Raw genomic sequence first — 70261 nt, 5'->3', positions numbered from 1 at the left:
TCTCGATATTCAAAACCCTAAATAAAATCTCTCTCTCTCTCTCTCTCTCTCTCTCTCTCAATCTCTCTCTCTCTCTCTCTCTCTCTCTCTCTCTCTCTCTCTCTCTCTCTCTCTCTCTCTCTCTCTCTCTCTCTCTCTCTCTCTCCTCTCTCTCTCTCTCTCTCTCTCTCTCTCTCCTTATTGGATTAATCAATTAGTTCAAAGAAAAATATTAATCTACATGTATCATCGTGACTATATTGTTGTTTTTTGTTATGTAGAAACTTATGTTTGTAATATGGCATCATTTAATATTTTATTCAAAATATTAAAAAGATATAAAAGATGAAAGTTTTCATTTATGATTGGATAAAAAGAATACAATTCTTATCTTTTTTGTTTTATGACTGTACATCGCCTCAAATTGGAAATACCTCAATTTAGTTATGATTTAGCACTCATTTAGTGCAAGATCATCATTCATTTGCATCTTTCTTCATTTCTCCCCTTTAATATCCTTTGTCCTAGATGGAATTGGGGTAAAACATGATATATCCTCTTTAAAAGCTTATGGTTTTATGGCGTAAAGATTGACGTAGGAAATATCCACCTAGGTCCTTCCTTCCCTTCATTTAATTTCTCAGAATCTACTATCCACATTGAAACAATCATTTCTCAAACTCTGTGCCTAATTTTTGGGATTTGGGACCTATTGTGGGACCCCAAGGGCCTCCCAAAGGTTCTAATTCCCAATTGCCAGGGATGTAGTGCATCCCTATAGGGTCGACTAGGGACACAATGTATCTTTGGTTGGGACAAACACACACATATGTATGTATGTATGTATGTATATATGTAATATCTATATGTGTATGTATATACATACACATATAGATATTAAACACACACACACACACACATATGTGTGTTTGTGTGTGTATATACACCATTTATTACGTTGTCGTTGATGTCAAGACTTTGTTGGGTAGATATTATGCTAATTTAGTAGAGTGCCATGTCATTTGATTGATGAAGAGGATTTGAAGAAAGTATGATGATAAAAGAGTGTTAGTAAATAGATTGTCCTCCAAGAATATATGTGCAACTATAACCCTAATTGCCCAAGTGGGAGAACTAATAAGCACCAACTGTTGGATAGGTTATCATTGGATTGATAACCTTCCTCTGAATTTTATCAGGTACAACTCCTCGTATGAGATATACAATGAATTAATTGTGGATGCTTTTAACCAAAAAGCACAAAAGGGTTTCAAACATCTACCTATAAACACAAAGTAGATGTGGGAAAATGATGGGGACACAACCCAAGTGCAGAATGGACACAACAGGAAAGGAAAATTTTTATTAACTATGAAAATATGCTAGTACACTTAGTGCAAAGAAACAGACTCCAAAACAGGCCCTATGGGCTTACAATAGCATAAAATTGTAGATAATTTCTTCTCCCAGTACCTTCTCTCAAACTCCACTCTGAACTGCCTTTTACAATGCCAGAAATGTTCTTAAATAGACCCCAGAGGGTTAAGGATTAGGCATACATTCTAGAAAGTGCTAGTTGGCATCCACCGACCAAATAGAAGGCTCTAAAAGTCGCATTAGAAGTTGGCACAAACTTATAAGAATCCAGAAATGGTAACCGAACTTTCGGGAGGCATAACTTTTGAACTGTAGCTTCGATTGACGAACCATTTACATTTTTGGAAAGCTCTCAAAGCACTCTATAGCCCTATGGACTAGCTTTGCTTGTCCCCCATTTTTCAGCCCTATTTGAGGTCATTTAATGCCCCTAAATTGACTTTGAAGTATTCTTAGGAGGTCTCCAGAAATTGAAAAACTGCGATAACTTTCAAACCATGGGGCCTTTTGACCTGATTCTTTTTCTGGAATGCTCTAAATTACAATTACAATCATCCGACCAATTTACACCTTCTAGTTCACCAAAATGATGCTCAATTACATACTCCTATTTTTTTGGCATTTACACATATCCCAAGGTGTTCAAATACTCTAACCTAGAACACTGAGAGTGGAATTGTGAGAGTTGGAACCTTTATTTGGCCCAAATGGGTATCCAAAAATGAAAACACATGAAACAGAATCTAAGTCTAAGTACTTTTCTTTTTTTTTGGATGACACAGGATTGCCCTTATACCTCCGGATGCTCCTGCATCAAAAAACTAAACAACTACAAGAAAATAAATGGTATATGACACAAATTCCATTCACCCCGACATGCTACAAAGGATGAAATCAAGAAATATGTTTTCCATCTTCTTGAGAAAGTGTAGAAACAAAGAATGTATACAAGAAACAATGATGATAAAAGCATGTTTAGAGAAAACTAAAGTGACACAAAGTTCACAATTAGTGGAAAGAGGATCGCTCAAACTCTATGTTTTGATATACAATCAACTTTCAAGTCTCCCTTCCTAAAGCATAAAAGATACAAAGACCTCATTATGCATTTGCAATTACAATCACCATTAAAGAAAGCTGTAACAAATCAAAATTCTCCTATTGCTAACACACAATTCAGAATAGGAAAATGAAGACTTGCTCTGCCTCCCACAACCTCATAGGGAAATGGAATTAAAATTGGGAAAACCTCCCCTCCTTGTTGTAGCACACAGTCTCCAGTATCAGAGAGAAAGATGGAACCCCCTTTGTCTTGTTGCTGCTAGCTTATTTATCTTTTCACTTCCCATGGCTTTTTAGTTTCCCTAACTGAATCTTGAAACTGTTCCTCTTCACCTTCCTTGATAGATTTTCTTTGATTTTTATGACATTCATCTTTTAAAGATTTTTCACTAAATCAAATGTCATCTTAGCATATTTGGACAAGCAAAAAATGAATAATTCAATCCAAAATAATAATAAAAAATTGATGCTAGGCAGATTTGTTTTGACAGTCAAATGGGTCTCGGTGCGGGGGCCATAAATAATTATTCCACCGTTGGATTTCCTTCATTTTTAGATATGTTGGAGAGATCCTAATTCTGCACAACTTGATTGGAGTGATCAAGAAAATCATGTCTGAATCAAAAGTTATTAAAGACTGAGTGGAGGTATATAAAACTGTCGAACCATCGAACCCGTTGAACCACTTTGAACCATGTCATGTGTCGAACCTAAACTCTGAACTATTGAACCTTTACCGTGAACCTACCTCTATTTGAGCTCCTTGAACCTATGAACCATTTGATCCTCCATGAACTTGTTGTACCATTTAAAACATCTCAAACCAATTGAATTCTTTGAACTGCCAAACTCATTCGAACCTGCGGGATGGATCATTTGAACCGCTGAACCATTGTGAATCTTCTTATGTAGACTAAACCATTAAAAAAAATGCACTGAAGATTCCAACCATAACCTTGCACCTCTGATAACTATTCTCTGAACATGTTGTTATGCACATTGAACCAACGAACTTGTAAAATTATTTGAACCTGTCCCAGCAAGTTCAACCAATTCAAACTGCTGAACTATTTTGAACTTCTTTGAACAACTTTGAACTTTAGTTCAAAGTGGTTAAAAAACATAAATTACAATTTTTAAAACCATGTCCATATTGGGTACCAACAAAGAGTTGATGAGTATTGGTATTTAATATGTAGTTGAATAAGTTAGACCCTAACAATGTAATGTTGGGTTGATTGTTTGCAATCATGTAAATTTGTAATGAAGTTCATGTATTCGCTGAGCTGCACCAGTTACACTGAGTGAAAGAAGGAAAACATTATTGCCCGAGCTACTAAAGCAATACCATGCACTTGACAAAGTAAAGATGGTGTTTAGTGTTAACTGAGTGATTCGAGAGTTGCTTGAGTAAAGTGGTAATGTTCACCGAGTGGAGAGCAATTAGAAAGATGAGATTTGAGGCCAACAAATGATGAGAATTAAGAATGCTTGAGAAGCATAAGGATAACGATGAATTTTTTTATGAGATCTATGACTGGAAAAATATAATGAAGATCTGATGAAGGAAATATAAGCAACACGAAGATGAGCACAAAGTTCAATGAAGTTATATTTTCCTAGTTTCCAGATACAATGAATATGAAACCTATGATTTTAATTAAGCAACAAAATCTAGAAGGTGAAAGTTAACTATTTAAGGAGATGATTAAGACCATTGTTGGTTGTTGATCATTGTTGATTATTTTTTGATACTGTTGGTAAAGTGTGAATTATTGAAGAAGTGAGAAGAACAAGGTGAACTGAGCAAAATGGGGGAGGAAAGACCAAGTAGAGGAAAGTGCAAGGTGAAAGAGAAAGAGCGTGAATTAACCAAATTGAGATCGAAAGAAAGAAGACTGAAAAACACAAAGATAAAAAAGCAAAGGTTGTATTAAACCTAAATAAATCATTTAATTGTTACTTTTTAGCCATTGTAGCAAAGAAAATATCTTAACCAAGTGGACCTAACCAATCTATGAAATCCCATATGGTAACATTGATTAGTGATGTTTGTAAGTCCTTTAAAGCATACCACTCTTTAGAAATGTCATCTCTAGTTAAAATCCTTTAACCAAATCACACAAAAAAATGAGCATGTAAATCTTTTACAAGGTTGGCTCCTAGCAGCTCTGCTCACTTTAGAAAAGTGAATAATTTGGATTGCCAATCCTAGGTGCTTTTTCCCTTTACTGGGTTTCCATGTTAAAATTTTGTATTCAATTGTGTGATTGCTTATGTGTTGCAAAATCTATTTTGTGTTTTATGTTTCATGCTACAACTCAACATAAGTTAAATAGTTACTCTAATACATACATACATACATACATACATACATACATACATACATACATATACACACACACACACACACACACACACACACACACACACACACACACACACACATGTTAGTTCTAATTGATAGTGTAATTGAGAATGCTACTATTGTATGTGAAAGAGTCACACCAGTTATTATGTCATCATTGATGTGAAGCCTTTTTTGGTTAGACATTATGCAAAGATAAAAGAAGAAGAAGCAAAGGTTGCGCTAAACCTAAATAAATCATTTAATTGTTACCTTTTAGCCATTGTAGCAGAGAAAATATCTTAACCAAGTGGACCTAACTAGTCTATGAAATCCCATATGGTAACATTGATAATGATGTTTGTAAGTCCTTTAAAACATACCACTCTTTAGAAATGTCAAGGAGTGATAAGGTGTAGATAATCTCTGGTTAAAATCCTCTAACCAAGTCACACAAAAAAATGTGCATGTAAACCTTTTACAAGGTTGGCTCCTAGTAGAGCTCACTTCAGAAAAGTGAATAATTTGGGTTGTTGGTCCTAAGTCCTTTTTCCCTTTATTGGGTTTCCACGTTAAAATTTTGTGTTTAGTTGTGTGATTGCTTATGTGTTGTAAAATTTATTTCACATTTTATGTTTCATGCTACAACTCAGTATAAGTTAAATTGTCATTCTTACACACACACACACACATATATAATATACACATATATACATACATATACATATACATATACATATGTGTGTGTGTGTGTGTATTTATACACACACACATATATGTGTATATACATTTATATGTGTGTGTGTATACATACATATATACACACATATATATCTCACATCTATATATCTACACACACACACACACACACCCATATGTGTGTGTGTGTGTACATACATACATGTATATATGTGTACACACACACACATATGTTAGTTCTAATTAATAGTGTAATTTACAATGCTACTATTGTATGTGAAACAATCACACCAGTTAATATGTCGTCGTTGATGTGAAGCCTTTGTTGGTTAGACATTATGCTAATTAGTGTCATGTCATTTGATTGACGAAGAGGATTTGAAGAAAGTATGATGATAACATAGTGATGCATATTGGTATTCAATGGGTGGTTGAATAAGTTAGATCCAAACAATGTAAGGTTAGTTTGATTGTTTGCAATCATGTAAAGTTTTAATGAAGTTCATGTATTCATTGAGCTAGACCAGTTACATCGAGTGAAACAAGGAATGTAGTATTACCCAAGCTACTAAAATACCGTACACTTGACAAAGTAAAGATGGAGTTTAGTTTTAATCGGGTGATTCTAGTGTTGCCTGAGTCAAGTGGCAATGTTCACCAAATGGAGAGAAAATAGAAAGATGAGACTTGAGGCCGAAAAATGATGAGAATTAAAGAATATTTGAGAAGCAAAAGGATAAGGACAACATTTTTTAATGAGATCTACGACTGGAAAAATGAAATGAAGATCTTATGAAGGAGATTTAAGCAAGATGAAGATGAGCACAAAGTTCAATGAAGTTATATTTTCCAAGTGTCTAAATACAATGAATATAAGATCTACAATTTTAATTAAGTGACAATCTAGAAGAATCTGGAAGGCAAAAGTTAACTATTTAATGAGATGATTGAGACCATTTTTGGTTGTTGATCATTGTTGATTGTTTGTTGATATTTTTGGTAAAGTGTAAACTATTGAAGAAGCAAGAAGAACAACCTGAATTGAATAGAACAAAGGAAGAAAGATCAAGTAGAGGAAAGTGCAAGGCGAAAGAGAAAGAGTGTGAATCAACCAATTTAAGATCAGAAGAAAGAAGACTAAGCAACACAAATATCAAAAAGCGAAGGTAGCACTCAACCTAAACAAATCATTTAATTGTTACTTTATAACTACTGTAGCAGAGAAAATATCTTAACCGAGTGGACCTAACCAATCTATGAAATCCCATATGGTAACATTGATTAATGAAGTTTGTAAGTCCTTTAAAGCATACCACTCTTTAGAAATGTCAATGAGTGATAAGGTCTAGATGATCTTTGGTTAAAATCTTCTAATCAAGTCACACAAAAAATATGCATGTAAACCTTTTACAAGGTTGGCTCCTAGTAAAGCTCACTTCAAAAGAGTGAATTATTTGTGTTGTCGGTCCTAGGTGCATGTGCTGCAAAATTTATTTCATGTCTTACGTTTCATGCTACAACTCAATATAAGCTAAATTGTTGCTCTTACACACATACACATATATACATACATATGTGTGTGTGTGTGTACACACATATATATGTATATATACATGTACATATATGTGTATATATACGTACATACATGTATATATGTGCACACACATATATGTTAGTTCTAATTGATAGTGTAATTCAGAATGCTACTATTGTATGTGAAACAATCACACCAGTTATTATGTCCTCGTTGATGTGAACCCTTTGTTGTTAGACATTATGCTAATTTAGTAGTGTCATGTCATTTGATTGATGAAGAGGATTTAAAGAAAGTATGATGATAACATAGTTGATGCGTATTGGTATTCAATAGGTAGTTGAATAAGTTAGATCCAAATAATGTAATGTTAGTTTGATTGTTTGCAATCATGTAAAGTTGTAATGAAGTTCATGTATTCAATGAGCTACACTAGTTACATCGAGTGAAACAAGGAACATAGTAGTAGCCAAGCTACTAAAATACCATGCACTTCGCAAAGTAGAGATGCAGTTTAGTGTTAGCTAGGTGATTCTAGTGTTGCTTGAGTCATGTGGCAATGTTCATTGAGTGGAGAGAAAATAGAAAGATGAGATTTGAGGCCGATAAATGATGAGAATTAAAGAATGTTTGAGAAGCAAAAGGATAAGGACAACATTTTTTATGAGATCTACAGCTAGAAAAATGTAATGAAGATTTGATGAAGGAGATTTAAGCAAGATGAAGATCAACACAAAGTTCAATGAACTTATATTTTCCAAGTGTCTAAATTCAATGAATATAAGATCTACAATTTTAATTAAGCGATAATCTGGAAGGCGAAAGTTAACTATTTAAGGAGATGATTGAGACCATTTTTGGTTGTTGATCATTGTTGATTGTTTTTTGATATTGTTGGTAAAGTGTAAGCTATTGAAGAAGCAAGAAAAACAAGGTGAATTGAACAGAACAAAGGAAGAAAGATCTAGTGGAGGAAAGTGCAAGGCAAAAGAGAAAGAGTGTGAATCAACCAAATTGAGATTAGAAGAAAGAAGATTGAGCAACACAAATATCAAAAAGAAAAGGTAGTGCTAAACCTAAACAAATCATTTAATTGTTACTTTATAGCTATTGTAGTAGAGAAAATATCTTAACTGAGTGAACCTAACCAATTTATGAAATCCCAAATGGTAACATTGATTAATGATGTTTGTAAGTCCTTTAAAGTAGACCACTCTTTAGAAATGTCAATGAGTGATAAGGTCTAGACGATCTTTGGTTAAAATCTTCTAATCAAGTCACACACAAAATGTGCATGTAAACCTTTTACAAGGTTGGCTCCTAGCAGAGCTCACTTTAGAAAAGTGAATTATGTGGGTTGTCGGTTCTAGGTGCATGTGTTGCAAAATTTATTTCACATTTTATGTTTCATGCTACAACTCAATATAAGCTAAATTATCACTCTAACACACACACACATATAATGTACACATATATACATTAATATACATATACATATATATGTGTGTATATATGTATACACAAACACACACACATATATGTATATATACATGTACATATATATATATGTGTGTGTGTGTGTACATACATCCATGTATATATGTGTATACATACATGTGCACGCGTACACACACACACATATGCGCGCACACATATATGTTAGTTCTAATTGATAGTGTAATTCGAAATGCTACTATTGTACGTGAAACAATCACACTAGTTATTATGTCGTCGTTGATGTGAAGCCTTTGTTGGTTAGATATTATGCTAATTTAGTAGAGTGTCATGTCATTTGATTGATGAAGAGGATTTGAAGAAAGTATGATGATAACATAGTTGATGCGTATTGGTATTCAATGGGTAGTTGAATAAGTTAGATCTAAACAATGTAATGTTAGTTTGATTGTTTACAATCATGTAAACTTGTAATGAAGTTCATGTATTCACTAGGCTACACCAGTTACATAAAGTGAAACAAGGAACATAGTATTACCTGAGCTACTAAAATACCATGCACTTGACAAAGTAGAGATTGAGTTTAGTGTTAACCAGGTGATTCTAGTGTTGCCTGAGTCAAGTGGCAATGTTCATCAAGTGGAGAGAAAATAGAAAGTTGAGATTTGAGGCTGACAAATGATGAGAATCAAGGAATGTTTGAGAAGTAAAAGGACAAGGACTACATTTTTTATGAGATCTATGGCTGGAAAAATGTAATGAAGACCTGATGAAGGAGATTCAAGAAAGATGAAGATGAGCACAAAGTTCAATGAAGTTATATTTACCAAGTGTCTAAATACAATGAATATAAGATCTGCGATTTTAATTAAGCGATAATCTAGAAGGATCTGGAAGGTGAAAAGTTAACTATTTAAGGAGATGATTGAGACCATTTTTGGTTGTTGATCGTTGTTGATTATTTGTTGATATTGTTGGTAAAGTGTAAACTATTGAAGAAGAAAGAAGAACAAGGTGAATTGAACAGAACAAAGGAAGAAAGATCAAGTAGAGGAAAGTGAAAGGTGAAAAAGAAAGAGTGTGAATCAACCAAATTGAGATTAGAAGAAAGAAGATTGAGCAACACAAATATCAAAAAGCAAAGGTAGTGCTAAACCTAAACAAATCACTTAATTGTTACTTTATAGCTATTGTAGCAGAGAAAATATCTTAACCGAATGGACCTAACCAATCTATGAAATCCCATGTGGTAACATTGATTAATGATGTTTGTAAGTCTTTTAAAGCAGACCACTCTTTAGAAATGTCAATGAGTGATAAGGTCTAGATGATCTTTGGTTAAAATCTTCTAATCAAGTCACACAAAAAATGTGCATGTAAACCTTTTACAAGGTTGGCTCCTAGCAGAGCTCACTTTAGAAGAGTGAATTATTTGGGTTGTCAGTCCTAGGTGCTTTTTCCCTTTATTGGGTTTCCACGTTAAAATTCTGTGTTTAATTGTGTGATTGCTTATGTGTTGCAAAGTTTATTTCATGTTTTATACTTCATGCTACAACTCTATATAAGCTAAAGTGTTACTCTGAAACTCTATATAGTCATAAACAATTAGAGAAAAATTTGAAGTAAAATGATTATAAGTGAAAGATGTGATGTTTGAATGTGGTTACCAAGTTATTGCTATAAAGGTTTAGAAATTTGGTGATGAAATGTTTTTAAGGCCCATGGAATATATATATATATATATATATATATATATATATATATATATATATATATATATATATATATATATATATATATATATATATATAAGAGAGAGAGAGAGAGAGAGAGAGAGAGAGAGAGAGATGAATTATATATAATAGGAAGTGGTAGGAGAGAGAAAGAGAGCAAGATGTAGATATGGCAAGGTATATTTTCTCCTCTGAGACTCTCATTGTACAAACATCACTACTTGCTCAACAATCTACTACTTGACCTCATCTAAAACACAAATATATGGAATTAAAAAAAGAAAGAGATTTTCCCAATTGACCTTCTACACCTCTCTGACATAAACATTGTACACCTAGGGGAGATTGGTAATTTATTGATTATAAAGACTTATATAATGAATGCATAAATGAAACAAGAGACAAAAGTGTCATAATTCCTGCCAAAGTTGGGTGTATGTGAGAGAGAGAGAGAGAGAGAGAGAGAGAGAGAGAGAGAGAGAGAGAGAGAGAGAGAGAGAGAGAGAGAGAGAGAGAGAGAGAGAGAGAAGAATTATATATGAATAGGAAGTGGTAGGAGAGAGAAAGAGAGCAAGAGGTAGATATGGCAAGATATCATTTCTCCATTGAGACTCTCATTGTACAAACATCACTACTTGCTTGACAATCTACTACTTTACCTCATCCAAAACACAAATGTATGCAATTTAAAAAAGAGAGAGATTTTCCCAATTGACCTTCTACACCTCTCTGACACAGACATTGGACACCTAGGTGAGATTGGTAATTTATTGATTATAAGGACTTATATAATGAATGCTTAATGAAACAAGAGACACAAGCATCATAGTTCTTGCCAAAGTTGGGCGTATGTGAAATTAATAGATAGATTTTTTTTTTTTTAAATGGAGAAATAAAAAAAATGTACAATCTTATGGAATCCATGCAATAGTTAAAGGTGTAAAGTTTAAAACCAAAAAATTGGGAATCATATGGAATCCATGCAATAGTAAATGGTGTAAATATTAAAACATACGGAAAAATGGAATCAAAATTTGAATTATAATTTTTTCATGCATAAATTTAAAATAGTGTGCTTTGTTTTTTATTAGAGAAATGAAAATGTCATTTTTGGAAGTAGAGAGAAGACTGCTAAAATTGTATTCAAAGATTAGTTGCATTTTCTTGGATCTCAACTTGTCGTTGTTTTTTCCGAAATAATATTTGTCCTTACAAAAATATAGCAATGATAACAAACAATCTCCAACATTCTTAGTGTACTTTGAGTCAAATTTACTGATCCATATTTCACAAGTCCCTAGGGTCGCATTAACCTACCTCTATGAGAATAAATGAATGATGGGTTCCTCATGACAATATCATAATTTGACTAGTTGTTAAGACTCCTACTTATCAAGCATAGTCAATGTTAAAAGAAATTAAAAGTAATTTATTTTATTTTATTGATAGTTATAAACTATGCTCCAATTAGTAGTATTTAAAATTATTTTGTATTTTTTGTAAGAATTGATCAATCTAATTGATAGTTTCGTGTAAATTTAAAAATGAACTCAAGTGAAATATTAAAATAAAATAAAAAAGATGAAATTATTTAAAATTAAAGTTCAATTTATTTTTTAAATAATAAATTATATTTATTAAAAGAGCCAAAAATATTTGTAATTAAAATTTGAATATATATATATTTGTTCAAATTATTTTCAATAGCAAATAGAGTTTATAATGAATGATGTTTTTCACAAATTGATAAAATTAAATTATAAAATATAAAGTATATGAATTATTAAAAGTAAAGTGAATAGAAAAGTTTTCATGTTCATATTTTAATGTTTCACATAAAGTAAAATCTTTACTTATTATGTCTTCCATGCATACTCGGTTGTCTTCCACAATTTTGGAGTATAAGTATATAATGTAGATGCTGACACATTGCTTACCATATTAGGTGACACACAACATATATCCATGACCTGTATACGGCCTACAAGTGACAATGCATGTCAATTTATTTATTGCCCAAGTTTAAGTGCATAGGCTATTGTTTGCATCAAGTTTAGATGGCATGTAGTCATGTTTAGTTTCTTCTGATGAATTGGAATCTCAGAATGAGGACTATCAGAGATTGGAAGGTTCTGAATCGGACAGTGGTAATCAATGTGACCCCAAAAAACAAGCATTTTAAACTTTATGTGAGTCCCAAAAAAAACCATTGAAAGTTTATATGTTCAATGTGCCTCTTGAGTTTCATTTTGGCATGCTAAAATGGAAACTTGAAAGAAGAGTGGCAAACTAATCTCAAAATTCGGCTTAGTATGAAGCTATTGTCTGTGTGCTACTTTGAGAGCTAAAAAGGCCAAGTATGGTGATTTTTTTTTTGGCCATTTTTTCTATGAGAGAATAATCATGAGATAGTTACAAAATCATCCAAATAGCATGTCAATAGGAGAGAGGCAACTTAGGTCTAGAATGATCAATGTTTCTTATTGTGGTCAATATTCTATTTTTAAAGACTTATTGTTCCTCTTGCATTCTTGAAGCTCTGGTCATGGCTTTTGGTAACTCCTACTTTGTTTTATAATTCAAGATTTGTCTACCATGATTACATATGACCGGTTTTGTTAATTTTCAAGGTGGATTTATTCAAGAAGCTTTATGCTCTTCTGGAAAATAAAAGAGGAGTACACTTCACTTTTGGTCATACACAGTGTGATGGGATAGGAAAATCAACTCAAGGCGTGAAGTCCTCAAAGTTTATCTTCTGTATTTATGTCCTGAGTTAATTCATTTTTACAGAACAGGGAAAAAACTAGGTGAGTCTAGGTTAGATTTCTATTAGCAATCTCTTACTATCTAGTTTAACTATCCAGTTTGTATAGAGTCAAAGTCATTTCAATTTATCCAAAGCGAAAAAGGAGCGACAAAGGATTAACCTTAACCTTAATGGTGGATGCTTCTATAGCTGAAGTGAAAGCTATGGCAACAACAAAAGGGAAGGAAAGGAGAAATAATAGAAGTTTTGGAGTCTTCCATGGAAGAATAACATTAAAAGGAGAAATAATGGAAGTTCTGGAGTCTTCCATCGAAGAATAACATTAATTGCAATAGTAAACATATATTAAGGCTAAAGTTTGCACAATTGGTTTTTGGGAATATTTTTTAGGTGATTAATAATTTTCACCCCTACAAATTTTCAATACAACCAATAAGATGTTAGATTAATATCATTTTTTTTTCTTATAATAAATACTTGAAAAGTTTAAACTTTAGCATAAATTGAAGTCATAAAAAATACTTAAAGCTAAGCAATTGTGTTTATTGGACCTCAATGATTGCGTTAGTACCCTGCCATTGACAAAAACTAATAATTTTAACAATCTCCACAAAAAAGACCAACAATCAAACACCAGGAATCAAATCCTAAACAATCTCAATTGCTAACCCATACCATAAAACCATCATTTGACATATAGATGAACTACAAAACCTTGATCATGTGAAACTACCTTACCATAATGCGTAAGGTAGAGCAAATGTTTAATTGAAAACTTCACTCGTGAACATAGAATCCCTATTTAAAAAAAGTCTTACTTGGACCCACATAGAGTATGTCTTTCACAATTGCAATTGAACATAGAATCCCTATTTTAAAAAAGTCTTACTTGGACCCACATAGAGTATGTCTTCACAGTTGCAATTGAACACCTCCGTAAACCATGGAAACGCGTACATTATTGAAACCTATTATTTGAGCTGCGTTTCTGAATATAAATCGAGCGTTTTGGAAGCAGACGATTTTGCTGGGTGGTATGTGTGTTATTTTTCTTCTCTGAATTGCAGGGCAGTCATGACGACTTTGTTAGCATTCAGACTAAGTAGGTCATCCAGATTGAAGCCCCTGGTGGCCAATATATCAAGATCAAATTTGCTGGTTGGTTTTCCTGAACATTTGTTTTCCTTTCTACATTGGATTTTTGGGATTAATGTTTGTATCAATGTTTTCTAATTTATATTGCAATATATGCATTCCTTTAAATCATGCTGTTCAATGATTTCCCGAACACAAATCACCTTCTTCAGCCACATGACAGCTACTATGGCTTTTTAATTTTTCTTTAAATGTCTTTTGATGTGATAACACTCTGTCTACTGCTGGAAGATTACTCATTTCAAAATAAGGTCCTCTGCGAAAATACCCATTTTAAAAGAAGGCACATTTAAGAACACACATTTCAAACAAGGGCATATTTGATCATGTGATTGTGCATTATTATCCTTTATCCGAAATGCCCTCTCAAAATTAGGGCACATGGGAACATGTACATCACTGAAACCTTTATGTGATCTGGGATTCTACATATAATTCGAGTATTCCGGACGCAGACGATCTTGCGAAGTGCTTTGGCTGTTATTTGTCTTCTCCGAATTGCAGCGCATACATGGCGACTTTGTTAGCAGTCAGACTAAGTAGGTCGTCCAGATTGAAGCCCCTGGTGGCAAATACAACAAGATCAAATAAACTGGTTGGTTTGATTAAAGATTTGTCTTCCTCTCTCCATTAGGTTTTTGGGATTTATGTTTGTGTCAATATTTTGTTTGATCGATCGGCCCGTGACTCTATGTAGTGAGTTTGGGCGATCAAGTTTACGGCATACTGTGATTTTCGTAAATAAATATTCATTTTGAGTGGTGCAGCTTTTTTCTCGTTAGCTTTTTCATTTCATTTTCCCCAATATTCAAATTTATACTATAGGGTTTATGCGACAATTTAATGGGCCAGTTTCAGAACATATTCGGATTATGGATCTTAGCATTTCAAAACCTGTTCCTGTGAGGTCTACTCAGGTTATTTTCTTGCAAATCTGTTTTGTCTTAGTGACAAGTGGGTAGAACTTGCCGGGTGATAACCGTTACTGACGATTGGATAGCTTCAATCTCTCCTCCTCTCAATTGCCATCCATCCCTACTTGAAGGGCTGTGTTATTCCCTGAGTGAGGAATAACTTTGAGTTGGTCTGTTTCAACCGTAAATTAAATTTTAATGATATCTGTTTTTGCTCTATTCAATCCAATTTTCAAAGTTTTATTATATCTTTGCAGCTTTGCCATGGTCTATCTGTAAAACTAGAATATTTTAATTATGGTGAATTTTAATGCCTTTTCAATCTAATTGATCTGTAGGATCTATTAAAGTGATATGCACTGCTGCTAACACAACTAACCAGAAATGTTTTCCTCTAAATTCTGTTTTTAATTGCAAATTTGATGACTTAGGTTATAACTGGGACTTTATTTTGATCGGTGTTATAACTGGAACTTCTTACTAGTTGATCATGCAACCAACTATTTATTTATTTTTTCATTTAATAAATATTGATGCTAAGACTGAAACAAGTGCAACAACCATGACCATTTCAAACCCCACAGATTGTTCTCTGGCTGATTTTGGAGCCAGGTGATGAAGTACTTAGGTAAACCAGACAAAAGAAAAGTGAAAACAACCATTAAAGCCAAGTTAGCCATTTCCACTGTAATGCTGAAAGACCAGTAATCCTGGGAGACCGAGACACATCAATTTAAATATGATTTGCATTTCTGAATTTGTTTTAAAGGGTGAATACAGATGCAAAATTATGAGTTGTGTTTTTAGGATAGAGAATTTTTTTAAAAGAAATATTTTTATATATTACTTCAAAGCAATTGAGTTAATTGGAATTTCTGTCCCATAAACTATAGTGTTTATGGGCCTTTCTTAGTGCCGAAATCCTACTATTAGTATATGTAATATGTCAGCTGGAATATTTTATATTATATGATTTACTGTTTACATAAATCACCACAAAATCATTGATTATAATATATGTAGCTCCGCTTGGTTTTAATGTATGCCTTTGAGTGGCTAAATTCTGAAATAAATTTGGCATGAAGTTACTGAAAATCTCTTTGGGATATCATGAGAAATGGTACAACTGCTTTTGGAATTGATTTTGTGCAAGTTTTTACATCATTGTTTTGGATCACACTATGTTATACATCATCATGAACCAAGAGAAATCTGATAAATCTTATCATGAGACAGTTGTTAGATCCATCATGAAACCTTCAACTTATTTCAACCTTTAAACATTTAATGAACTGCAGACTTAAAATATGAAATACACAGTTGGCAATGCTAGGGAGGATATGAAAGATTGCTCTTAAATACAAATATCCTTTGTAACCTTTCTGATTTTTAGTTTTTTTGGAATATAATCATTCATTTTATTTGCAGCGAAGTATATATCATGCTAGGTAAAGATTTAGCAGGCTTAACCTACACTTGACATTGTATGACAGCAGCAAACCTTGATATGCTGCAATTACCTTTAAATCATGTATTGGTAGCAAATAAAAATAAACTGCCTTTCTTTTGAAGCTTATCAAACCCTTCCAAGTTTCTGAGTAGTCTTTGTTTGGTGCAACAAGCTACTGCAGCTCCTCTTAAAGTATCATGCCAATTAATCTAATTCCTTTAAGACTAGCAGATTTGAATATGAATTGGACAGGTTAAAAGCGTAATTGGCTGCAGCTCCTTTTTGACCAACTACCCTCTACTGTTTGCTAGAAATTAACAAACAACAAGGACAAATAAGAGATTTAATTACCAAAGCTGTAATTCATATTTCTAAAGATAAGGCAGCACCTACTCTATTAATCAAATCTACATACTGGCAATTTCTGTCTGAAATCACAGTAAGGAATTAGTCATTCTATTTCAGACCTAGAGGGTTTTTGTCATTAGTTTTATTGCACTAAAGTGTAATGTTCCAACAAGGATTAGAAATCAGAAAAATCAAATGTTTAATCAGTATCCCTCCTCTTCTTGCTCGGTCTCTCTTAAATAGAGTTTTTCTTCAGGAGAGTTAAGTTTTTAACTCTTTAAATTTCCTTTATGACCTTTGATTGATATTTGAGAGGTATTATTTAAAATAAATTTGACATATCATCTTACTTAATAATTTCATTTTTTTTGAGATTCTCTCCATTATAATTTTAATCCCATATCCTTAATGCATAGTTCACAAAAGCCACTGCAAATGTGAGATGGGAGTTTTGAGCTTCAACTTGGCTAAATTTTGAAGAAATGGACATTATATTATATGTGGCCATATGCAGGCAGATTTTGGTGATGTTTGGTTGTGTTGGTTTTATGTTATGCCCTAAACCACTAATTTTTTATGTGTAATTATATTTCACTGTCAAATAAGTAGGCTTTAACTTTTGTATGATGTCCTGGTGAAATACAATGCACCTGGATCTTGGTTCTCCTGCCTTTGTAGCTCTTAATTCTTTTTTTTAGGTGCAAATAGAGAAAAAAAGCTGAATTATTGGCAGATGGTGTAAAGTTGTAAACTATTAATGAAATAAAAAACCAATTTAGCTATTCCTAGACTGCTTCAGTCTTATTTCCACGTGGGGACACTTTTAATTATTTAAATAATTCAATAAAAGTTATTCCATTTTTTTTGTTTTATATTATTACCCACTGATTGCATTGAAACGGTTTAACTGCAGTCTACACTTCTAGTAGCAGGTAATGAGCAGGTTCGAAGTATTACTTCCAATGCAATATTAGGTAGGAGTGCACATTTTCCTTATGTTATCAATAAATTTGAGTTAAATTATTTATTATTTATTTTTGTAATACATTTACTAATTTTATGTTGGTGCTATCCAGATGGCACTGCTGGTAGAAAAGATATCAGGTAGGGAAGCAAATTTATGAAGGCTATTATTCCTACATATAGGCACTCTGAAAAGTAACATAGAATTTGGGTGACTTGAGCATTATTAATGTGAAACAAATATTCCATATAATAGTCTTTACTAGTCTGCTTGTTTAAGGTTCTGGCTTGCCAAAAAAACAAGTATAAAATGGAAGCTTAAGGTCTAGCATTCTTGCAATGCAAGCAATGTTTCTAGTTTTGCATTCTTAATAAATAAACTAGCTATGTTTTTTGTTTTGTAATGTAAGAAATGCTTCTAATTTTGTACTCTTATTGGGAATTGCAGGGTATCATATAATGGCCTTTACAAAAGTTTTCCCTATCAAGCATGGACTCGGTCATTTGCATCAGATAAAAGTAAGACAAACTGTAATATTTTGTAATCTGCTTCTTACTTTCTTGATTCATCAGCTTGCAATTATTTGCATGAACTTTCCTATTGTTGTTAATCCAAAGCAAATTCACTTTATATTGAAGGTGAACTTGTTGAGGCTGTTGTGCCATTCATGGGTGAATCAGTCAGCGATGGGACTCTTGCAACATTTCTCAAGAGTATGGTGTCTTAAACAAGATGTTTCTTTTCTCAGTTGTTTTATACTGGTTGAGTTGAGTTCCCATGTTTTATTTCATATCATCCTGATTGATTTATCATGTTTTATGTGCTATAGAACCAGGAGATAGAGTTGAGATGGATGAGGCTATAGCTCAAGTTGAGACTGACAAGGCATGTTAATTATTATTTTTGTTTTGAATGTATTGATGAAAAACAGCTCGGGATTCAGCCATGATCACCATGGAAGTTTTCAGATGGCACAAAAACTCATTAAATAACAACTTTATCAAATTTTTTGATTCATGGCAGGTGACAGTTGATGTTAATAGTCCTCAAGCAGGTTACATTGAGAAGGTATGTTTTGGATCAAGCCTTTTCAAATATCGGACAGATTAGTAGTAAATGTTTCAATTCTTTTTTAATATACTTTGTTATGCTATAAATTGAAAATGGGTCATATGCATTGGCTAGCTAAGTTTTACAGTTTTGCAGTTTATAGCCAAGGAGGGAGATACAGTTGTACCAGGAACAAAGGTGGCAGTCATTTCAATGTCAGCAGATGGAGCAACGCCTAAAGGAGAGAAGAAAAAGTCAACCCCACAATCTTCTCAGGAACTACCAGATGCAGATGTTAAAAAACCTAAGCCTCCAACTGCAGCACCTGCAGCACCGGCAGAGGAAGCCCCAAAAGACAAAGTAGCTGCTCCTGCAGCCCCACCCCCTAAGGCTTCTCCTTTGGAACTGCAACTTCCTCCAAAGGACAGGGAAAGAAGGGTAAGTGTTTATGTGTTTTACAGATCTAGCAGTATGTTTCAACTTACATATTTTTTACTTATTTTGATTTCACTGTCGATAATTGCTTGCAGGTGCCCATGACAAGGCTACGCAAACGGGTGGCTACACGTCTTAAAGATTCACAGAACACATTTGCTTTGCTAACTACCTTTAATGAAGTTGACATGTATGCGGAAATCATCCAAATCATCTCCTGAATACTGTGGCATTTTAGAATTCTATTATTGTTCTCCATTCTAATTGTCTACTTTCTCTTCAATTTTGTTTACTGAAACAGGAGTCGTCATGCAATTTGTATTAGTATCTATATGTTGTTTAAATGTTGAGTTATATTTAATTTCTAATGATGAATTGGTGTGCTTTATTTAATCCTTGTTTATTACTGTTGAAGATGCATTTTATATCTTAATCTTTAGCATCTCTCTTTTGACTAAAGTGATTTTCCTTGCCCTTCTTTACACACATCCTTTGTATAGGGTATTAAATAGGTTTGTAACATTGTATAGGTTTGCTTTAGTCCTTAATTACAATTTCAACATTTGAATGAAATTGTTACAACAATGCTGCCATGTTACTGATTTGACTAGATAGCCCTGTTTCTAGGTACGAAGCGCACCAGAATTGGCTAGTTCTTTGAATCACATACAGAATTGGATAGGTTTGAAATTTCTCCGGTGGTGGTTTGACTCGAATATATGTTAGCATCAATAGATTTTTGTATGATATTCTTAATTTTGTGATAGACATAATTGTAAATGCCCATAAACAACTACAGTATATCACATTTCATATGCTCAAAAAACACTTGCAAGAAAAATGCTTCTAATATGCCTAGGATTGAACTCAGGGCAAGCATATTTATATATCATACTAAATTTCATCTTAAATACTTGGTTAATTATTGACTTCCGTTTGATGTTCTTCCTTGGAGACAATAATGCTTGAGTATTGGAACTTAGACTTTTCTAAATACTACAGTTGAAATTTATTCTTCCATTCAATGCCACTTGGCTTTCATTAGTTTGTTCCTAGTGCATCTGTAGAATAGACTCATTTTGTTTCTCCCCCCATCACAATCTTTTGTACTTCTTGCTTTTTGTCGCTTCACTTATTTTCTTTGGGTGCTAGCCTATGATATTCTTTTATAAATTTATAGTAATGCTCAAGTAATGATGCTGACTGACATCTCTGCCCTTGCTGCAAATTCTTTTTTTATTTATAATTTTATTGCTTAATATTTATATAGCGTTTTTTAGGTTTTTAATATCTGTATATTATTTTCTTCTATTTATATAGAAATATAAATCTGATATAAATTTATATATCTAAATACTTAAAATTCTGCAACTGATTTGCTAATTTTTTGGCTGATTTGTAATGCATAGCAGAGGGTGTGGAAAATATAATTTTAAAAAACAAAAAACTCATCAGCCCATAAATAAGGGTGCATCTAGATGGTCCCTAGCTGGGAACAAATACAAAGAGGGGCTATTTGAAGAGCACACATAAATTATTGAGAGGGGGGATTTGAATTGAAATTTTAGAATACAAAGGATCAGAATAGAGAGAGGGAGCATCAACAAGGAGAACACCAAATTTCACGTGGAAACCCTTTCAAGTAAAAAACCACAGCAGAAAAGACTGCTCAATTATGTTCCGTGCCAAAATGAAACAGTCTTTTCTTAAACTTTGAACTTGATTTTTGGGATCTGGGCCCTGGTTTGGGACCCTAAGGGCCTCCCAAAGGTTCCTATCACCAATTGCCAAGAATGTAGTGCATCCCTAGAGGGCTGACTAGGGACATAGTGTATCCTTGGTTGGGCCCTCTTTTGGGTCCACTACTTGGATCCTGTGCTCGGTTATCCTTAGGGTGTTAATTTCTAGGTAGGTCGGCTTGCAGGGGTTAGTCAATTCTGAGCCCTTTATAAACCTTTCCATTTGCTCTATTTCACATCTCATCTCTCATAGATGTAATCATCTAATCTTTTAAGTGTTCAAGTAGTCAAGGCATTTAAGAAATCTCTCCATTAAAGATCAACGATTCATGCATTCATGCCATTGAAGGAGTTTATGCAAGATCTTTCATAACATTTTCAACATTCAAGATTTCCCTACATACATTTCACAATCCTTTGTTGCATCTTCTACATTCATCCTTTCAAGATCTACATTCATCTATATTCATTCATGAAGGTTTTAGTTTCACTTTGATTTCCTTTCTAGGGTTTCGAAGTTGAGTCAAGGCTATTGACATTCCTAATTCAAGAGCATACTCATAGATTTGCATTACTTCATGTTAGATTTATCACTACTGCTTGCTACCATTCTATCTCCATTTCAATTCAAGGTTAATTCCAAAATTGGAGTTTGATTGAGGCAACCCCCCCTACACCCGTAATCAATACATCAGAAAGACCACTCAATTATGTTCTGTGCCAAAATGAAGATAGCGAATAAGTTCCTAAGTTGCATGGGTACCTCCCCCTCCCTCCCCCCCTTCCAGACCACGAATTGGTTCGAATCGGTTCCAAGTTCGGGTTCGGTTTGATCTTGGTTCGACTAGGGTCCTTTTTTTGCAGGCCTGGTTCAATCTGGTTTGAACCATGGTTCGAACCTGGGCGAACCACGTCCAAAAATTCGAACCAAGGTCGAACCCACGGCTACAGACGTCATTTTGACTAATTTATTTGCAATTTTGGATTATTTTTTGGCGTCCATGTAACCTAAAAAGGTGTTATTAATTGGTTTTGCCCTCTCATTGTCATTTGATGTTTCTAAATAGGTTATTTTGCCTTGAAGGAGAGCACATAAGTTTTTGACCAAGCATTTGGTTGTGCAAGGAGGAGTTTGAAGATTGATTTGTTGGTGTTCTTCAAGTGTTTGTGCATCATTCATATACATTTGCAAACTTACAATGGCTGGAAAAAGACCAAAAGGTAAGATCTCATTCCATTTGCTATTGTTTTTGTTCTAGTTTTTCCATTTTTTCATTTCTCTTTCAATCTTCATGTGTTCTTGAATCTTTTCCATTATTTCAAAATTTGTCATTTTCTTGCATATAGATTATGAACATGTATGTAATTTCTTGCCATAGGGAAAGGTTCGAAAGGAATGTCATCTACCTCTTCATCAATAGGCAACATCGAACAAAAAATGGAACCTAACTCTGATTCTCCTCTATGGAACCATGTAGACATTATAAAACCCATTCCAGGAGGTGGTGCATTCCATTGGAGATGTCGAGGATGTGGTGTAGAAAGAAATAGTTCTTATTATCGTGTGGTAGGTCATTTATGTGGTTATACTGGAAGAGGAGTCAAGAAATGCCCTGGCAAAAATGGTGTCCCTATACCAAATCACACTGTGTTAAAATATATTGAAGAGCATGAGGCAGCAGAAGAGAGAGAAGGACGCAGGGCAATAGAACTCAATACTAGTAGCAATAAAAGTAAAAGAGCAAAGGGAATGCAACCCCCCTTAGATGTTATAGTAGAAGACCACCCCTTCTTCAATACTGCAATGGACACTAACACTGAATCTGTCCCCATTGTACACAAAAGAAAGGGGCCACTAGAAACTTCTTTACAAAATAAGGCCCGGAAAATTACTGACATTAAGGTGGGAAGATGCCTGTTTGCAAATGGGTTGTCTTTTAATGGTGTCCGCTCTCCATTTTGGAAGGACATGTTGAGGGGTGCCAATGAAGCTCCAAAAGGGTATTGTAGCCCCGGGTATGAGAAAGTGCGCACCACCTTGTTGGATGATGAGGTCCAATGGGTTGAAAATCAATTGAAGCCCATAAGGGACTCATGGGTTGAGACAGGGGTGACAATCGTTTTAGATGGCTGGAAGGATTCTAGGAATCGTACCTTGATCAATGTCCTTGCGGTGTCCCCTAAAGGGGCAATGTTTCTGAAAGCGGTGGATTGTGAGGGCAAAGTAAAAGATGGGCCATTTATTGCTGATATCCTAATTGAGGCCATTGAACAAGTGGGTGCAAGAAACGTTGTCCAAGTCATAACGGACAATGCAAAGAATTGTAGAGCAGTAGGTTTGTTGGTTGAATCACGATATCAACATATCTTTTGGACACCTTGTGCAGTCCATTCACTCAATCTTATGCTACAAAAGATTGGGAACCAAATTGAGTGGATCAAAACAGTGTATGCAGAGGCTGAGGACATACAAATGTTTGTCACAAACCACCACATGACTCAATCTCTTTTCAGGAATCACTCAAAATTGGAGCTATTGAAGGTAAATGAGCTTGAACTCAAGTTAGTAATTTAATTTTTAATATTTGACAATTTCTGATTTTTCATGTTTTACTTGTGCAATTGCCAATGACAAATGTGTATACTTTTCTTAGTTTTCTAAAATATGTATCTAATAGTTGTTTTTTGCTCTAATTTATGTCATAGGTTGCTGAGACCCGTTTTGCATCACATATAATCGTCTTAAGACGACTTGTGCAAGTGAAAGATGCACTTCAAGGTATGGTAATCAGCAACAATTGGGGTGTATGGAAGCAAAAGAACACTGAAAGGGAAAACAAAATAAAGGATAGGCTATTGGTTGAGTCATGGTGGGAACGTGTGGAATATCTCCTTAAGATCATCGAGCCCATTATGAGCATGCTTAGGTACACTGACATGGATAGGCCTTGCCTTGGAGAGATCTATGATGGCATAGACTCAATGATTGAGAAGATCAGGCAAGTTATACATGAGGAGGAGCAAGATCCGCAAGAGACCTTTTTCAAACAAGTGCAAAAAATTATTGATGAAAGATGGAACAAAATGACCACTCCATTACATTTGCTTGCCTATGTCTTGACCCCCAAATACTATAGCTCACAATATTGTGATCTACCAGGAAGGTTGCCACCATATAGAGATATGGAAGTGTCTAACGAGTACCAAGCAACATTTAGAAGAATATTTCCTGATGATGATATAAGAGATGTAATTATGGATGAGTTCATAGAGTTTGTTAATGCTAGAGGTCTAAGTAATGATGCTCTTCGTCATCGGTTCAAGAAGAATGCTCATGGTTGGTGGTACCTCCATGGCCAAAAATTCCGAACATTGCAGCCCCTTGCAATCAAAGTTATATCACAAGTAAGTTTTATTTTTAAAAAATTAGCTCACTTTATCTTCAAAAGAATTTTCTTATAAGATTGAATTATTATTTTTTAAATTTCTTAACCTATGTTGTCTTTATAGGTTGGTAGTTCTTCTGCATCAGAAAGAAATTGGAGCACCTATTCTTTCATCCACTCGGTGAAGCGCAATAGGTTGCAATAAAAAAAAGCAGAGAACTTGGTATTTGTGCATAACAACTTGCGCCTTCTTTCACACAAAAGTCAAGAATACAAAAAAGGGGAGACAAAGAAGTGGGATGTAGATGTAGAGATTGCGGACTTGGATGCTTGCACTGTTGGGCTTACAATTGATGATTTTAATGACTTTGATGCGAATACCATTGTTGATTCTGTTGCTGATCCCATTGGCCTTGGTGCAAGTAATTGCGGAGGCAGACAAGGAGGAGATGAAGAAGAAGATGAAGAAGAAGAAGATGAATATGAAGAAGATGAAGATTGAAGAACTTAGAACTAAAAATTCAGAATTTTAATAGATTTTCATTCCATTAGTTACTGTTAAACACTGAACGTGAAACAATGATACTTGAACTTGATATTTTAAATGTTTTGAATCTTTCATCTTTGATGTTGAAGTTGATTGAACTATGTTACTATATGATGGTATGATCACCATGATATGTTATTGTTTATGCTGTTTCAAAGTTTTTGTTGTTTAAATGTGTTTATGCTACTATGCTACATTCTAATTTTTAAATTTTAACTCATGCTTCATAAAGATGTATATTATATATATATATATATATAAATTTTTTACATGTTATTGTACTAACAAACCCAAACGAACCCAAACGAACCCAAACCCCTTTCCAAAATTTTTGTCGAACCAGCGAACCGGTTCTCAAACCGCGAACTTGGAACCAAACCCGAACTAGCAACTTAGCGAATAACAATAGAATAAAAATATAAGTTCAATACACAACATACATGCCAATTCTACTCCTTCATCATACTTGATTCTAGAACATCCATCTCTAGAAAAGATTGGCAAAAGTAGAATCCAGAAATTCTGTGCTATTTCAGTGGTGGCTTTGGATTATTATCAATGGGCACCTCAGTGAGAACTTGGATGTCACCTCTGGGCATCCTCCTTGATTCAAACCTTGTAGCATTAGAATGTCTCCTTGTTAAAATTTGAACCAGAATAGCAGAAAATAGTACAAAGGCAAAAAAGAGATAAATCAAAACACATGAACACTGAAGTAATCCTGGGAAAACCCTCCAACTTGTGGGGAAAAACCCAGCCACACAAAAAAATGGTACTTTATTGAAAAATCCAAGTATGAGTGCAAGGCTCACAAGCTTGGGCAATAACAGATGCTCTCCACAATAATATAGAACCTTCAATACACATGTATGATCTCAGACTACTCTAACTACAATGATGGATACTGCACACTTGATAATGATCACATAAAGGCACTTCACTGTAGTTACAAAATGAAGCTGTTTCCGAACCAATGGTCACGGTAATCTCAGCATAAAACAAGTACAGTAAAAATCCCTCCATACTGTACACCTTCAGTGATACCCCAATAGATACCTCCAATAAAGAAAAGAATGTAAACAAAAACTGAAGAATGATGTCATTCAACAAGAAATTAAGTCGTAGCTGTCTTCCAGCTCACACTGCAGATGCAATGGGAAACTCCTTGGTGTTGTCACAGAAGGATTGACTTTTCAAGTTCTTTTTGACGTGGCTCATAGAGATGCTATCGTGTCCTTTCAATGATGAGATTCTTCAGCTTTCATAGACCAATCATTACAGATGAAAATGCATAGTATTTCTTGAACATTCAGCTAAGAATGAGTCTCTTCATGGTAATCATCGATAGGAGAATAATGCAAAGAAACTATAGTTTTGATCTTCAAACCTTTCCACCTCAACCCAAACTTAAATTGGCTAACTTCTACTCCTAACCGCATATGCAAGAAATCATGGATGGCTTGGCCTCTACTGGATTTAATCTCACCAGCGGCTCCACCCACCCAGTGCAAGCTTCTAAGGAACACTTGAATACTTTTCAAATCAATATCTCCTCCCCAACCCCATCAAATGGATGCAAACTAAAGATTAAATATCAATTAAGTTATTTGCATTCAATCATCGGCTTACCACACAAGGCACCCTTATCATCAGCAAGAGGCTAGTGACCTGGATTTGTTCCAGTCAAACAAGTAAACATTCACGACAACTTCCATTCAACTAAACTAATTCAACATGAACATAAAATTACTCCAAGTGAAAGATTGAGGAAACCATGCAATACTCCAAAGCAATAACAACTAATTCACCATGAAGAACCAACAATGAACTATCCACTACTCTGAAAGCATCATAACAACAATTTGATCAAGTCTCTCCCTTAGCTATCCTACTCTACTGTAGCTCTCTAATCTCACCTCCTAAGCTAATGATTTACAAATGAGAAGGGCTTGGCCTTTTATAGTAGTTCTATTACAATGAAGGGCTAAGATTGATTCAAGATCAAGGGCCGAGGTTTCTTCCCACAAGAGCCTTGATGATCAGCTCTAGACCTGGACCCGAAACAATTTTAAACAGTATGGCCAGTCTCAAACATCTTTGAATCTGAACAGCAAGCATTCATAATCAAGTACATGAGTTTAACTGTTATTGGAAACCTTGAAGGTGATGTTAGCAGGGAGATCACCACGAGCACGTGAGCACAGGTAGTTTGAGTAAAATTGGAGGTGACAGTATCTATTGCAAGGAAATTAGCCAAAGAATCTCCAATTGCTTTGCCAAAACTGTAGTGGAAGATTTGGGAGTCGAATCTAAATAAGTTTAACCACAAATGTTTGAGTATGAGGATTGAACTTGAGGAATTAGGGCTGGAGTAGGTTTAAGCTATTTGCCCCCAACATCAATGCCTGCAAAGAATAAAATCCAAAACCCGCTTGGAATGAAAAATCACAATGAAAAATCCCTGAGGACAAGGATAAACTTCCAATTTTTCTTTCAACATTGATTTCCAAGCATCACAGATCCACTAATGTAGATTAGTGACTCTGCCAAAGTTGATTAAATTGGCCATTCAGACCATTAGCCAAAAATGTTTTTTTGCCATCATTTACTTCTTTTTAGCAGTACTTCTGAGAACACGAGGCCTGACTGTGTTGCAACTTGTTTGAGGGAGATTTCTGCACCGTCCTTGGAGTGCACCATTCTATGTGCCAAAAATTGCCTTCTCGATCACGCATCCCAGGCCGAGGGTTTCAGACCCTTATATTAGGTGCTTCCAAAAGTCTTTGTTGTTGAAGGTGGGGTTGGCTGAGCATCTGAACCTCTAGAGTGTCGATACCACGAAGAAGCTGAGACATTTCATGCAAAACTTAAATGCTTCGAGTCACCTTCAGAGCCTGCTCAGCAAGAGGGATTACTGCCCAAATCTGAGCCAGGCACATCTTAATGGTAGACATCACTAGAGACTGCGAATGAAGGTTTTGGCAGCTAGGAATGTTCACACTCTAATTTGAATCCTGAGTGCCATGGTTTAGTGCTTGTTGGAAGTTTAATAGATTGCCATCCATCCCAGGCCAAGCCAGATCATATGGACAAGGGATTACCAGAAAGGTGGAACTAGATTTGGAAGGGCACTTTGTCCCCAAAACCATTTGCTTGGCAGCCTTCAGACTGTCATCTTCATAGAAGCTTTTGACAAGGATATCACTTGATTTAGGGTCTTTGAAGCAGAAAACAAATTGTTAGCAGAGCCAAGACAGTTGTTTCAGACAAAATTGTTATGTTATTTATTTATCATAAAGTAAAGTTAATATTATAATTTTCAGTAATGAATTCTATAATTTTAAAATTAGATATTTAAAATTGTTTTACTTGCCAAATATTGTTACACTTTCAAGCAATGTAAAGTATATATTGTTTCAATTTTTGATCATTTATTGTGATATTTATCTTTGACAACTTGATATTGAATCAGTGTATTCTATTTTGAATTTGTTCAACACCAAATGTTAAAATCTGGAACCAGATTAAGCAAAATAATAAAACTTTACCAGACAGAGATCTCTTTCCCTGTGAAAAACCCTCCTCTCTGAAGGAAACAACCCAGCCCCACACAAAGGGTACCTTTAATATTTAAAACAAAAATACAGCCTTCAACTTTTTAAGCAAATCTTTGAAGCCTCAAATTGAGTTCAAAGTCTCTTTCCAAATAAGACAGACAACTTAGAACACTCACAATATTGCCTTCTAAGATCAAACAACAAAATACCCAGTTGAAGATGAAAATCAAAATTAATAGAATTCTCTGCAACACAAATGATTTGCAAGTTCCCGCAAATATTACATATGAAGCATATGATCTAAATCACCAATCCTGCAAACTATGAAAGACACTCAAGCTCTGAATCAACATATACAAAACCACAAGCTCTTTAGGACCTATATATCTGAGTCACGATGCTCCTGCAAACTGCATATGATAGATATGAACTCTCCTGTGAACTGTGAATATAAATAAAGTGAAGCATGACCTTCTGAATGATATGAGACTTTTCACGCATGACCTTGCGATGCTGTGTCAAACACAATGCTCGACAATCATAAAAACTGTTCACACCCTTAGACTGAGCAGACAAAAATAGAAGACCATCCAACATGTTCTCAAAACATAATGCGCAAGATCAAGAAGAATAACTCCCTACTATTTTCTGCCACGTGAGTCATCAGAAAGGTGAACGACATACTTTTATTCAATTCTAATGATGCATAGAGAACAAAAATCACTTCGACATAGAACTACAACTGCGTAACCTTGAAGACTTATCTCAGCCATTACAGATAGGTGTCTCCATCAGAACAGCACAAAAATGCTCAAGCACATAAGTTTGACGAGGAAGGCAAAAGTCCCGATAAGATGAACTGACAACAACACTTAGGAAGCAAACTATCATACACTCAACAGGAATAAGGAGCAAAATACTTTTAAGAAGCATAATATCTGAAGTGGAATATGGGACTGGAGCAGACAGAGGGAAGATCTCTCTCGAAGCTACACCAGAACTTCAACACCAAACCCTTCATAGACAAATACAAACACACACACCAAATACATCATGCCTGCCAAAGAAATACTTTTGGATTATGCAAGATTGCACATCTCGGAGAGCCCCTGCATTAGGCCGTTTGGCAATTTCTCAAATATAATCTTATTAGTAGAATCAAAACGCATTATCTGAAGTGTTTGGTGTTGCAGGAAGTTTAAGATTGTCTCTTGTTACTGAAGCATATTTTACCAAAAAAATTGAGAGCATTCATATTCTTAGTTTTCAAGTTTGTAATATGTCAACACTTTTTTCACAGTTCTCGTGAATGTTAGTTAGATTGAAGATGAGACTTTGTAGAAAACACTTGATGTTTGTTTGCACCTTTTAGTCTCACTGCTATACATTTCCAGGTTTCCTGATCTTTCGATCAGTTGGCTAATTTGATCAACTAGGTCTTTCTGTAATTTTTTTGAATATTATAGAACTAAGAAAATCTTAATTATACATCCTCCTATTTTTTTCCTATGCTGATTGTACAGGACAAACTTAATGCAACTTCGAACAGAGTACAAGGATGCTTTTGTAGAAAAACATGGTGTAAAGCTGGGATTTATGTCAGGATTCATAAAGGTATATAGTTGATTTAAATGAATTTACTTACAAATCATAATGGTGTATAGAAGGTTTGATGTCCTGTTTTTTGATGTCTAGGGTGCAGTAAGTGCACTTCAGCAGCTACCCATAGTGAATGCTGTTATTGATGGCGATGACATCATATATAGAGACTATGTTGATATCAGCATTGCCGTGGGAACACCAAAGGTCTGCCTTATCTCTCTTGCACATGGAAAATCATAAGTGGCTACCATTACTAATTTCCTTGCTTGCTAGGCAAATGGTGGTTTGGTTATTTGAAAATTAATTTCTACATTAGCAGTGTTATGTTGACAATTTTTTGTGTTGATATATACATTCGTTTATAGTTTGTTTTATTCATTCTTTCAGACAAAATGTTTTTTTCATGATCTGCTTATATATTATTTAGTCTCGTACTAGCCAGCGATGTTATGCTCAGAAATAATTTTGTTGTCTTTTCTTTTCCTTCAGAATTTGTGCTACAGTCAATCACATGTTCTAAGTGCCTGAACCCACTTATGGGTGTTAAGATAGACATTCCTTTATCAGCTTCCCCTTCATAAATTTTGGATTTGATTGAGAGTTCTATATGCTACTTGAGTGTAATAGCCTCATTTGAAAAGGTTTGAAAGGTAAATTAAATTTTAAGTTAAAAAGCAATATTTCTTAATATTTTTATCAAATAAATGATAAATAGTAAATAAATATTTATATGGTTAATTAATTAAGTACTAATTGTACGGGAGTGTAACTGAAAGCATTATTATAAATGACTCTTGGTAAGAGTACAGGAGATGTTTTGGGAATTAATATTATTTTATTGATTTGAGATTTCTTCTCAAATTCTTCTCTGGATGTGCCTGGGAAGCCATTTTCCTCAGTGGAAGATCTGTCCTGAATGGGACTTGGAGAAATCATTTCAGGTTCTTCGGTTGTGCTGTAACAAAGGTTGAATCTTTACAAGTAAGAAGGCATTTGCTATCTGCAGAGAAGAAATTTAAGGGAATAAAGAAAATTAGTGGGATCCAAGTTTATTGAATCCAGAGACATAATCTAAGTGCCGTGAACGTTTGGGAAATTTAATGATTAATTTCTTTCAATTATAAAGTTTGTGCGGCCACTAGTGAATGGGTCTGGTGAGGTTAATCTCATTGGTGGTTTGTGAGAGCCTATTTTTTGGCAAAAAACCACAAGAAGGGTGGTGGAAATCCAGGTCCCTCAGGAGCAGGTTTTATCATAAGAGATGCTAATGGGGACCTTATTGCATTAGGAGGCAAAAGATTACAGGATGAAACTAATAATGTTGCTGAAGTAGAGGCTGCTCTACTAGCAATCAAAGTATCTAAAAAGCTAGGGGTGACCAAAGTACATGTGGAAGGGGACACCCTTATAATCATAAATGCAATAATAAAGGGTTCATTGGAAGCTTGACTAGAGAATGAGTGACATCCCAAAAAGCAATAATGTATGTGTGAGGCAACCAATTATGTCAACCCACATTGCAAATAACTTGTACTCAAAGGAAAACCCCTTACAGTCGGAATTACAACAGTGAAGGGCAAGGCTTTTGTGGAATCCTCTTTCGCACAAACCTGCAACAACCAGCAGCACCCCTTCTATGAAGTGGAAAAGAAGAGAAGTGTAGACCAAATGTTTGGGTTTAGGCATAAGAGACTCACAGATGTGATTGAGTTTCTACTTGGAGCAACACTGACATTTATTCGATGATAATGTCTTGGGCACTGTAGCTTGGGGAAAAAAAGGAAAGATTGAGGTTCATCACACAAGAATTTATCACAGCCCAAGACCTCATGGGAATGGAAGAAATCCTGGAAATTTCAATCCCGAGATGGGGTTTGCTGCTTGGAAAGAAGGAAACCAGGATAGAAAAGATCCCAGGTACAAAAATCACTCCTTTTATCTGGTTTCACTGAGAGCAAGAGGCACCAGAGGTTCAAGCAAGTGCAGTAGGGCGGGTATGCACTTTAACTATTGATCATGGAACACATCTTGGACCAGGAGGTCATAGCCATGAAGGAGTGGGTGAAATGGCGACCAGAAGATGATGCAGATTTCCAAAAACAGCTGAAGGCTAGGGCGGATGACCTACAAGAAGTTAGAGAAGACAAGTCCTGGAATGAGGAATGCAATATAAATGTGCTGCTGGATGAGAGAATTGGGGGATTCATTCTTCCAGTCCTAAGGTGAGTTGAAAGGTCTTGGCTAGCTCTTAAGTGGGTTTAAAAATGTTATGGTGTTTCTTTGGTTGTTCTTAATTTTGCTGATGTCTGCCACAATGCTCTGGTGTAAACAGATTTTGAATGTTTGTTATGATAATTGTTAAGTTCGACAATCGGTTATCTTAGACCTGGGTTTGATTGGAAAGAAAAGGATGTGATGTCTGCAATGGTTGATGGGTGTACTTTTGATGAAGGTAAATGGATGTAAACATGTGTTCAGTGACCGAGTTTATGAAGGAAAACTAGTGGATTTTTATGTAACTGCTCGAAGGAATGGTTCTGCGAAGACTGTTAAGGGTGAACGTATGTCCTAGAAAACTGTAATGCAACAGGATTTTGCAGATGTGATGTCCAGCAGGGGTGTGCAGGTCTGATGAAGATGGTACTTGTTCATGTGGAAACAATACCAATTGTAATGCTGGTTGAGAATGTGTTTTGGTAGGATCTGTAATGATCAATGATGTAATCATGCATGCAGACCCTCATGAAAGTTATTCTGAGAAGGCACTTATATATGTGAACTTTATGTTATTAATAAAATAAAATAAAATATTACTGAGAAGAAAAACATTTGTGCAGTAATAAATATTCATTCTTCATATTCATAGGGCTTATTCATGTGTTGCCATGTCCAAAGTGACATTGAAACATTTGAGAGGATCATATATTTAAGTGGACCTTCCATTGGTTGAGTTCGCTGATTATTGGTATCGAGTACATAATATTTAACTTTATTTGGGTCAATACATAATTTATTAATAATATGATGGCCATAATGAAGATGAATGCTAATATATACTTGAAGATAGTATTTACTTGTTGATTTCATTGTCGGCAAAGTCTGATGATTATCACCTATCATTGGTTGTCATAAAAGTGCTATGGAAATAACTTTAATACAAAGATATAAATGTTAGGAGATTCCGAAAGTCACAGATTTAATAGAAAGTTATTGATGGATAGGCAGCATGAAAAATAACAAAAACACAGAACAATACAAAATACCAAACACACAACACAATGTGCTGCTGCACAGTAAAATATATTATATTTCATTCATCGTTTTCCCATTGCCGATTGCATTACATGATGCCTCTATTTATAGAGGTCTTAGTTTATTTCTGGAAACATCTACATTAGCCGACAAAACACAAAGACTTTTCTAGATTTCTCTATTCCAGAACTTTACCTAACCCTATCCAGCAATTTCTAGAATCGTGTATTGCACTTTTACATTTCATTTGAGGGGAAATTACACATTCCAACACTCCCCCCTAATTTCACCCTCAAATGATGTTGAATACAGATTCCAAATCCTTTTTTTACCTGATGCTATTTTTGATAATCTTCATATCTATTATTGTCTTCATTAATAGTGTCTTCCAAGGCTGTGGCCTTTAATTTCTACAAACGATTCGCTGCCAACAAATTCCTCTTTTCATAGGATCCACTGATAATGCTGCCTCATCTGTCACAAATGCCAATAACTTTTTGCCTCTTTGATGCCTTGCTTGGATCTGTTTCCCACTGGTACTGAAGTCTTCCTTACGCTTGAACATTTATACTTGAATAACCCTCTGATCATTCCTACAGTTTTCTGCCAATTTGATTCATAGTTCCATCCACAATCCATTTTGATACAACCAGCCATAAAATCTTTATTGCACTCTTTATTCCAACATCTCTTATCACAATGATTTTTCAAGCCACAAATATTACATGGATTTAAATCGCAACATCTATCCTTTGTATGCCCTTTTCTATTACAATGTGATCATTGCACAATCTTTATGCTTTCAATTGATTCTCTTGAACTTTTATTCATCTTTTCACTACTTGCATCATATCCAAGACCTGCATATTTTGACCTGACTGTAGTCTCAATCGGATGTCTTAATCCCTTTTCATCCTTTCCTAAACCTTTACCTTTGAAACCCATTCTTTTCATAATCTTTAAGCCAATACTATTATTATCATAACAAACATAATCTGCAAACTTCTTGTCATTTACTTTCTTACACTTTTCATCACAAACACTTTTAGTTTCAGAAAAATCACATTCACTCAAATCATTTGTGTCACAAGATACATCACATACAAATGGTTTTACACTCAAACATTCTTTCTCTTGTTTCAAAGTAGATAGATCCTTTTTTAGCATACTATTTTTCTCTTCCAATTTCTTCACATTTTCTTCTAAATCTTTGTTCATTTTCTCAACATCATCAAACAAATTTAACTTTTCTTCTAATTCTTTATTTTTCTCTCTAAGCTTACATGTTTCCTTCACCTGCCAATTATGTACTTCTTCCACAAATTTTAACCTATCCTCTACCTCTTCAATTGCCTCTATATGGATACTAATTTCATTTAACAATTTAGATTTTTCTTCTCGCATTTCATTTCTTACTTTTTCCAATTCCTTCTGCAAAATATTTTTTTCACACAGTAATTTGGCATTTTCTTTCTTCACCATCACTAGTTCTTCTTCTAACTTATTTGTTTATCCTTTTGAATTCTACCAACTTTTCCCATTGAAATCAACAAATTAACACACTTTATTCTTTCTTTTAGAAAATTCTAAACACCTTTTTATTTCCAGAATTAAATCTTCAAACAGCTTGAACAAATCTTTAGATAGCTAAAATCCTCACAATATTCTTTCTTCTGCTGTTATAATTTCTCAAATATAATTATAAAAATTCAAACCATACCTTTTTGCTGACTTGCCCTCTTTACTGCTCAACACTTCCTGTGTGGTCTTCTTCAAAACGATTATCCTTCTCATAACACAAACATTCCCTCACCCTTTAGTAGCACCAACACACCACTTGCTCTTTTATCACAATCTGAAATTTGTCCAACCTTCTATCCGAACTAGCTCTGATACCAATCTGATGGATAGGCAACATGAAAAATAACAAAAACACAGAACAATACAAAATACCAAACACAGAACACAATGTGCTGCCGCACAATAAAATATATTATATTTCATTCATCGTTTTCCCATTGCCAATTGCATTACATGATGCCTCTATTTATAGAGGTCTTAGTTTATTTCTGGAAACATCTACATTAGCCGACAAAACACAAAGACTTTTCTAGATTTATCTATTCCAGAACTGTACCTAACCCTATCCAGCAATTTCTAGAATCGTGTATTGCACTTTTACATTTCATTTGAGGGGAAATTACACATTCCAACAGTTATAAATATAAGGAGATTCCGAAAACCACATAGTTTGAAAGCCTAAAAGATTGGATCCAAACACGGTGAAGTAACGTCAGTTGTTGTGGAAGATGGCTCTGACTTTGCTCTCACGATCATCCACATTTTCAGAAAGACAAGTTGCAGGAAGATGCTGTGGCATCAAGCACGTACAGGAAACAATAAATTATCTCTAGGCTCATCTGGAACTTCCATGTTGAATCCACTTGCATTACTAACAAGGCAATGATGTAACAATAAACTCCTATTTTGCTAAGCCAGAAAAGAAAAGTGTGCCTAGATTTTATGCAGGTGATTTAGGGAACGAACTATGCAAGGGACTTTGATGCTGGGAGGAGAAACTAGTATGGTTTCTTAGAGAGTTTCTACTTTTTGAACCGTCGATGCGATGGGTCAAGCATTGATAAGTATATAGAAGGAATTTATTATGATAAGTATGAGGATATTTCAGTAACTTATAATAAATTACTTTTGATGGAAAGTGTTCTTATAGATAGAAGCAAATTTAAATATTCTTTGGGTGGTGAAAGTACAAGTCACTGAGATTAAGTATGAATCTTTGTCAGGACAAGATTTGAAGGATCAATTAGTGGTCACAAAGGAAAAGGGTTGTGCCAATGTTATAAAAAATTGACAATACTCATAAACAAATTGAAGAGCTTATTTGGAATCTTCAAAGGAAGGAAAGGAAATAAGAATGACAAACAAACTTTCCAGTGCATTGCTACATGTAATCAAGGAAGCATTGGGAAAGAAAAACTAGATTACTTGCAACTACTTAGAGACACGAACTTATGTATCAAGTTTGTTGAAGACAACAAAAAAGAAATTGATGAACTTTGCTTACAATTAAGTATGGCTTGCTACTCTTCCTACTAAGAAGAAAATATGACCACTTTACTAGAAGAGAGAAGATAACTCAAGAATAAGAGAAATGCACCTAATAGTTGAAGGCATTGAGAAAATCCATAGGGAAAAATTGTTATCACATCCAACATAGGTTTCAGGTCGTCAAAATGAAGAGATTGAAGAAATTCAGGAAGAATCAATGGTACTGAATGAGGAGCCAAGGAAAATTGTGGGTCATAGTGAACATGTATGGAAAACTCTTTTGCATTGCAAAGTGTGGATGGATAAAGCTAAGTATGCGAAGATGATAGCCGCACAAGGAAGGGAGAACTTGCATAGACACATGGATTCTCAAACAAAACCAAGAATTGGTGTTCAAGATGAGCCCTGTGATCATCTTAGTACATCAAAAGTTACACAAGCAGATTTACAATATGGATAGATAAATCCACAAACAGTGGTAATGAGTTTGGTGGATGTTGTTTCTCATGCGTTGAGTTCTTACACGTTTTCTAGATTTTCTTCTTAGAAAAATATGATGATTTATAAGGGTGGCATAAAACAATCAACTTCACCGTACTTAAATTTGTTGAGCGTAATCAGCTGCACAGATAATTTCAGGTTATGGACAGTTGATGGAACAATCACTGATAAAGCTTTGATGAATGATGAATGACACGTCTCCTTTCCTTTCCAAGATGTTTCACTGCTAATTATTAATATGTTATTGATTCAAACCATTACATGCTAATATTATATAATATATACACATTGTTTTATTATAATATTAATTTATTAAATTATGTTTGTAATGATTAATATTATAAATGATCCATTTTTAATTCTTGTTTCTTGTAGGCAAATATGTATATATTTTATGTTTTTTGTATAGACGTACCCAGATGTGCCCAATCCTCGATTTTTGTTGTTGTACTAACTATTATTATAATAGATAGATTCTATTATCTTTGTTTAGTATCTAATGGCTATCTATTGTATGCTCCTCTGTATATGTTAGAAGGTTTATAATATTTAGCTTCCTATTTCTAAAATAGAATATTTCTATTATTTATGATTGTTTCTAAAGAAACATTGTTTAGTCTCTTGTATAAATTGATCTCTTGATCATTGTTAATATCAAGCAAGTATTTTACTAATTACTTTGTAATATGGTATTAGAGCCAATACTCAAATTTTTTCCAAAAAAATTATAATTTCATGGTCGAAATCATTTGCCTTTTATTTTCAAAATTATTTTCTATGCTGTATGCTACATGTAAAGGTGTTCTTCGTCAACAACTTTCGTGCCCACTTTTCATGCGTTTTGCACCCTGTTCGTGGTTATTTTTTCTTGCAAAAACAATGGTCCATTTTAGCTTGTTTTATGGTCATTTTGCACCCAAAAAATGTGTTTTTTCTACACATTTTGCTATTTTGAGGGTTTTTTTTGCAGCCAAGGCCGTTTTTGGTCAACCCTATTTTCTATACAGGAATGATTTTTTTTACAGATTCTTGGTGGGTTTTTCGAGATCTCAAGTGGGTTTTTGTTCATTTTTTTTGGGTGACTCAATTTTTGAGCTAGTGGATCCAAAATTCAATAGCATATTCATTTTAGGTTTTGGAGCTCTCTTTTGGGTACCTCTTCGTTTTTTTGGGTCTTATTTTTTTTGCCTCAAAGTATGTTCCTTCGCAGATTTTCACACTTTTTCACTAAAAAACATGCTATGGCATCTCTAACAAATATTTTGCTTGAGGGCAATTCAAAATTCAATGGTCGGAATTATAGCACATGGCAAAAGAAGATACTAACAATCTTTGAATATTGCGATATCGATTAGATTGTTATGGGTGTCATACATTGTCCGACTGCACTTGGTACTAATCAAAATACATGGGATCTAAATAATTGGGAGGTGATGATGCTTTTCAAATTATCCGTAGCTGATGATCAACTCCTTCAGATTCCATCCAGCAAAATAGTTGCTGAGATATGGGAGCATTTGAAGAAACTTCATGAGACATCAGACAAAAGCAGGGCCTTCTTTCTCAAAAACACCCTATTTTCTATTATTATGGACGAGTGGAAATCGCTCTAGGAACATTTGAATCGGATTCAGGAAATGAGTGATCAGATGTTTTCCATTGGACGCAAGATGGAGGAAGAGGACATTGTGGTGATAACCCTCAAAAGTTTGGCCAAGACTTACGAGCATTTTATCAAGACTCTCAACATCACTTCGACTGGTGTTGATGTAAAGTTTACATATCTTTGCACACTTCTGCTTCAGTAGGATTGGTGGAAACAATAGTTCGGTAGCAATTCTAGGTCCACCTCCACTGAGTAAGCTTTTGTTGTTGAATCCTTTTAGAAGGATAAGGGCAAGTCCCATTCACAACAATCTTCTTAGTAGAGGTCCGCTACTCCAGCTTCAGAAGGCTCCAAAAAAAAGAACATTCAATGCAACTATTGCCACAAGTATGGGCATATGAAGGTTGACTGTCGAAAGCACTTCACTACCCTATCTAAGCAATTTGGTTCACAACCCACAACAAACAATGCGGAGCACATTGAGAAAACATAATCTGTCTTTTATGCCTTTGACAGCTTCGTGCTCTGGATAGATTAAACATTAAGGGAGGGTATTACTATAATAGATAGTTTCTATTATTTTTGTTTAGTATCTAATGCTTATCTATTGTATTCTTCTATATATATTAGAAAGTTTCTAATCTTTAGTTTCTTGCTTCTAAAATAGAATGTTTCTATTCTTTACGATTGTTTCCTAGGGAAACATCGTTAAGTCTCTTGTATAAATTGATCTCTTCATCACTGTTAATATCAAGCAAGTATTTTACCAATTACTTTGTAATACTGACATCCTACTTGATTTGACAACTTAGGCTGCAACCTCGTGTGCTGCCTTTGGGATTCCCATGAAATGAGAATTGTAACTGACAATATAACTTAAACCAGGTCTAATGGCTGTTTATAAGGTAGATAAGGCTGCCTATTAGTTTCTTGAAAATTGACTTATTGATCATCTTTGAGTCTGATTTCACTGTAAGTTTCAGCCCTTATTCTATAGGTGTAGACAAGATTTTGCAATTTGTCATTCTGGACTTGTCTAGCAAACTTCTAGCATATTTAGATTGAGAAATAATAATGCCTTCACCTGTCTGCCTAACCTTGATACCCGAGCAATAATGAGAAGGCTAAGTTTGTCATTTATGATTTGCTCAAGGAAATGTGCCCCACTACCTATAATGATACTATCATCCACATAAATGAGAAGAAGAATGATACAATTACCTATGCGTTTGACATATGCTTCTTTGGAACCCTTGTTCATTGAAATATGTACTAATCTTTATGCATTATGCCTTATGTGCTTGTTTCAGTCAATAAAGAACCTTTGTTAGTCTCCATACTTGATGCTCTTTTCTTGCAACTTGAAAACCTTGAGATTGTGTCATGTACACATTTTCTGCCAAATCTTCATTGAGGAGGCATTCTTCACTTCATTTGATGGATTTTCTAGCCAAACTAAGCTGTCATGACTAGAAAAGCTGAATGGTGCTCATCTTTGTTGTAGGAGCAAAGGTCTTCCCATTGTCTATTCCTTAACTCTGTGAGAGTCCCTTAGCCACCAACTGTGTTGTTTACTTGACTTTATATACACACCCATTTGCAGCCAATTGGTTTCTTCCCTTGTGGAATATTTGAAACAACCCATCTTCTTTTCCAGAAGACTTTATTGTTTGGATGCCATAGTTATTTCCCATTTCGGCTTAACTTTTGCTTCTAAATAGATCTGGGGTTTACAAAACTTAGGTGTTAACCAGTAAGAGCAAAGTTTATTGTTTTCTATTTACTCTAACCTCTGGATGAACAACCCTCAACCAGTTCATCATCAGCAGAAACACTGCTTAGGACACATTGCAGAAACACCATACAAATCAGCATGGTCATCATGGCTTGGCCTGCCTTGTACTATATCTTCTAGATGCTGATTCAGGCTGTCTTGAGGAAAATCTTCTGGTAGTGTTACTTGTCTAGTTGATTCCACAAGTTTGGAATCATCGTCAGAATTACCTCCTTTAGATGAGGAAAAGGAGAGATTAACACCCAAATCCAGATCCTTCAAAGGCAGGTCTTCAGAACTGTTGGCGGGAGAAGAGAGATGAAAAGGTCCACCTCCATCAATGACTACATCCCTTACTGAATGGTAGGCTATTATTGTCCATATCAATTACCCGGTAGGCTTTATGATTGTCCTTGTACCGTACCTTGTAAGTATTAACTCTTGACTTTTAGAGTCAAGTTTGGTTCATGGAGTCTAGAATACAAACATATGCAGTACAGCAAAAAACCTTTATTTTGCTGATTCGTTGATTCTTTCTTGACCATGTTTCCCTTGAGGTCGTCTTTTTGATGGCCAGTGTCAGAGCCCTATCAAGAAGATGCATTGCAAACTGGCCTCAACCAAAATATCTTGGGAAATTTTTGTTCAACAACATAGAATGGGCAATTTTCTTAATACTATGATTCTTCCTCTCAACTACGCCACAGTTGAGGGCTGTGGTGAATTGACGTTTAATTCTGTGCTTTGAATAAAAGTTAGTGAATTCATTGGAACAAAGCTCACCCCCATTGTCAAGCCAAAGAGTGATGATTGGACATCCTGACTCTTTCAACTTCTAAAATTTATCACTCATCTGATTTTGCCTTGAGGAAAAACACCCTCATTTTTGTACTGAAATATTCAACAAACAAAAGAGGAAACCTAGTAGCAGGTAACCATGCATTATTCATTGGTCCACAAACATATGCATTAATCAATTGAAGGACCTTTGATGCTTTCCAAACCCGTCTTTTCAAAAATAGAGTTTTTTCCTTCTTCCCTGATGTATGCGCTCCACAAACACTTTGTATCTGCTGCTGTATCTCAGCAAAGCCTTCTACCATATTTTCTCGAGCCAATTGAGGGGGATAAGATAGATCAAGATGTCCACAACGCTGATGCCAAAGAGTACTAATAGAAGATGGAATCCTTGCAGGCAATTCATGATCCTAAAGCTCTCCAAAAGTTCTCCAATATTAACTAGCTGATGCAACCTGTGTTTTTTGATGGCAACCGTAATGGATTTCATGGACTCCTTGTCAACAATATGACACTTATGTGTATTGAAGATGATGTCCAATTTGGGATAGTGGCGCACAATCAGACTGAGTAAAAATTTAGCTTCATGCCTAGAACATAGCATACATCAAGAAAACAGGATTCACCACTCTCAAGGTTATCTGAACATTGCCTATGTTGACAACCATTTACTCTTCAACACCACCAAAGATTACTGAATCAGAGGAAGCCTTATACTATGTGAACCAATTCCTCTTGTTTGCAAATTGCTGAGACACTCCTAGGTCAGTATACCATGCAGTAGATGTTGCATGATTTGTTGGTCATTTGGTCATGAATGTATATATAGAAAGCAAAATTCTCTCTTGAATGCTTTGAACCATGAGCCAAATGCTTTTTGCATTTTTGACCTTGTCTAGTTGGATTTTTGATCAGCCAAATGCTTTTTTGCAGGAGTTCTTTGTATGACCAAGTTTTCCACAGTAGTGACGTGATAGATTCTGGATTCTTTGAAGAATCATCAGATTTTCCTTGTCCTTTTTGCCGAGCTGACTTGGCTGTGCCTTTGTCCTTGGCTGTAGAAGCCTGTTCTACACATTCTGAATCACTGCTTCTACCAAACTGCTTCTTTTATTTGTCCTACTGCAAGAGTTTGTTTCACAAATGATTGAACTTGAAGTCAGCTTTGGTAGATGTGATGTTCAGAGCCTCAATGAAATGCTCATAGAATTGTGGTAATCTTTTCTGTGTGATGACAATGATATCTTCTATCATCTTGTGACCAATGGCCTCCGGTTGATCATGAATGCCTTCAGTTTTCATCAAATGATGTTGCAAAGACATTTTCACATCTATCATGATTAAGAACATCATATATTTAAGACAGAAGGCCCTACCTTTATCTAACTTTTCTTACAAAGATTTCAGATGATTCCAAATCTCTGCTGAATTCTGGCCCAAGGGAACTTGTGGAAGCATCTGATCTGTGATAGATAATTTTATGAGCATAATGACTTCATAATTATGCTCATCAAACTTGGCCTGGTCTCTACTTGCAATTGTTGGTTGAGTTGATTTACTAAGGACAATCTGGTCAATTCATGAAGTTAAGTCATTAGTTAAGACTAATGAAGATGCAATGAAGAGATGCACATCATCCAATTCTTGCCATATGATTTCAAAGTAGATTGATAAACATTATAAGGGGGATGATCAACAGCAAGAGAATTAAATACAAGAGGAAAAGCAGAAGAAAAGTGAGGTTGTGATTTGAGTACTGTTAGCAGTAGGCACAGCAATAGAGATTATACTGTCGAATTCATTCAATACTAAATCAGGTACATGCTGCAGCCTGGAACCATGATTAATGACTGATGACTATATTTAAATATATAAATGATTATATTTAAATAAATATTAGTAAGCATATACAGAAACTATATCCAAATCCTATTACTATTTGACTTATAGAAGGGAAGTTGTAATGTTACCAAGGAGGGGTTTGTATAAATCCAAGCAATGAATCTTTTAGTCCCAAGATAGGGCAGGAATCAATGACCTCGAGTGCCTTGTGGACATAGTTCCAAGAAAGGCTAAAGGGCTTGGATCTGTAAACTTTGAGGGAAAATATTGCAAGTTGGTATCTACGCAACTTGAATAACTCCTGCTCCTTTTGCCATTAAGCTGGATTAGTAATAAGGTAAGAATGGATGATAAGGTAAAAATGGATGATAAAAATCATATCAATCCAGATTCCAACTAGGAAATTTTAGGATAAATAAGGCAAGGTCCAATAATGGGACATTACATTAATGAGCCAACAAAGAAAAAATGAATGTCTTAGGGCTTGTTCCCAGACCTGTACAACCTTCTTTCACATACAAAGAGGAAGTACAAGTTGTTCACGAAGATTCAACTTCCATTGGTTGATGAGGTGAGACATGTCTATGCAAAGTATGACGTTCTCTTTCTGAGGAGATTAAAAGCTTAAATCACATATCTTTGAATGCCCTATTTGAATCAGAGGAAGAAAAGGGGAGGTGGTATGGTTGAAGGGAGATGACCAGCAGTACAGAGGGTTTTTTAGCAGGTCTTGGGTAAGGTTGCTATATCCTACTTTAATGAGAGTGAAAAATGCATGGTTAAAACATTGGTTCAAAAGTTTGATAATTTATTGGTGCTTAGGCCTATGTCATAGGATGAGGCAGTTATGTTTGCCACTTTGCACTTGGATGGCATAGCACGAGTGTTTGTAATTGGCCTAGTTACTTTGGTGATAATCTGATCACCACCTGACAATTTGACCTACAAACTCATTGAGAAGTTTGATAAAAAGGATCCCAAATTGTATTTTATTGGTGCAGCTGCATGTGGGGTCCATGTGCAGGTTGTGTTGGAGAAGAAGATTTACATAGTCCTGAAATGGCATACAGCCAGAAACTGCTGTGTGATTAAAGAGTTCACATGGCTGTATTGCGCTAGATTGCATGATTGATTGATGCTTGCATGGATGTGTGTGGAACAATCTTCGTAGAAGCCTCACATGTGCAATGCCTCTTGGTTGAAGTGTTTGTTGAAGGGAATATTGTGACATGAAATTGCTGATGTTTAGCCAATGTACAGTAGCATGATTTGCACAGAGTACTTGCAGTACTCTCGATAATTAAAATCAAAAGGCATGATACTATTTATTTTGGGGCTGAAATATCAGTTATATGCTACAAAATGGGGATCATTTAAATTTCCAACTTTTGATGCAAAATTTGAGACCTCACAAAGTTGAAATTGGAACTCCAAAGCTTATTAGTTCTACCAGGAGGTAACTGTATCATGGTGATTCCAATTGAGGTCTGGAATCATGTTGAGAAAGATATTGAAAGCTGCACTAATATTTACTTTATGAGACTGTTCCTTAAGACAGTAGATCTGGATAACAACAAACTAGACATAAAACACATCTAAACGTTTGAATAAATGGTGGTGTTTATAACAAATAAGACTTCCTTAAGACAGAAAACATATCTGAATATTTGAATTTGATTTGTTATAGGATTTGAATGTAAACAAATGGAGTGAGTATAAAACACAAATTTATTAATTCATAAGGATAAATACATCAAACAAGAGCTGTAATAAGATCTATTTTCTTCAATGGGACCAAAACATCTGTTGTCATCATGGAAATTTGTACCTTTCATGCTGTGCCACAGGTTTTGCCTGCTCTATTTTTATGTATTATGAAATAAATTCCCTTTAGAAATATTTGGAGTGACATGTTATTGTGTTTGGTGGGTCTCTCTTGTAGGGACTTGTTGTACCAGCTACATCACAAGGTTCAAATTCGAATTCGAGTTTGGCAACTATAAAATTCGAATGAAGTTCAGAAAGAGAAAATTCGGGGAAAAATTCAAATTAAGTTCGCCTTATATAATTTTAGTTATTTTCTAGATGTATGTAATATATCTCATAAATGATCAAAATAGTTAAAATTGCGAAATAGATCTCACAACTTTATAAGCTTGATGACACATTTATAAAGTATAAAACATAAGAAACATGTGAAATCACAATTGCAAAGATATGTTTTTATTGCGAATGTACAATCAAAAGTCAAGACTTCATAAATTCAAGAAAGCTCTAAGTCATCAAGAGCATTTGGCTCAGATGGTGTAGCATCATTAATAGTATCACTCCCAATTCCTCATCAAAAAGTCAGTCTCATCTGCGTCTGGTACTGCTATGTCTTCTAAAGTCTGTTGTTGTGAAGAAGATGACTCATTTGTTGATTTGTTCATAAGCAATTTTAAATTGCTGCAAACATTGACTAGATCTCCTAACTTTCCAGAGAACAACTTGTTCCTCTTTTTGTAATGGATGTGGTCAAAGCAACTTCAATTTCTCTCACAAGTTGAACTTAATTCTTGACTCAAAATTCAAATGGCAAATTGCTGAAGTTCAAGAGTTTCTGCCCCATAGCTCATCCACCATCTATAATTAGGTACCTCATCTCATGTCATATCAAATTTGGCTGCTCCTATTCCAAACATCCCTTTCGCTTTTTTGTATTTCCAACTTTGTTCTCTAATTAGAGATGCAATTGTTAGATCTGGTTCAAATCTACTAATGGCTTCATAGAACCCTGCCATAATTTCAGCATCATCTTGTCTATCAATGTGAAATAGTTTTGGCTCCAAATAGCAAGCTGCTGCATGTAAAGGAGTGCATCATTTTCCATCTTGAATCAACAGTCTCCCATATCTCTATGCACTCTGCTTCCACATTATTTAGTGCTCTTTGAATAGCTTCCTTGCAATGGTCCATACATTCATAAAGCATTTGAAGGCAAGGAGTGTCACCATCAACCATGCAAAGCATGTTGACAATTGGACCACATATATTTAAGACTTCTGCCTCACTTTCCCAAAAGCTATTATTTAAAACAATTTTCTCTATGATCTTCCCCTTAGCACTTTTTGAGAGTGTTGAATTTTCCCACATATTGGAATAAATTACAGATCTTAAAGCTGCTTTCTCTTCAACCACTCTTTTCAAAGTGATATAAAATGAAGCAAATCTTGTAGCACAAGGCCTCAACAACTCTCTAGATGCATGTTGCTTGTACGATGATTTCGTATGAAATTTGCAACTGCTCTTCTTCTATGAATTGCTTCATGTATCCAGGGGAATTTAGCCGAGTCATGAAGCAAAAGATCCAAACAAGGAGCTGCACATAGACTCCACTAAATTTGTGGGTACTTCTCTACAATCAACTTCGCAACTCCCACACAATTTGTTGCACTATCAGTTACCACATGAACTACATTTGCAACCCCTACTTCAAGAATTGCTTCCTCCAGTATCTGAAATATGTAGTCACAAGTTTTTATTATTCATAGTGTCAATAACCTTCAAGAATACAACAACTTCAGAACAAGCCACTAAAACTTTAATCAATGTTCTTTGACATATATCCACTAAAACTTTAATCAATGATCTTTGACAACAAACTAGACATAATACACATCTAAATGTTTGAATAAATGGTGGTGTTTATAATAAATGAGACTGTTCCGTAAGACACAAAACATATCTAAATGTTTGAATTTGGTTCGTAATAGGATGTGAATGTAAAAAAATGGAGCGAGTATAAAACACAAATTCTTTAATACACACGGATAAATACATCAAACAAGAGCTGTAATCAGATTTATTTTCTTCAATGGGACCAAAACATCTGTTGTCTTCATGAAAATTTCTACCTTTCATGCCGTGCCACAGATTTTGCCTGCTCTATTTGTCTGTACTATGAAATAAATTCCCTTTAGAAATGTTTGGAGTGACATGTTATTGTGTTTGGTGGGTCTCTCCTGTAGGGACTTGTTGTACCAGTGATACGCAATGCAGATAAATTGAATTTTGCAGAAATAGAAAAAACAATGAGTGCACTTGCCAAGAAAGCAAATATTGGGTCCATATCAATTGATGAAATGGCTGGAGGTACTTTCACAATATCTAATGGTGGTGTGTACGGCAGCCTCTTGAGCACTCCCATTATTAACCCTCCCCAGGTATTTATTCTTTTTCCTGCATTTCTTTAGCTATATGGCTCTCCTTGTCTAATATTCACTTTAATTTTCTTGGATTTTGGATTACTATAGTAAGAAATTTACTAATTTTCTTAATGGTCCTTTGCTCGCAGTCTGCAATTTTGGGCATGCATTCCATCCAAAATCGTCCGGTTTGTGTGGGTGGCAACATTGTTGCACGACCTATGATGTACATTGCACTTACATACGATCATAGGCTCATTGATGGTAGAGAAGCTGTCTACTTTCTTCGACGTATCAAGGATGTAGTAGAGGATCCACGCAGGCTTCTGCTTGACGTCTAATGTGAACGAAGGCTCTTATCAAACAAAATTTTCCAAAATCATGCACAAAGGAGGAATGGTAAAATTTGTTTTTAATAAACTCATGAGGTCAATTTTTATTTTGGTTGACGAGTCTCTTGCATGATTGTTGATGGCACTATCACTGTGATATAAATGTACACTATTGCTGTGATCTACATATTCAGGAACATGTGGATGCTGAGATAAAATTTTAGCTTTAGTTGATTCTTCTAGGCATAAGGTATCTTTTAATATTGGTAGCTATTTTTGTGGTTTTCCTTATCAAGGTCTGTTGAAAAATGGCCAGATTTTATTTTGAGCTATGTTTACTACAAATAAATATATGAACAATCGAGTATATTCCCCACAGTATTAGCAACACCCTTGGGGAGAGGACCCAGTAGCTGGGCAATCCATGTTTGCGGTTTTGCTGTGCTCTTGTGGGTGCCATGTTAATGAACTGAACATTAATTATAGAATAAGCATTTGCCAAAAGGCTAAAAGTTTCATTGTAGGTATTTTTATTAGAAGATTGTTTTTGAAGTGTTAAAAACACACTATTTTTCAAATATAGGGATAAAAATGTTGATAGCTTGTATATTAAGTCAATATTTTTGGTGCTTCTTTGTGTCATCAAATGAACTGTTATAATATTGACATGACATTTTTTTTATGGAGTAATAGTTAATCCAAGCACTAGTAATATATGGCTAGGTATAGTACTTTGTTCCTCCTGGGCCATAATTTTAGTAGTGATTGGGTTTAGGTTTGGAATTATAGCAGTATTTTTTGTTCTGCCTATGTATGTTGTTCGATTATGGTATGTTGTTACATTGTGTTTTAAATACGAATGGATAAATAGACATTTATCCTGCCCCAAATACGTACAGGTTGTGTGCTCTATAACTTTTCAAGCTTGTCTTCATTATGCAATTGTTTTACCTTTCATGTAGACCTAGTCTGCTAGGGATTTTGCGATGAGAGGCAAAAGCTCCTAAGAATTTGTTGCATTATCATGTATTTTGACACGATGCTACAGAATAGTGATTGGACATGAGACTATCTACCTGTGAACTTGGTGTTGTTTACAATGCTGGTTGCCACCCTCAATAAACACCTCACAAGCTTGCTGCTTTCATTGCTCATGGCTTTCTCTTAGTTACTCAACATGGAGATGTCTACCAATAGGTTAAGGCCATCACCTTCACATTGGCCACATTTCCACAATGGCCCTTGCTAGCACAACAAACTTGATTTCCAACTCTCTAAAGGAGGTCTTGGAAAAGAGACAAACAAAGGGAATGAACCTAATCTTCATCATATACAAAGTTTGTTCCAATGCTCTTGTGTTCATCCCACATGAGCTCTTGTCACACTATAATTGCAAATGATTTTCATGTAAATGGTGCTCTTGTAGTGTATCAAATCATGTGATAACTTATTGAGATCGAATGGTTTAGTATTGAGTCAAGCTTCATTGACTCATTCTGTATTGTGGTTTATGATCAATAGTTATAACCACGACTGGTCCAAATAACACTTGTTGTATTATAGTGTGCCATATACACGAAGATAAATGAATTATGAAGCTCTGTAATGAATCATAATGCACATTTATTAGGCTTGACTGTGGGGTAAACTTTGGATAAATTGTTTGAGACAAGAAGGTATTGTTAATGCTTCTCCCATAAGATGTACCTAGATCCAATCAGTGCTTAGTGGATTATTAATGAATGACCTATGTAGCTCTATATTTATTGGTTTTTAAGCTACAATTTTGGTTGTAGGTTTTAGAAGTAGGGTAATACACTGAGGGTCCGTTTGGTTCATGGAATTGTAGAAATTGAAATTTCTACAAATCTCGATTTAGCCAAATCAAGGTTTTGGAAACCTTCATTCCTATTTTTGGGATTTTACTTGTACCATTTGTTTCATTTGGAAGATGAGTGGGAAGGTAGATTTTTATGCCTTTGGTTCCTCAAATTGGAATTGAAATTAGAACACAAAATCATGCAATGGTTAGAACACAGAGTCATGCAATGGCTTGAAAACAAAATAACAAATGAGATTTGTAACATCATTCAAATGCAATGGCTTAAACTGCCTAGATAGAAGATACTCGGGTTCTGAAGACTAACTTGGTGAGGTTTTGATACTCGACATCCACTGTCAATGCTCGACATTGTCATGCTCTCGGTAGATGTAGAAGCTCACTCCATACTGATCACTTTCAAGTAGTCTCGAACTCAGTATGCACTGGTGACTCGGTAGATATTGTGCAACTTGGAAAACACTGAATCACTTGGTTACCATAAAGTAGCTTGGTCAACATTGGCTTTGCATCACATGAATTGCGAAATCGATAGATACTATAATGCTTAGTTAACATTGGCTTCACATCACATGAACTGCTAACTCGGTAGATATTGCAATGCTTGGTTAATCATTGGCTTCACATCACATGAACTACTAACTCGGTAGATACTGCAATGCTCAATAACCAGTGATAAACTTGGTATACACTGAAATGCATGGTTTGAATTGTTGGACTTCACTTTGACTGAATCTGCTCAGTAACCACTGGGATTAGTCCAAAAGACTTGGTAGAAATTGTAGAACTTGGTGGTTACTAAATTACATGGCAAATCCTATAAATTTTTCAATGAGTTTGGTAGCTATACAAAATCTGAATAAGTGTGTGTCACTAATAACAAATTTGACTGATATGTCAACAATCTCCCCCTTTGGCATTAGTGACAAAAACAGTTATTAGCCCAAAACTAAATACCTTGTATTCATCACCATGTGATACTAGCTCGGTAGAGTACACTATATTTTTGAGATTTTTCAAAATTGATCTTTGTAAGTAAATAGAGAGTAGATCTCCATCATAGCATATTTCTCCCCCATACTATGTGTTCCTCTATGTACATATAACTTTTCTCTTATGACATTTCTCCAATGTAACTTTTCTCTCGTATCATAACATATCTCCCCCTTTTTGACAGTAATGCCAAAGATTTATTCTAACTTATTTACATTGAGACACAAAAATGAGATAAGAATTTAGAATGTACCTTGAGAGTGATTGCCAAGGTTTTATCCCAATTTTCTTGCAAGACCTTGCATGTATGAATTGCAATTTGCACCTCTGTTGACAGTTCAATCATGTGATCTGCAATAGAGAAGTAATTATCATGGATCAGAGTTTTAGAATGTATAATGTGTTTCTGCATAGCATCCATGATTGGAAGGATCATATTTTGCATGTCAATCAATGTTGAGTGGATCCTTGCTTCTTCTCTTAACAACTCAACTTGCATGTCTGACAAAAATATGATCTTCTTGAAATGTGCATAACTTGAACTAGGGTCAAGTTGCAGCTGCTAAGCATTGGCTTTAAGATCTTGATCAATTTTTCTTTTTTTTCGTTTGTATATTATGGGATATCACATAGTTGCCAAAAAGTGATGACACATTTGAACAGGACGCCTTAGGATTGACCAAAATTGTTGAAAGCTCAACTTGATAAATGGCTATTTGCTAAGCAATGTGCTCCAACACTTTATTGTTAAATTTTTTTTCAGCCTTTTCAACTAGCTTATCTTGACCTTTGGTGTCCTCATTGAATTTTTGGACTGCTTCTCCTAGTTGAAACAAAATAGGTTGAGAAGAATCAACCTCAACTCCTATTGCCTGAGTCAAAATATTCTTAGCATCTTCTATTATTTTATACTCTCTATCTCTCTCCTCTCTTAATCTTTGCTGCTTGGCCTTTTTCTGAAGGAGTTCACCAAATATGTGCATTTGGTCTGTAGAAATATTGTAAATGTCCCATTTGGGAATTAATATTTATTCATCTAAATCTATCTTCCTCTATCTCCTTTCCTTTCACCAAAAAATTTGTACTCGATTGAAACTTAGGCTAAATTGTCTTTGCACTTATTGCTTTTGTATCCGAGATGGAAACAATAGTAGACATACTTGGACTTGCAGTAAAAATTGATACTGTATTGACTGATGGAATATTTACGGAAATACTTGTAGAATCCAAAATTGATGAAGTCAAAATTGTAGAATCCAAAATTGAAGTAGACAAAACTGGAGAGCTTACCATAGATGTACTCAAAATTGAAGTAGCCAATGTATCCATAGTTGATGATGTCAACTCGGTAGATGAAGGAGGAATCTGCAGCTCGGTTGATGAAGTGGAAGTCACTTCTGTCAATGATATACTGAGCTGAGTTGGGGCAAAGAGTGATTGGACATTTGATGTATTATTAGTAGTCACAACCAAACTTGCTGAAGCTGTCTCCATACTTGATGTAGTAAATGGTTTGCTCGGGGAGTGAGGTAATGACTACTGTAGCTATCTTAACTAGGCTAGTCTCCTCATCATCTTCCTTTGTAGCCTCTTGCTCCTTGTATTCTTCATGATCAACTGTAACATAATGAGTTGATCCTTTATCATCCTCTTCTTCCCTATCTTTGTCATCATCATCATCCTTAACATCCACTGGGAAATCACTTGGTTTATGTAACAAATAGATATTCTTCCAAGTATTTGTGGCATTTCTAACAACATGCTCTATGTCCTTGATCAAAACCAAACAAGTATTAAACCTTAGAGTTAGTTTTTCTTAGTTTTTCTTTAATGACTCTTTCACCTCAGCATCTGTTATGCTCGGTAGTAAATGCCTCAAGGTTTGTGCATATATGTCTTTGACTATTTTTATAGCAGAGTCACATCTTGGCTTTAACTTTTCTAGTAATTCATTGGAAATTTTAGAGGCAATCTAGTCTGGTGAGTACTTCTATTTACCCATTTTGTTCAGCACCAGGTCTTCAACTTGCTTCTGCTCAACCTCAGTCCTAGTCTCATATTTCAAAGATTTAAAGTTTGTTATTCTTGCTCCTTCTTCCATTTTCTTTAGCTTGTCCTAGAAGGTGGGTGGAGGTTTACTAAATACAATGTCACTTCCTTTCTTTTGTGACTTCCTTGTGAAGATTGCAGTGGATGACTTTGCATGCTTGGTGATGATCACCTTGCCCATTTTCTTCAAAGTTTCTTCTTCTTTCTCAGATTCTTCCTCATCCTCTGCTTCTTCCACATCCTCACCTTTGCCCTCGGTTAACAAGAGAGGTGCACTTGATTTCAACTTTGCTATCCTTCTCTTCCCTTTGTTAACCACCTACGGGAGCTTTATTTCTAGCTCTATTTTGGCCTTAGCTTCATCATAAGTTCCAAAATAAGGGGCCTTGAGATCAATAGTTTCATTGACAAGGGCTTCAATGATGTCCTTTGTCATCGATGTTCACCTCGTAGCCAAGAGGTTTCACCCACACAACTCTAGGCTTAACTACCTAGATAGAAACCTTGTCACTGTCCACCATGAAGCACACATCATCCTTGTAGTCTTCAACTAACTTCTTTGGAATTCTGAACCTATTGTTCATTTTCCCTTTGAACACATCGAATTAGTTGTCCATGATGCTGCCATAGTTCTCACCCATTTTTGCAATATTTTCATTTATTTGATAAAGTACAGGCACGTCTTTTCTCCATACTACAGTGCCTTTAGAGGGGAAGAACTTTTGAACATAGAAGAATAAACAGGTTAATAGTGAACCAAATTTGCATGGGTTTTTCTTTGAAATTCTAATACTTTCCATGTTTTTATTGAATTGCTTCAATAATGGGTCGGCAAGGTCATAAAATAGGTTGTTTTAAACAACTTTATATGCCAAATCCACGGCTTCACGTGATACGCTATCAAGATGGCTTGAACTGTATATCTTATGAGCAATAACATGAATTCCAAATTTCAACTCTACATCTGTGACATTGCTTATTTTCATACCTCTTCCATCCCATTCAACTAGGGTTTTCTTCTCCAATTTTGCTCGACCTAGGGTTTTCATCATTTTGGCTTTAGCGAGCATGGGGAGGTCAGTGATTCGATGAATCATCTTCTTTGTTATCAGAATTGGCTATTCTAAACACAACTATCCATTATGCACTAAGCTAAGGATAAACCTAATCCATTTAATTTGAAATTCTTGAGGCATATGGGGAATATGTGTCAATCCTTTTGCTTCCAGATGTTGATGCTCGGGTTTTAGGGTTCCATCAACACATAACTGACTTAGGGCATCATCCATCTCTAGAGTACCAATTTCTTGAATAACACATTTAAAATGAGTACGAATGTCGTTAACAAGAAGTACCTTAGGAGGGATTTGGGATTGAGCTCCACTTGGGTCTAGGGTTTCAACAACCATGGGTGTGAGCTTGAAATTCGACGCTTCCCATTCAACTCCTCAAACCAACATGTTAGACCCTCTTTTGACCTTACTACTGTCCGATGTCATTTTCGCTTAGTAGCTTGAGAGAACTTTGAAAAACTTTTGTAGAAAATTTGCTCAAGTTGCTTTGATCGTACAGAAAATAGCTTGTCGCAATAGCACTCAAAAATTCATGGTAGGAAATGAATTCTATTCCAGGCCTTTTGTTAAAATTTTACCATTAATGCTCGATACGAAGGTAGATGAGATGACATTATGCTTGATAGACTGTCATCCACTACTCTGTATTGATCACTCAGTGACATCTCCACGATTCAGTAACCATAAGTTCCTTGTTACTCCCGACCTTGCTCGGTAGAGTCTATGACCCGACCTTACTTGGTAGAGAAGGTAACTTGGTAATAATTGATACCGATCTTGCTCAATGATCCCTTTGTATCTTGTATAGAGATTTGGATCTTTATCATCTTTCAATTAGAACTGTTTTGGATGTTATCTTTGATAGCCTAGTTCCATTTTTTCCTTGAGAACTTAATTGGAAATGGTAGTGTCACCCAATTCTTGAGTGACTTGACCATCATTTCTTGGATTAGTATCCTCGATAGACTTAGGAATCCATTGCTATCTCATTTTCTTTCAGATGTTATCAGCCTTTGCTATTTTTCATCTTCAATTCTACCAGTATCTATACAATTCTTGGCAAGATGACCAAGTTCTGTACAAATGAAACAACTTTTAGTGGTATCTCTTTTCCTCATATGATGTTTAACACAATTCATACCAATGTGTCCAAATTCTCCATAGTAATGACATCTACATTAGGTATTGTAGTCTCAACCAAATATTGCTTTCACAATTTGTTTTGCAAGATTCAATGTCTTTGTTTTGCATTCTGATGCCTTGTGTCCATGTTTCTTACATTTATGACAATTGCCTTCAAATCTTGTTTTCTCTTTGCATTCATTAGCCCTGTGACCATTTTGATTGCAATTGTAGCATTTTCCATTGAATTTTGCTTTTTCATTGCCCCAACATTTGTTTGATGTATGACCTATCTTACCATAGTGATTGCAAGTAGGTCTTTGATTCTTTTTGAGCACCTTGTTTGGAGGATTCACCTTCTTCTTTGTATCCAATTCCTACTTCTCCTTTTTGCTTATAGAGGTTTTGCTCATTCAGTTGATCCATGTCTGCTTGAGATTTCGTCATTCTCTCATTGATCTACTCTTCAGAGTTTAAGTCATTCCTCAATCTTTGATTGATTTGTCTTTTAGATCTTAGCTCATTTTTCATTCTTTCATTGATTTGCCTTTCATAATTTAGATCATTTCTCATTCTTTCATTTTCAAATTTTAGGCTCATGATTTCCTCATTTGCATTGGAGAGCTGATCAATAAGTTCTATTTACTAAAGGGATTGGTTTTGGATTTCATTGTTCCTTCCATCCATCTCTTCTTTTATCTTGTCTCTTTGTTCCAAGACTTCACATAACCTTACTAACTCAATTTCTTGTTCTCTTTTTAGCTTTCTTACTTCTTGTAGGGAACCCTTCTTCTCTAGGAGTTCTTTGAATGCTTCATTTGCTTCATCTGAACTGCTTGAAGGGTGAAAGTCTTCAATTCTTTCTTCAATGTAAAGATGATCGTTCATTTGATTTTCCAGTTTACTTCTTCTTTTCAAAGATTGGGAAAGTTGCTCCTTAGCTTTCTTGAGTTGGGCAATGACCATTTCTAGATCCAACTCTTCATTGTCATTAGTTTTTTATTTCTGAATACCTCCATATCTTTTATCTTTGCTCAAGCTGTTAAACTTTCTCTTGAGAACCACAAAGCTCTGATACCAATTGTTGGAAATATTTAAGATTATGCTAAGTTACTGAGAGGGGAAGGGTGAATCAATAACTTCGAAAACTTAAAAAATATCAACTTTGATCCAATAAATTAATTAGCACTTAATTAATCACATCTGATTGAATTGCATGCATGAGAAACTAAAAACATGAAAGCATCCATAACACTTGAACACAAAGATTTGGCGACCCAAAAACCTTCCAAATAGAAAGTAAAACTGGGGTGGGGATGATACCCACAAACTTTAGTATTGCAACATAAAGTTGGCCTGTTAAGGCTTACATTGATCACTTCTGATGATCTTCCTTGTTAGGAGCAATTGGGATTGCTAGGTCGACCTTGTGAGAGGATTTACAAATGCACAATGAAGTATGCACTCGATAAAGAGATTTACAAAAGACTATTAGGTCTACCTTGTTAAAGGATTTTGACTGGTTCACCTATTAGGATGAAGTAGTAGATCTCTAATTTGCAATTGAGTTTAGTGATTGCGATTTCTTAATATACTAATCACCTTTCTGTGATAGATATGTCTCTGCTACTCCTTATACTGATATGGCCTTCATAATTCGCTCTTTATCTGCTGCATTCATAACTTAAACTTTTTGCATCCATATTCACATTACATATGCTTACATTCACACTCTTACTTATTGGATATGATACAATACATTACATATATATACCAATCCAAATTACAAAATTACAAAGTTGGCCATGACACAGGTTAACACAAATATTACAAAGTCAACCCATATGAAGATACTCGAGATTTGAAGACTAACTCGGTGAGGTTCTAATACTTGACATCCACTGTGAATGCTCGGCATCATCATACTCTCAATAGATGTAGAAGCTCGGTCCATCTTGATCACTTTCAAGTAGTCTTGAACTCGATTTGCACTGGTGACTCGGTAGATATTGTGCAACTCAGAAAACACTGAATCACTTGGTTATCATAAAGTAGCTCGGTCAACACTGGCTTTGCATCACATGAACTGCAAACTCGGTAGATACTGCAATGCTCGGTTAACATTGGCATTGTATCATATGAACTGCTAACTTAGTAGATACTGCAATACTCGGTTAATCATTGGCTTCACATCATATGAATTGCTAACTGGGTAGATACAACAATGCTCAGTAACCACTGATAAACTTGGTATACACTGAAATACACGGTTTGAACTACTGGACTTCACATTGACTAAATTTTCTCAATAACCATTGGGATTGGTCGAAAAGACTCGGTAGAAACTGTACAACTTGGTGGCTACTGAATTACATGGCAAACACTGTAAACTATTCAATGAGCTTGATAACGCTACATAATCTGAATAAGTGTGTCACTAATAACAAACTTGACTGATATGTCAACATAAGGGATAAGTGGATACAAGTTGGCGACGGGGAAAGGGATGTCCAAAAGGATGACGAAAAGCATGTATCTGGTGGTGACCTTTATTTTTATCAAGATCCAAAGGAGGATGATAGGTGAAATAGATAATATGTGTTTGGGATGGTGGGATGAGATGGGTATGGTGGGTGCTAGAACTTGCCCCCGAGTGTGTAGAGCATTTGGATGGAGGGGTTACGCATGACATTTGTTTGCCAAGTTTTCATCACAGTACTTGTCCAAGGCGCTTGAATTGCCAATTTTTCACAAGTGGACATTTATTTATTATTATTATTTTTATGACTTTTTTGATGAATTTGTACTCATAGATGTTGATAGAATGGGTGGAAGTTGGAATATAATGGATGGGAAGACTGAGACTTGTGTATAAGTGGATGAGGAAAATGGAAAGATCATCATTGGCACACACCTTGAAAGTTGATGAAGTAGTGAGAAAGATGGTTTTAAACAAGATTAAGTAGAAAATGGAGTAGGAGAAATATAAGGACCAAATGTAAAGTTGGAAGACGGAGGATTAGAAATGTAGGATACGAAGCATAGGGACTAAAAGTAGATTGGGGGAATGAAGGATGTATATATGGAGATTTGGATAAAGTATGAATGGATGGGGCTTTTTGAGTAGCGAGAATGGATGCCAATTGAGATTTTTCTTTGAGACACATATCTTTTATGAGTATCCTAGGTATCCACATGATTTTTGACTTTTTCAACTTGGGCCTTTGTCACCTTTCGACCCTTTCTTTTTTTTGGATCAAATGCTTCTCTTCTTGAACATGTGCTTTAGAGGGGGTATGTTAATACTTGGATTTTTGTGGATTTTTGGATTTATGCTTTTTAATTTTGGCATCCAATTTGCTTCTATTGGCCAATGTATGGAAACAAGAGCATAGGGGATATGGAGGGATTGTGGATGGAAAGATAGAGGTTGAATGTTGGAAGGAATTCAAGGATGAGTGCCTTTGATAATCTAGCTTGTGGATATGAAGGGATGGAGTGATGGATTGGAATATAGGATATGGATGTATATAATGGCCCAAAATGGATTGAGGGAATAAAGGATACGGATCTAAAATAAATGGAAGTGAGGAAGGAGTAGGTCCCAAAATAGATGGAGGAGATAAAGGATTTAGATTAGGTATTTAAGGACCCAAAATGGATGGAAAGGCTAGAGGATTTAGATAAGAGATATAGTGACCTAAAATGGAGGGATGTAAAGAAGTAGTAGGATAAGGACCCAAAGTAGATGTGGATAAGATAAGATAAGATGAGATAAGATAAGATAAGATAATTTATTAATGTTCAACAAGAGGCCACAAATGGGCCTAAGGGATTGCAAATACAAGTAGGGGCCAACCGGTAGTAGGACCACCAAATGGTGTCTACGAAAGAACAAGCATAAAAACCAAAAGAAAAAGTGAGTGAGAACCACCCTGACAAGAGTAGGGATCCAAGCTCAAAGAAAGAAAAAGAGAGAGAGAGGAGAAGAGAAAGAAAGAAAAAAGGCAAAGATGCTGCCACCTAGGAAATGACATTAGCCTTTTAGGACCTACTTCGATCTCGACTCCCAACTAGCAAGGAAAGTGTCATGAATCACAACCTTGAGGTTTCTGATATTTCTGATCACTACCTAGATGGATCAAAACTTTGGGGTGAAGATGGAAGGACTTGGGACCATAAAGAGATAGAAGGGATACCAACATCTAGAGAAACACTTTTATTTCTTTATTCAATATGATGTTCATTATTTGAAACACAAGATGTGAGTCCAATACTAGGTAACACAGTTGAAGCTTCAGATATGATAGTTAGGTGTTCCTCTATAGATCTATCACCATGGATTATAGGGTATGTATGATCATGAAGCAGAGGGGATGGAAGGATAGGATCTTAATTTTGATGCGTTGATGGAAATGGATCTTGAGATGGAATATGTATGATGGTAGGATTCTAATATGGAGGGGATGGTGACTGGTCTTTGGATGGAGTGAATGGTAAAAGTGGATCATGTAGGGTAATAAGTGGGATGGTGGGATCTTCTTTTGTGCCATGGGATATTTCAACATGCTTTTGGACAAGATCTTGACAAGATTGGATTGGAGTGGGTGATGCGATAGGAGATGTATGGATGGTTTCTTTAAGTGAGGTAGATGGATGGGTGGGAGGTTCTTCAATGGGGATGGGTTGATGGGGGATGTACTCATTAGGTTTATTACATGGGATTTGAGTAATGCTTGGTGTAATGCCTACCCCTAGTTGACTTTTCTAATTGTATTGTTAGATTCTTTTAGGCCTATTTTATGTTTATGTTTATGATTATCAGTACTTGGTTACTAGATTAGATTATATGTCACTTCATACTCAGTTTATTTATGTGATCACTTATTTAGTTATTTTAGTTATTTCAGGATTATTTCGATGATGACATATATGTTCATTTAGTGACTTTCAGTTATTTCATGATGTTACTTAGATGAATGATTTATGTAGTTTCTATGGTTACTTACCCATACTTACACTTGAACTAGTTGAACTAAAACGAAACTTAAACAATGTTATGTATCTTTTGCAACTTGAACACTTGAAAACTTCAAACTTGATTTCTTGTAACATAGAAAGAAAAGAAAAACTTGTATAACTATTGAGTTACATTTCAGACATATTTTCTTATGACTGTGCTTAAGGTGGTATGCCTTTGATTAATTTTGTGAACGTTCTTGTTGTTCTCGTCTTATCCTCCTACAGGGGGAAAGGGTTCAATGGGACACATACAGTGAGTGCTTTAGCTTTATCTTTCTTGTAGGCTTGTAGGAGTAAGCCGGATGTAATGCCTACCCCTAGTTTAGTTTCATCTATCTTGTAGGCTTCCAGGAGTAAGCCTAAGTCTAGCGGGAGTGGATGTAATGCCTACCCTTAGTTGACTTTTCTAATTGTATTGTCAGATTCTTTTAGGCATGTTTTATGTTTATGTTTATGTTTATGATTATCGATACTTGGCTACTATATTATATTATATGTCACTTCATACTCAGTTGATTTATGTGATGACTTAATTAGTTATTTAAATTATTTTAGGATCATTTCGATGCTGATATATATGTTCATTTAGTGACTTTTAGTTATTTCACAATGTTACCTAGATGAATGATTTATATGCAGTTTCTATGGTTAGTTACCCCATACTTGCATGTGTATGGTGTACTTGTCTATTTTACTTTATGATTGCATAGGAAGATAGGAGAATTGTGGTAAATCGATGCAGGATTCAATCACATATGGGTGTTTTTAGGGACTAGGGGACTCGCAGGCCTTTGTCAGGCAAGTAAAAGATACCATTTCAAAATATTATGGTTTTTTTTTCCATCTTTTCCCTTTCATTATTTTTAAAGAGATTACCACATGTTTGAGCTAGTTAGGTTTCTAATATTCTATCTAATCTTATGAGTCTAATATAATATATTGTTAAGTATATATTATATATTCATAATTATAATAAACAAGTTGGGTATATCTAAACTTATCATTAGTTTTATCTAGTATGTAAATATTTTTAGTTAGGATGAAGGGCGATGTCTCTACACAAGTAATGTTATAAATAAATATAGAGATGTTTCTCCCAACTTATCATAAAAATAGAATTCATACATCATTATTTGATTATTAGATGCCATCCTTTCATAGTCATTCTTTATATCTTTGTTTTTACATTTCTTTCCAAAAATATCAAAAGTTGTATTAATGCTACAATTTTGGCCAACATTGTTTTCACAAGTTCTTAACCAAAATGACATTGGATCTGTTTTTTTTTGGTTTTCTAGTATTAGGGGTATTAGAAGAGAATTCAAACTTTGATAGTTTGTTTTCAAAAAATTACTATTTTAATTTTAATTTTTTTTTTCATTAAGTTGCTCTATAGTTTTTTTTCTTTTTCTTTTTGTCATATTTAGAATTTTGGAAATATGATAAAATGTTTGGTACAATTGATTCTTTGTAATTTACTAATAGACATAAAATAAGCTCTCCAATTAGTAGTTAAGCTTTAAACGAAACATAAAAATCAAATCTTGTTATAACATACATCCTCAATTTTTTGACTTACTTTTTATACTAGATACTATCCTAAATTATTAAAAAACACATTGAAGACATGTCATCTTAGAACTTCTTTATGAAAATATAAGTGACCTTTATTACCAAAGCCTAAAAATTGATGGTATAATTCAACCATATTGTGAAAATAGGGTTATTCTATGAAGTATAAGATATTAGACCATTTACAATATTCATATACGAAGGTCTATATAAGTTTCAAAATGTAAAATTATTTGAATTGAGAGTTTCACAGAGCCACTAATGTGGGTACAATCCTAAAGAGAAAATCAAGGGATAGATGATTTTATAAGTACAAAGTTAAGCCTAACCAAAATAGATATACACAAATTTGATGGTACAACTTCATAGAATAATATTTTTTGAACTCTGTATGATATTTGATGATTTAATGGTTGTAATAATGTCATTGTATTTGGAATTTGAACCTTATCAATGCAACCAATAGATAACATGTTAAACAAAGGGAGATATTTGTAGGGAATTTACTAAAGACTTAGTAGCCCACTGGTTAGGGCTTTAAGGTAGATCAAATAATAGACCACATTAAAATATAGTGCAAAATAAAAGAAAAAATAACAAGACATAAAAGCATAGAGATTTAACATGGTTCATCCAACGCAGATACATTCACTAGAGAAATAGCCAGATATATTTTGTATTATCTAGCAAATAGTGAATAACAATACAATACCTTCCACATTGCACAAGCAATTATTAATAAGATTTTTGTGTAGCTTTAATAGGACTAAAGAGGTTAACAAAGTCAACAAAATTTAAGTTCAACAACATGATTAGTCGCCACATATGAACACCACTTTGGGTAATAATTGAAGATGAGATATTCGACACAAATTACAAATTTAAAAGAAATAGTGTTTATCGTTGAATATAATGAAAAAAATGTGTCTGTCAATTTAGACTCAAGATGTGAGACCTTATGAAAGGATGTTACTCTAATTTAATGAACTTTTGTTTGTTTTAAATCTCATAAAATTATAGAAGTTATACCACATATATTACATATTGAACAATAAAACCTCACGACAAAAATATAAAGGAAGAACCTTAGGTTGCAAAGTTAAGACTATCAGTAACCTTATTAGCAAAAAGTGTAACTGACTTCTTTAGCCCAAGAAAAATAATTAATCTCTCTCTTCAAAATGATGAAAATAAAAAAAAGAAGAGATGAAGACGAATGCTGATATTGTGATAGAAAATAGTCTTCGAGTCATAAATGTAGTAATAATGAGTGTTTATACAAGAATTGAATATGGAATAAAGCATGAAAATTTTGAAGGAAGGAGGGAACACAATTATTTCCTTACATACATTGAATGAAATCACTTAAAAAAGCTTATTACCAGATTTTCACATCTGGACCTCGAACCAAATTCGGGTTCGTACTGAGTTTGCATTCACAAATTTGTTCATGCTAGATTCACACAATTTCAAGATTTGACCCCATGGAAATCTGAATGAGACCACAAGATCAAATCCAGACCTTGTATAGATCCAACATGAATCCACATGGACTTGAGAGAATCTGACATGAATCTCTTTAGACTTGAGAGAATCCAACATGAATCCACATAAATCTCCAAGGACCCTTAGGCCAACCTTGGAATAAGTAAACACAAAACCACACACACACACACACACACACACACATAATGCAATCACAAATGCTTGTGAAACATAATGGAAAAAAGAAATTAGCTCATGAGCTTAATTGTTTTATATATCTAGCCTGCAATATACTTTTTAGGATAATTGATGGAAAATAAGTACTTTGTTATGTTAAGTACCATCATTTGAGAGCCACAATTTCATATCTCTTGCATGTCATGGATAGGAATCTATAGGCCACCTCTTGAGATGTTCTTCATCATTGGTATTCTCAAGTATAAGGATCTATAGAAGTGTGTCCATATTTTTGACATACATTTTTTGTCCCCCACTGCGGGGTTGGACTCTTTTGTTTAGCTCCATTTTGATAGTTTTCATCAATTTTTGCACTTGCAGGTTCAAATTTTTATTTTGCAAACATAAATATCATATGATACTTTTTGCATTGTCATACAATATTTTTTGCATTGACATACAATAGTTTTCTAGTTTATATTGTCATTCTACTATTCTATACTCTGTCATACTCCTGTTGAAAGAATATCGTACTGTTTGATATAGAGTGTTCTACTGGGTAGAAGTATTGCACGAATTATTTGGGAAGTATCATGTGACACTTTGTCATCGAGAAGTATCGTATGATACTTTATGAACTAGAAGTATCACTCAAATTGTTTTACTTGCACAATGTGACTTTTAGATTTCATTCTATATTTTCTATGCTCTTACATTCAATTTTTTGGCTTTCTAACAGGTCATAATAGTTGTTTTGCTGGGTTATTTTGAGTTTCCATTTCTTATTTTGATGCCCTAACATTTTTGTTTTGTAGGATCCTACTTACTTGCATTTCTAAAAGGGAAAAATTACCAAAAAAAGGGCTACTAACATTGTAGGGATGTCCAAGAAAAAACACATTTTTAAAAATTTGTCTTCCTTTTATTTCAAGCGCTTTATATACTAGTTGTATTTCCTTTTCATAGGCACATAAAAACCCACAAGTGAGGTTCCTTTGTTGATAGGAGAGTATTCTCTTCACCTTCTTGTTGAATTAGAAATCTTGACTCATAATGGGATCAAGGAAGTGGGTGGCATATACGTTGAGAATGTTAGCATGATATTAAATTGAAGCTAATGTTTATATATATATATATATATATATATATATATATATATATATATATATATATATATATATATATATATATATATATATATATATATATATATATATATATATATATATATATATGAGAACATGATTATGGAAGTTTGATATACATAAATAAATAAATAAATAAATACACACACACACACACATCAAGTTCTTTTGTTATATATATTATTATTAAATGCTAATACCAATCAAGTCTTAAATATGTTGTAATATCCCTTGCCCAAATTGACTGATTTTAGCTCGAGGAATATTGTCAAACACTTGTATTGCTTCCTTTCAATGCTAAGAAATTTAGAATGTTTGCAAATGATATCACAATGCCTCTTACAATGAACTAATATGCAAGTGCAGTTCTTTTGATATTTTCAATGCATATAAATGGAAACTAGATATGGAATGCATACCTACAGCCAACTGACATTTTGATAAACAATTGACATACAACTATTATGCTAATCATATATGCTATTAGATGGACATTTTGTCAAACAAATGGTATTCAACATGTATCTCATTTATTGAATTAATTCTCATGTACAATGTTGTTATGAGTTTGCAAAGACAAATGGCTTACAATAATGAATACAATAATGCTAAAATCTAATTCTGAATTATCACAGCAAAATCATATACCCAAAAAAATTACAATGTTAACTACTAATAGCTACAAGAGGAACCTGATAATAGTGATGCCCAAGGATGGAGATGAATCAAGTATAAGTATTGTAGCACGGCATCGTTCTTGTGTACTGTAGTAGCCAATAATAAATGTATGCTTCAATTTAAGTACAAATAGAACTCCTGAATTGAAGCTCTCCTGAATACAAAATTTAGTGGATATTTAACCACCTCAAATGGTTGCAACACTAAAGAGTTGGCATTATCCAATGACTGACTAAAATTAGAAACCTTAGTTTCTTCTCCCAAGTTTATATCAAATGCAATTCACAATAATCAGATGATTAACAATGAAGCTCTCACCTCTATTTATTCTTTTCCTTCACCTTGTTAGAAGGAAATAAAATATTATTTAATTGCATTCTCTAGAAGCTTCCCCCTTTCCAATACAATAATTAGTTGTATTTCTAGAAAATGCACTCTCTAGAAGCTTCTCCCTTGCAATACAATAATTAATTGTGCTTTTAGAAAATTAAATTAATTATATATAAAGTTTAAATTAATTATATATAAAGTTCCCTTTTAATTTTAATTTATTTGATGACTTTATAAGAAATTAATTTAATCAATTTCTCCTTATTTCTCCACTTAGCCTTTGATGAATGTAAAGGCTAAGAGCTCCATTGAGATGCTAAAAAGATGGGGACATTACAGTCTACCCTCCCTAAAATTACTTGTCCTCAAGAAACTTCAAATCTGGATGCTGCAAAATCTCCTCATTCTCCCATGTCGCATCCTCTATTGGCAAATCCTTCCATTTCACCAAATACTCCCTTATATTACACTTCCTCAAGTTCCTTTCCCTAAAATCAATGATAGCCTATGGCACTAATACCAATTTTCCCTCATCATCCAAGGGTGGAAGCACTATAGAAGGAACAATATGATGTCCTAGTGCCTTCTTGAGGTGTGACACATGAAAAATGTTGTGCACCTTGCTCTCTGCCGACAAATCTAACTCATAAGCCACCTCTCCCACTTTCTTGATAATCTTGAATGGACCATAGTATCATGGCTTAAGTTTCTCGACACCACTCTTCTTGAGAGTGGATTGACGGTAAGGCTGCAACATAAGATACACCATATCTCCAACCTCAAAAGTCCGCTTAGTCCTCTTTTGGTTTGCATACTGCTTCTGCTGATTCTGTACCTTGGTTATATTATCCTTGAGAGTTTAACAATGTCTTGACTCTCCTGTAACAAATCACCTCCACTGGGCACTCTACTATAATTCAAAAACAGATCCATAAAATTGGGTGCCTCATACCCATATAGGGCCATAAAGGGTAACATCTGAATAGACATGTGATAAGTGCTATTGTAGCAATACTTATAGAGATAAATCCACTTTACCCATGCCTTCTGTTGCACTGCTATATAATTTTTGAGATATCCCTCCACCCATTTATTCACTATCTCCGTCTGACCATCTGTCTAAGGGTGGTAGCTAGTACTTAGAGTGATCTTTGTCGTACATAACCTGAACAACTCCTGCCAAAAGTGACTCATAAACTTGCTGTCTCTGTCACTTACAATGCTCCAAGGTAAGCCATATAATTTGAATATCTCCTTGAAGAATAACTCTGCCACCTATGTAGCATTTTTTTAGAGCAGTGATCGAAAAGAAGTGTGCAAACTTCATAAAGTGATCCACAACCACATATATGCAGTCCCTACCTTGGGCTCTAGGTAGTCCTATGATGAAGTCCATAGATAAAAACTCCCACTTCCTATCAGGAATCAGAAGTGGTTGAAGTAAACTGAAACGATAGGAGTGTTCTTGCTTATTCTTCTAGTAGGTGGGACACTCCCTAACATACTAAAATACCTCTGCTTTGAGCACTTTCCATGTGAAGCGCTCTCTAATCTGTATACTTTGCATACTCTACCAAGATCAAGTGTCTTGAATCCTCTGATATATCTGTCAATAAGCTCAAATGGGGCCTACGTGATAAAGCATCAACAACTACATTCTGTGTCCCCTTAAAATATGTAATATCAAATTCATAGGACTGTAACTTGGTCACCCACTTCTGCTACCTATCATTGAGATCTCACTGCCCCAAAAATTGTTTTAGGCTATTATGGTTAGTTTTGATACAAAATTTGCTACCTACCAAATATTGCCTAAATTTAGGCAAAGCATGCATAATGGCTAACATCTCCTTATCATATATGCTGAAGCTCTGCTTTGGCCCTCTTAATTTCTTGCTCTCATAAGAAATAGGGTGCTTCTCCTACACAAGCACCACTCTAATGCCCTCTCTAGAAGCATCATAGTATAGCTCAAAAGGTTTTTTGAAATCTAGTAATGCTAATACTAGACAGGAAGTCATCAACTCCTTAAATTTCTCAAAACACTCCTGTGCCTCAGGAGTCCACAAGAAAGCTCCCTTTCTCATCAAATTTGTCAAGGGTGCTGCATGCTTGGAATATCCATCCACAAACCTCCAGTAGAAACCACATAATCCTAGAAATTCCCTCAACTGTGTAAGGTTTACTGGTGAAGACCACTCTACAATGGTATGAATCTTTTCAAGATCCATGCGTATGCCTTCTACACTGATGATGTGACCCAAATACAACAACTCTATCATACCCAAATCACATTTTGACTCATTTGCATACAAGGACTCTTTGCCCAATATATCTAACACCGTGTCAAGGTGAACCAAGTGCTCCTCCCAAGATCTACTGTACACCAAGATATCATTGAAGAAGATAAGTACAAATTTTCTCAACTGAGGATGGAAAAACCTATTCATTGTTGCTTGGAAAGTAGCAGGTTTGCTAGCCCAAATGGCATAAATACAAACTCAAAATGGCCACAATGACATATAAAAGTTGTCTTCTTGATGTCCTGCTCTCTGACTTTGATTTGGTGATAAGTTGACTGCAAATCTATCTTTGAGAAGAAGCAAGCTCCATGAAGCTCATCTATCAAGTCATCAATTTTGGGAATGGGGTACATATTTTTAATGATCTTCCTATTAAGCACCCTGTAATCAATGCACATCCTCAATGTCCCATCCTTCTTTTTCACCAACACCACTGAAGAAGCGAAATGAGACTTACTTGGTCTAATGTGGCCCATAGTAAGTAACTCCTTTATGGTTTTTCAATGTCATCATTCAACCTCTTTGGATGCCTATAAGGTGTAACCATGATGGGCTTAGCCCTCTCCTCTAACTCAATGATGTGCTCAATACCCTTGTTTAATGGTCTACCTAGTGGAATTTCACTGAATACCTTAGAGTGTTTAATTCTAAGATCTTGAATATCAAGATGATGTTTATCCTTTTGCTGTCCCTCCTATGATGGAATTAACATGCACTCTATTGCCCACTCTACCTAATAATGTCAAATCAATCTAGCCATCCTCTAGAAAGATACCATTATGAAATCACTGTCCCTGATTGCCTTAAGAATCAGTGTCTTCCCATTTACTTTAAACCTCATCTCCATCTCGTTGAGATTAAGAGTGAACTCACCAATATCATGCAACCAACTCATCCCAAGGACTATATTTGTATCTCCCATAGGCACAACATAGAAATTTGCCTTAAAGGCATAATTATTAACTTCCAATGGGAGTCCAATGATCTTATGATCACAATTGAGGGCATAGCCATCAGCTACCCTTACTCTAATTCCCCCAAACTCCTCTATTTGTATGCCATGCTTCTCCACCAACCTAGCATCAATGAAATTATGAGTGGCACCAGTATCAACCAAAGTTATAACTCGTTGTCCAGCAAGTACTCCTCTCATTTGAAATGATCCTTCCTACTTAATACTAGTGAGATGAGCTTCCCTAAGTTTCCCATCTCTTTCCCTATCCGTGGAATCCATTTTAGACAAGTTTTCAGCCTTGTCTTCCTTTTTTTCACCATCTATTTCCTCTATATCAGTTTGCTGGTCTAAATTATCTAATTCTGATTCCTCATAGTATGCCCACATAATTCTGTTAGCTTTTCCCTTTGGTATAAGAGGACAGTCATGGTTTGCATCATAGGGTCCCTTATAGGAGAAACATAATTTTTTCTTCCTCAAATCATTTAATGTTTCCTTGTCAAAAGGTGTTGGAGTTTTATCTTTAGAATCATTTTAAAAATTAGTCCTCTTTGGTTTTTTATAAAATGGTTTGTTATCTTTACTAGAAGATGCTCCTTTCGACTGAAATTTGTTTGTTGGGACTGCATGTCCCATACTTCTTGCCTTTTTCATAGCTTCCTGTAAAGAAATGGGATCAAATGCCTTTATTCAACCTCTCAGTGGTTCGGATGGGTCCTCAATGAAAAAAATTATCAATCTATGCTTTGAAATGTTTGGCACCATGACTGCCAACCATTGAAATTCACTAATGGAATACTCCAAGTTGCCTGTTTGTTTTAGCTATGCTAATTCCTGGAAGTAAACCTCGGGATCTTTCTTGTCAAATCTTTCAACCAACCTATCCACAATGTCCTAGTACTTTGTCACCTGATTATGCTGAAGTGTTACCATTTCATGGTACCACCAATCATGTGCTACTCCCTTCAAATTCAAAGAGATGTATTTGACAACTCCAATCTCTATCATTGGCCATAGTCCCAAGAATGTGTCAAGCTTGTGAATCCAAGATTGAGCTTTCATCTTACCACTCCCATCAAATGTAGGAATTGTAAGCTTTCCTAATCCCTCTTCAACTCACCATTTTGACCTCTAGGCCTCCTATCCTGTCTGAGTGACTTGTAATGTTCTCTCCTCTGATTTAAAAAGTGTTCAAAGGTCATCCTCTTTCGAACCTGTGGTGCTAATAATTCCCATTCATCATTTGCATCCATAAAGATATTTGCAGATGACTCATCCTCAACTTCCTCTGTTCCTTCTTGTAGTAGTTCATCTCTAAAAAAAGTAGGACGTGTAGGCCTGTCTGTTATTTTGGAAAGAGTTCTATGAGTTCTAGGTGATCCCACTACACTCTTGTTATCCCCATGTTCCAAATTCTGTCTGTCTTGTGGGTTCATACGCTCAACCATGGTGGTGAGTACCTACAAAGTCTGAGCCATCCACTCTTGTCCTGTAGCCATTGCTCTGAAAAATTCTCTTGTTTCTTGATCCTCATTCCTATTATCTCTTGGTGGGCTACACTCTTGCCTTTCACCCATGGTGTCAAGCTATCTGATAAAATCTTATTCCTTGTCAAAAAAAGCTCACCTGATAGTGAAAAATCTGTGAGAGCCAACCCCAAGTGGCTTGATTGTGATTGCTAAACCCTTAGGATGGCAAGATTTAGCTCTGATACCAATGTAATATCCCTTGTCCAAACTGACTGATCTTAGCTCAAGGAATATTGTCAAACACTTGTATTGCTTTCTTTCAATGCTAAGAAATTTAGAATGTTTGCAAATGATATTACAATGCCTCTTACAATGAACTAATATGCAAGTGCAGTTCTTTTGGTACTTTTAATGAATATACATGGAAACTAGATATGGAATGCATACCTACAACCAACTGATATTTTGACAAACAATTGACGTACAACCATTATGCTGATCATATGTGCTATTAGATGGACATTTCATCAAACAACTGGTATGTAACATGTATCTCCTTTATTGAATTCATTCTCATGTACAAT

The 70261-nt window shown here is 34.9% G+C and overlaps 1 protein-coding gene across 1 annotated transcript; it reads left to right on the top strand.

Annotated features, from left to right (window-relative positions):
• Nucleotides 1-13982: 13982 nt before the first annotated feature.
• Nucleotides 13983-47982, top strand: LOC149528208 (Dihydrolipoamide succinyltransferase). Its single transcript, XM_089808981.1, has 13 exons — nt 13983-14114; nt 17737-17797; nt 17900-17927; nt 18235-18305; nt 18426-18500; nt 18617-18672; nt 18811-18855; nt 18994-19275; nt 19368-19462; nt 30025-30115; nt 30197-30307; nt 46956-47150; nt 47282-47982. The coding sequence occupies exons 1-13, from the start codon at nt 14031-14033 to the stop codon at nt 47471-47473; spliced, it is 1386 nt and encodes a 461-aa protein (XP_089665107.1). The 5' UTR covers nt 13983-14030; the 3' UTR covers nt 47474-47982.
• The last annotated feature ends 22279 nt before the right edge of the window (nt 47983-70261 follow it).

This window comes from Cupressus sempervirens, chromosome 11 (assembly GCF_028749045.1).
Source record: "Cupressus sempervirens isolate cs-2001-9-10 chromosome 11, ASM2874904v1, whole genome shotgun sequence".
Taxonomy (NCBI): Eukaryota; Viridiplantae; Streptophyta; class Pinopsida; order Cupressales; family Cupressaceae; genus Cupressus; species Cupressus sempervirens.
This window is presented reverse-complemented; position numbering and strand designations above follow the sequence as displayed.

Excerpts from the sequence above, each read along its gene's own strand:
- LOC149528208 (XM_089808981.1), top strand. The coding sequence starts at position 14,031 with ATGACGACTTTGTTAGCATTCAGACTAAGTAGGTCATCCAGATTGAAG. Across the intron at positions 19,463-30,024 it reads ACCTTTAATGAAGTTGACAT|GACAAACTTAATGCAACTTC; the intron begins GTATGCGGAAAT and ends CTGATTGTACAG. Across the intron at positions 47,151-47,281 it reads CCATTATTAACCCTCCCCAG|TCTGCAATTTTGGGCATGCA; the intron begins GTATTTATTCTT and ends CTTTGCTCGCAG.